Raw genomic sequence first — 72,089 nt, 5'->3', positions numbered from 1 at the left:
TTTGTATGGTGTCCATTGAAGTATAAAAGCACATTTTAGCATCATTGCATTTTTTTATAGTGTGTTAAAATTATTTCTTATTTGGGGTTAAATATTATGGTGTTAATTGCAAGAAAGGAAAATGTAGTTGTTTTTTGTTTTTTGTTTTTCTTTTCATAGACTAGTGACACTATGTATGTATTCACTTTTGTAATACATGTGTGTCTGTGTCCTGTAGGATTTTGGAAACTGTTACCTGGGTCCAATGTCCTGGATCATCCCTGTGTTTGTGGGTCTGTCCTGCTTCGGATCCGTCAACGGTTCCCTGTTCACATCATCCAGGTAACGAATAAAGACACAAATAAAGTAATAACGAGAACAGAGCGAACTGAAAGTAACCCATGAGCTTATCCTCTGTGTCTGTCTGTCTCTGTCTTTCTTTCCCTCTCTGTCTCTCTCTCTTTCTCTGTCTGTCTCTCTTTCTCTCTCTCTCTGTCTCTCTTTCTCTCTCTGTCACCCCCCCCCCCCCCCCAGGTTGTTCTTTGTCGGGGCTCGTGAAGGTCACCTTCCCAGTCTGCTGTCCATGATCCACCCCACTCTGCTGACTCCACTGCCTTCACTCATATTCACTGTACGTACTCTAAACGCTCTAACAGGTTATTGTCACTGTACACCAGTGGTTCTCAGTCTTTTTCTGTGACCCCCCCCCCCCCCCCCCCCCCCCCCCCAGGACAAAAACCCTCCAGTCCCCCTCGACCTCAACAACATTGTAACAGTGGTGCGATTCTAACTTTTATTGAAAGAAACATCAATATCGTAACTATCATATTGTATTTGCCTTTCCTTGAATAATTTTTTGTTCTAATTAAAAACTAGAAAAGCTCTCAGAGAGCGCAGACCTCCACCAAGGCAGATCAGCCCCCCCGATCACCACCAAAATTTAATCATTTGTTCACATTTTCGTTTTTAATTTGTCAGACAGATGGAAAAAGAGTTTGTTCTTTTTCCATTTGTCTGACAAACAAGAAAAAGAAAATCTGTATAAGTTCTAGTAGACAGCATAAACCTAATTGGACAATTAATCATTTGTTCCTTGTGCCAGTAACGACATTTCCTGAAAATTTCATCAAAATCCATCCATAACTTTTGAGTTATCTTGCTACTTGCTAACAGACAAACAAACAAACTAGAAAAGCACTCAGAAAGCGCAGACCTCTGCCAAGGCAGATCAGTCCCCCCCACCCCCCCACCACCAAAATTTAATTATTTGTTCCTTGTGCCAGTATCAACATTTCCTGAAATTTCATCCAAATCTGTCCTTAACTTGTTGAGTATCTTACTAACAGACAAACAAACAAACAATAACTTAGATTTTTGTTTGAATAATACAAATAAACTCAACCAGACTGCTAACTGAGACAATAGTTATCCAAATAAAAATAGGAAATGTGCAATTATCTGCAACTCTGACAATCAAGTTCCTTTTTTTTAGTCCAACAAACGCATGTTGGTTCCACAGATGAACATTTGGGTCCATGAGCCCGTTTCCATTGGACATCTGAGAACATTAAAGTCCAAAAACCTGTGTGTCCCTGTGTCTTTTCCTGTCCAGTTCAGTCCTCGTCCATTGTCCAAACCTAAACTCTTTGTCTAGTCTAGTATCAGATCACCATGGACGTCCATAAAATGAGTCCAGGGTGCTCCAACCATCAAACATTAGTTCCACCTGATACATCAGGCTGTCCAATCCTGGTCCTTGAGGCTGTTTTCCTGGATGTTTTAGATGTTTCCCTTTTCCAGCACACCTGAAGGTCCTCAGGCTTCTGCAGAGCTTAATGATAGGCTTATCATTTGAATCAGGTGTGGTGGAAGAGGGAAACATCTAAAACATGCAGGATAACGGCCCTCAAGGACCAGGACTGGACAGCCCTATTCTAACCGGAAGAGAAAAAAAACACCCAGGAGTGATCACATGACCCCCGTGGTAAACCTTTACGCCTCTCCTAGGGGGGGGCCACCCCACAGTTTGACCAACACTGCTGTAGATGAAGGTGTCTTTGGTGATCAAAAATGTGACTGTGAGACTTTATGACAGAACCAAGAGAACAGCACCACCCTGAGGATCTCACAGTGCAAATGTGAATGAAAGGAGGAGACCCTCATTTTCACATGTACTTTTGTCATCTAATGCAACGTGTGGTGGCACTCTTCGTTTTTTAGCTCATTTTTTAGGGATGCAAAGTCTAAACTAGTCTTAAGCCTTAAAGACCCAAACAGCCACCGGCAACACAACCATCTACAGGTATAAACTGTTTAATACCTGCTGATCCATGAATCTGAGCAACATATGTAAATAATCAGCGTAAAAAACAGTTCTTCATCTTTTCATGGTCATCAGATATGACCCGTTTGGATGTAACAGCCAAGGAATTAAAATTAACAGTAAATCAACAAAGTCAGAGTCACTAATACAGAAAAGTTCAGTCCAAATGCTGGTTGGCTTTAGTTTTCAGTTTAGTTTTAGTTTTGTTGGCTCAAAATGTGAAATTCTGACAGTTTATGAGAGAACGGGTTTAACTCCAGAGGAATGTTTGTCTCAGAGCTTCCAGATCTACTTCAAAACACTGTCTATAAATTATAATACATTCAATTTACAGGTTCTTTAGACTGGAACATTTGTGAATCTGTTGTAAAAGTGTACATAAAGTGTCATATATCTGTGTAATATCACTTCATCATACACATGGAAAACATCAAACAGCACTGTTATCTGTTTTCCAGTTTATCTTATTAAAGTGTTATTGTCTGAGTCAGATCATTTCTAAAAATAAAATAAAATTGTGAAATTCAGACTACATACATTAAAAGTTAAGTTATATATCAGTGAAATAAATTACATGACTTTTGGACCAATTGGACAAATGGACTCTTGTGTAGATCTGCTTCTGCTCTGATGCAAAAATGGACTCTGAATCATGTTTAAAGTGATATTTAAGAGGTTTTCCTTTTTTGTTTTTACACCTCTGATAGGTTTTATTTCCTGAATTTTGTCTGCATCTCGTACATTGAGTAACAGACATAAAAATGTTCCACCTTAAAACACTCACCTTGAAACTGCCTGGGATCCTTTCATCAGCACAATGACTCCTCTGATACTGTTTATTTTTGTTTCATTCGCAGAGAAGCAGGTTTCAAACAGCTTGAACTGCACACACTGTTCCTGCAGAAAATGAACCTCTGTTATATTTTAGGCTTTTGTTTGTTTGCACATGCAATGGGACGGTGAGACCCGATCATGCGTCACTGTTCAGAAGGCGTATCGTTAGCCTCATTGCATAATTGAATAAGGCTACGTTCACACAGCAGGGCTTAATAAACAATTCGGATTTTTGGGTGAAATCCGATTTTTTTTTTTTTTTTTTGTGCTCGTTCATAATAGACATTAATTACGGCTTCTATCAGTTTTGAGTCTGAACTGAATGTGACCCTGAAGTGACCCACATGCACTAAGGAGGTCTTGAAGTGACCCACATGCACTAAAGAGGTCCTGATGGAATACCAGACCACGCAGACACACACTGTATTTACAGAAGGAAATATGGTTTTCCTCCGCTCCGACCAACAACTGGGACGTTTGTCGCATTTCAATGACGGTCATTGAAATGATGATCAGATAAATGCGACCTGGATGTTCAGACTGAAGTCACATTGGAAAATATCAGATCCGTATCAGATTTAGGAGCACATATGAAAGTGGTCCGGGTCAGATTTAGGAGCACATATGAAAGTGGTCCAGGTCAAATTTAGGAGCACATATGAAAGTGGTCTGGGTCAGATTTAGGACCACATATGAAAGTGGTCAGGGTCAGATCAGTGCTGTTCAAACTGTCTTTAACAGATCGGATACAGGTCACATACGGGAAAAAAAATCGGATTTGGGCCAAATTTACCTGCATCTGAACGTAGACAGTCATATTTTTGGTCAAATTGTGAGATCTGTGGAACTTTACTCTCCTAAGACTGCTGATGATTATCTGAAAAAAAATTTGACTTAGGCAATTACCTCCAATTCAATTCAATACTTTATGGTCATTGTTTAAAAAAACATGAGATAGAAGTTGAAGTATCTTTCAGGCACACAGCAATGCAAAAGCAAACTCCAAAGTGCAGAAAAATTAGCATCAAACATTGGACAGTGAATGTAACAATGCAATAGTTAAGATGAAAGTACAGGAGGTGAGTGTGTGTGGGTGTGGGTGTGGGTGTGGGTGGGTGTGTGTGGGGGGAGCTTTTGGGATTGGATCACAGAAAACTGAGGTCAAAGCCAGGGTTAACCCATAAAGACCCAAAGCTACTGTGATGGCAGTTCTCAAATGAATTTTTCTCTCTATTTAACCTTTCTTGAGTGAGTTTCCATTATTTATTATAATATTATCTTTTGTATTATGCATGTTTCATTGTAAATCATGTCTTTTTCGATATTTAATTTCCCACATTTAATTTAGATGTTCATGAAAACTCAGGGTCAACTCAAAGGTTATTATTTCAAAACAGAGAAAACTGAAGAAAAGGTGACTTTTTTGGCAAAATATATCATTAATCGAACATAAAACAAGTGTCTCCATCCACTGCCATTGATCCAACTCCATGGGTTTTACTGGTGAATTAATGTTGTAGAAGATGACAGTGTTTCCACGGTAACTACGGAGCCTCTGAACGTCCAAATATGGGTCATATCTGATGACCATGAAAAGATGAACTGTATTTGACACCAGTTATTGACATGGATTGATAGGATTATTGGATCAACAATTATTAAACATTTTAGATCAGTAGATGCTTTTGATCAGCAGTGAATGTTTGGGTCTTTATGGGTTAAATGGGGCCAGAGTTTATATACCGTAACGAAAAAATGGCAAATTTAGGAGGAGTACAATGTGCAATACAATACTGAACAGTAAAGTGATAAAAAATGGATTCAGTCTTAGAAAATCCAGGTTTTTATTTGATTTGCCCTCTTTTCTTCCCTTTGTCTCCAGTGTGTGATGACACTGCTCTACGCGCCTTCTCCAACGACATCTTCTCCGTCATAAACTTCTTCAGCTTCTTCAACTGGCTCTGCATTGCCATGGCGATCCTTGGGATGATGTGGTTACGTTATAAGAAACCTGAGATGGAGCGACCGATTAAGGTGAGGGAAACTCTGCCAGGTCACCCATAGGGATGGGAATGGATAAGAATTTAACGATTCTGATTCCATGATCGATTCTCTTATTGATTCTCATTGGGTGAGTGAATAAAAGAGTACAAACGGGTGTGTTTGCGTTAACTGTCTTTTATATTTCCATCTGCACAGAAAATATAACATACAGTATGCACAAAAAATAATAACAGATGTGACAGTTTGGTTCAACGCTTTAATTTATTTATTTATATTATTTGTTATGTTTTATTGATTTTTAAGGGGTGCCAGCCAGGTGTCTCTCTTGGCATTTAAGATGTGAAGTCAGTTCCGTCTTTCGTATATGTTTCAGTTTTTGTTTTTGGTTATTTAGTTTTTGTCTGTTTGTTGTACCTCACACCACACAAATGATGCAAGTCTAAATTAAACAACACCCTACACATTAAATGACAAGAAAAGAATTCACACATTTAAACCAACTAAAATTCAACATCACATATTGAACTGGGCCCGGTTCGGGGTGGGGTGTGGGGGGTGGCAGGACGATGAATCACATGCTGTGGACAAATGTTTGATCATTTTGGAGGGATTTCACCCTTTAGAAGAAATGGAAGCTCTTACAGTGTTCCAGTGGACCTGGTGTGGTCTGTTTGGACCTGTTGTGGTCTGTTTAGACCTGGTGTGGTCTGTTTGGACCTGCTGTGGTCTGTTTGGACCTGTTGTGGTCTGTTTGGACCTGTGTGGTCTGTTTGGACCTGGTGTGGTCTGTTTGGACCTGGTGTGTCTGTTTGGACCTGTTGTGGTCTGTTTAGACCTGGTGTGGTCTGTTTGGACCTGGTGTGGTCTGTTTGGACCTGGTGTGGTCTGTTTAGACCGTTTCTGCCTCAACACCCTGTTGTCTACATTTTGACCAAAACAATGCAGCGTGCGTGTGACGTCATCGCGCATGTGCAACGAAGGCGGAATCGATAAGCAGAATCGTTAAACAGGCAGGCAAACGATTCTAAGGAATCGAGCTACTGGGATCCGGTTCTCAAAAAGAACCGGTTTTCAATTCCCATCCCTAGTCACTCAGTCCAGTTCCCACATACAGATCCATGCAGGTGGTGATAACTGAATACCCTTTAGAAAACCATGGCTCATAGAAATGATTCCACCTCATTTGCGTTAATTTTTACCTATTAAGCACAAGGTCCAAAGGAATTACAAGAACAAACTTAATCTGATTTAAAAGGTAATAAACTCTAGTTCCAGATAATTCCCTGTTTTAGTGTACAACCTGAACTCACACACTGGTCCCTTTAACTCCCATCACTGTCTTTGTGATTCTTTCAGTAATTATGTTTTGGTGCTCATAAAGCATGACAGACGAGTGAATCCTAGAGCAGGTGTGTCAAACATATGGAAGATATCAACTATCGGGGGTGTCAAACTCCTTTGGTTCAGGGGTCATTCAATCTTAAATGGGTCAGACCAATAAAATAAAATACTATCATAATAATAACCTATAAATAGTGACAAATGCAAATTATTTTCTTTGTTTTAGGGTTAAAAAAGGTAAAATTACATGAAAATATTTACATTTACAAAGTATCCTTTCACAAAAACTGTGAATAACCTGAACAAGTGTGACATGTCTAAAGAGAAGTCAGTGTAATTGTTCCAATATTCTGCCTGTTATTAAAATGTTTAGTATATTTAATACATTTTATAATACATTTTATTTGTATAGCGCTTTTCATAGAACTCAGACACTTTACATGCAGCAGATAAAACAGACACCAGACATTTTAAAAACAGATTAAAAGCAGGTGCAAAAGGCAGGTATATGAATATAAAACAGTTAAACATTAAGATTAAACATTAAAAGCAATCTTAAATAAATGAGCTTTTAAAAGAGATTTAAAGGTGTTGGGGTCAGAGCAGTGTCAGAGAGGAGGTGGGTAGATCCACTGTGATCTGTACGTTATAATATACATGTATAAACCTGGGAACGCCTCGGGATCCCCCCGGAAGAGCTAGAGGAGGTCTCTGAGGAGAGGGAAGTCTGGGCATCCCTGATTAGACTGATGACTCCGTGACCTGGCCCCGGATAAGAGGAAGAAAATGGATGGATGTAGAGCTGAAATGATTAATCGACTCAAAGTGATCCAAAAAAAAAAAAATCATTCAACCACAATTCTCCTGAATCAAATCTTTGTTTCTTTCATTTCTCTGCTGTTAAACATTGGTTCCACTGTTGTGTTTCACACGGACGCTTATTGTGACGCACAAAGAGCTTCAATTCAGGAAAACTGCAATAGAATATTTCCCTTCAATTAGGTATGTTACGATTACCGGAATAATGATAAACCGCAGTAAAATTTCCAACGGTTAGTATTACCGTTTAAATCCTAATTATCATGATAATCCTGTTTGATTACTGCACTTTGAAAATGACGGTAATACTGCTCATTTCCTGGAGGAGCAGTGGCACTCCAGGCATGCATGCTCAGTTTGCAATGTTTGGCTTCTGAAAACTTGACTGAAGGCACCTTCATGGACAGCACTCCGGAGATCTGGGGATAGCTGGCTCCCATGCAGACCTGGGGCCTCATGTACAAAGACTTGCGTGGATTTCATACTGAAACCTGGTGTACGCCCAAATCCAGAAAAGTCCAAACGCACAAAAAAATCCAGATGTATAAAACTGAGCGTACGCGCAAATCCAAGTACATTTCCTTTATACATCCCAATCAGTGTGGAAGAGAGTGCATATGTTGGACTACCTGACTCCTCCTCTCTCCACACCCACATTTAAATATGCAAATTAGTATAAACGGGGCCTGCAGGTGGGATTCCCTTGTCTGTATGATCAGAGGATGACGTCAAGGTGGACGCGAAGCGGAGGACGAAACAGGCGGAAGGAGAAAAGAGATGAACTGAGACTGTTTGAGCAGAAAGTTGACGACACTGTGGTTGACACTTTTCTCACAGGGCTGATGCAGATCACCCGCAAGGTAAATATATATTTAGTATTGTGTATCTCACACATTAGTTCATTCTATGGGTCATACAATCATCTGATCACAGACAAACAAGAAAAAGGTGGGTGTGTGATCATGTCAGGATATCAAAGAGGAAATCAAAGACTTTGACTCCTGTTTAATCACTCAAATTATTATTTTCCAACAATGAGGCAGAAGACAGTCAGATGCAGTATCATCCTCCTGTCACAGAGGCTTCTGTTGATTCCCCAGCGTTAGCCGGTCCTCTGGTCCGCCACAGCCCACTGCTGATGCCCGTCCGACCGGTGTCCAGAACACCTGCAGGGTCTGTACTGACCCGAGTCACATTAGGACATTGTGAGGACAATGGGTGGAGTCAATGAGCGACTGGACCGACTAATAAATGTTCTCACAGACATGAACACTACAGTAAATACATTTATCAACCAATGAATTTTATGTCCTTGTCTCTTTGCTGTTGCTGAATGTCCTCCCGGGCAGGATTGGCACTGATGGATACAGGGTCTAATTGGTTCTGGTTCTGGTGGTGGATGTGCTGCTCTAGCAGTAGGATGACATGCCGGTGTGTTAATTGTTCTTCTGTGTATCTCCGATGTGCCCATCAATCGGAGGAATGACCTTTTTCACATTATTAACAGTTTGTCAGTGTCACCTCTAGGTGTCGCCAATGGTTCCAAAGCACTAGAAACGTGCGTACGCCAGCTATGGACTTAGCGTGAAGGACCGCACTTTTCCATGGTCACTTCACTCTTTATACATCTGAATGTGAGCATGGAAAAGGGCGTACGCCAGGTTTTTGTGCGTACGCACGCTTTATACATGAGGCCCCTGGTCCGTCCAAGCATGCAGATGAGGTGCCATCTTTAATGCACATTTGTATGTTTGATGTTTACATGTTAATATTTTAATGTTTCTGCTACAGAGAGTACATTGTGCGTGTTATTAGTTTTTTTTTTTTTTTTTTTTCAAAATACAACTTGGTTAAACTATTTCAGTATGTGTATTAGTATTTTTGAACATTTTGAGCACAATTTCAACAATACCACGAAAATAATAATAACCGTGATAATTTCGGTCACAATAACCATGATATGAAATTTTCATATTGTTACATCCCTACCTTCAGTCAATTCGAGTCAATTAATCAAATCGTGAATTTTTGCATTTGCTTCAAGTACCTCATCGATAATCGTTTCAGCTCTAGATGGATGGATGGATGTTCAGCCAATAGAATAGAACAGAACAGAATAGAATCTTTATTTTGTCAGTTGGGGTGCACACATGTAAACATGTACCACACACTGAAATCTGTTTTCTGCCTTTAACCCGTCGCTAGATCATGCATCACACACACTGTATGCTAGGAGCAGTGGGCTCACCATATTAGGCGCCCAGGGAGCAAATGGGGTTAAGTGCCTTGCTCAAGGGCACATCAGCCAACAACCCTCCACCAGTCCAGGGAATTGAACTGCACAGAAAAAATTACTGAGCATTTTTTCCAGAGTCAAAAGTATTTTCCCCAAAACGAGTAAATTTGACTCTATATTGAGTTTGGAGAGCTCTACCCAAAGAGGAACTTTTACTCTTTTTAGAGACGACCCAAATGTTATCTGATTAGAGTAAAATTTTCTTCAGTTTGAGTAAATTTTACTCAGGCAAATTTCCTGTGTGGCGACCCTTTCGGTCACAAGCTGACTGTCCGGCCATCTAGGTCAGCAACAGGTGAAGACGTCTATTTGAGGCATCTATTAGACGGTCGTACACACACACAGACAATGGGAGACAAAGTGGACATGAAAGTCTCAGTCTGTCTTTGTCTTTGTCTCCGTCCACTCCCACTCCAGTTAGCTTTGGCAGCAGGAAATGTGTCGTCTTTGTGAAACGACTCCAACAAAGATCCATTGAGCTGAGCAGAGACTGATGGCAGATTAAAGAACAGAGATGCTGGATGTTTGTCAGCTGCTTTGTCCACGTCTGCTGGGGAGTAGTAAGTGTGTGTGGTGTGCGTGTGCGTGTGTTTTGTGTGTGTGTGTGTGTGTGTGTGAGAGATAGGAAGCGTTGCTGCAGGACTCCCACCACAGAGGACTATTGTTGCGCTGTGTTTGCATGTGCCTGTGTGAGTTTTCACGTGTCCTGTCGTCTGCTGCCTTTATGTGGATTCCTTTTCTGAGTCCGACGTCCCGACCAAGGTTATTATCGTTGACAAAAACTAACAAAATAAGGAAAACTAGAATGGAAACAACATTTTCGTTAACTGAACTAAATAAAAACTATAATTAAAAGAAAAAAAACGATAACTAACTGAAACTGTATTGTGTGTTTACAAAACTAACTCAAATGGATAAAAATTATGGATAAAATTCCCTTCGTTTTCATCTTTGTCAATGTTGGATTGATATGAAATCGATTTATTTCCCTCAAGCAATTTTCTCTGCTGTCACCATACGACACTTTTTGCTCCGTCACTTGTGTTCACTTGTGGTTTCCAGTCGTCTTCTGGTCCCCACTCTACCTGGGAAACATGGAGACTAAAGTTGGGAGAAAGCAGCAGAGTCCTGTCGGGATTTATTTGAATACGACAGAGAAGAAGAGAAAAGAGACGACTAAACTAAAACTTAGTGGATGAAAGTGTTCCAGTTTTTGCCCGGAAATCCGTTTTTTTCCAAAACTGAGCATATGTTTCCGGTAAATTAAACATGTCCGGATCACTTCCGTCTGGTTTGGCAACTTTCAGCCGGAAAATTACACATAAATCGCTCTGAAAGTGTAAATTATGTTTATTTGGTCCGTGTCATGGGCATGGCAATATTGGTTTCTTCTCCATTGGTCTTGACCAATGAGATGCTCGTTACAACGCGTAACTTGTATCGACAGCTCTGATTGGTCCGTTGATGACCATGTCCGTTTCACGTCTCTGGAGAAAAAATGACGGATTCACTTTGAGTATTTTACCGCCAATGTATTTGGTCTAAATATTCTGTGAAATCATGTCAGAATTCAAAGTTCACTTTTTTTTCTTTCCTCACTTTCCTCACTGAAAACTAAAACTAAGCATTTAGAAAAAAAATTTAAACTAATTAAAACTAGCAAACCTGCTCTAAAAACTAATTATAACTAAATTAGAGGAAAAAAAGTCAAAACTAAATAAAACTAAACTATAATGAAAAATCCACAACTATTAGAAACCTTGGTCCCAACACTCTCCGGTTCTGCTCTGGTTCTGCCTCGTAGTGTTTGGAGGCGGAGTCTGTCACATATATGGGTCCATGAATGTGTGGGACAGTGGCACTACTGTCTCCACTGACCTCTGTTCTTTTCATTCATTCTCCCTCCCACTCTTTTTCATTCACTTTCCTCTTTCTTTGTCTGTCACAGACTCAGAGCAGAGACGTTGAACAGTTACAGTCACATTTAGACTCATTATCTGCAGCTTTAAACAGGTTTACATATAGGAGAAACGAAAAAAGACTGGAAGCAGTGACTAAATGTAGGTCTCATAATATAAAAAACTATATTCTGACATTAGTCATTATTGTGTTTGTTAGAAAAGAAACACCTGGATTCAAAGTGTCCACATACTTTTGTCCATATTGTGCATATATTTACAAAGAAGTAGAATTGCAGTATGTCCGACAATAGTCACATGTCTATAAGAAAAACCTCAATGTTCTTTAAAAACTGAAATAGCAGATGTACAAGAAAAAATCTAGACTATCCTGACATTTTCGGTGCAATCTGACCTGAGAATCCTGACTGTGTCTCAGTTCCTCTCAGTCCCACTCAGTTCCTCTCAGTTCCACTCAGTTCCACTCAGTTCCTCTCAGTCCCACTCAGTTCCTCTCAGTTCCACTCAGTCCCACTCAGTTCCACTCAGTTCCTCTCAGTTCCACTCAGTCCCACTCAGTCCCACTCAGTTCCTCTCAGTCCCACTCAGTTCCTCTCAGTTCCACTCAGTTCCTCTCAGTTCCACTCAGTCCCACTCAGTTCCTCTCAGTTCCACTCAGTCCCTCTCAGTTCCACTCAGTTCCTCTCAGTCCCACTCAGTCCCACTCAGTCCCACTCAGTCCCACTCAGTTCCTCTCAGTCCCACTCAGTCCCACTCAGTCCCACTCAGTTCCTCTCAGTTCCTCTCAGTTCCTCTCAGTTCCACTCAGTTCCTCTCAGTTCCACTCAGTTCCTCTCAGTTCCTGGCTGCTGAAGCTCATCCCAGTTGTTCTTCCTGCAGGTGAACATCCTTCTGCCCATCAGTTTTGTGCTGGCCTGCCTCTTCCTCATCGTCGTCTCCATCTGGAAGACTCCAAGGAATGTGCGATCGGCTTTTGGCACTCATCGGCACAGGAATCCCCGTCTACATGGTCGGAGTGTGGTGGAAGAACAAACCGAAATGGTGCTCAACGGAATCTGTGAGTGCATCCCCTGACCCTCAGCAGTTGCTTTTCCACTGACCCTCAAACTGCGTAAATATAACTTGTGCATAAAATTTAACTAATGGAAAAAAACAACAGTTTTGCCAAAAGTCTCATTTTTCAATTAAACGTTTTTGCGCTGGCAAGAGGTGGTTTTTCCGGCGTAGCGCAAATGGTATATCACACAAAACTGGAACGGACAGACCTTTTTTTCGCAACTAGAGTCAGGTGAATAAAAAAACAGATGTTGATGGATGTTACAAGAGAAGAAGAAGAAGAAACGTGTGGGTATGTGTGGACACTACCAGGAAACCACATCATTTTGAGCTCACCGGCCGACCAGGCCGTAAGCTATTGTCCGTTACAAAAATTTCAATTGTCTTCTTCTCCGAAACTACAACTCCGATTGACTTCAAACTTGGTCTACAGCTTCTGTATGATGATGTCACACAAGGTATTGAAATTATTTCGATCTGGATCTGATTCTGGATTTGGTGCAACTTTGACAAATGTTCCCATTCTAACAGATAGGAAAGTGGATTGATCCAATAAATCAGTATCAATGATATCAAGATGGAATTAGCATTTTTTTACAGATCTGATTGGAATATGACCAAAACATGGGCTATTGCTGTAATAGAATAAATACACAGAACTGGTGAGAATAAATGACATCTAGATACATTCCCAAGCTTTGAATTTGGCCGGTAAACTACAGGGCCATTGGTCTGATTTTTTTAATTAGTAGGAGACAGAGGGGGAATATGTAATAATAATGAATATATCTGTAAATCAACACCATATTTATGTTCAGGTTTATGGAATGACTTCTGTGTCATCTCGCCATAATAAATAAACAAATCATCACATTTGTGGTTTAATGGAAAAACCGACATCACGCACTTCTGTTTTTTCGACGTTTAGTAAATATTGGTAAAGTTCTGCGCAGATGTCCAATGGAAAAGAGACTAATATGACCTTGAACTAGGACCAGAGTAAGGCTCTGTTCCGACTGTGGGCATACGTGGCCAAATAGGATTTTTACACCCATATGTGACCTGTATCTGATCTGTTAAAGACAGCACTAATCTGACCCAGACCACTTTCATATGCGGTCCTAAATCTGTATCTGATATTTTCCAATGCAACTGCTGTCTGAACAGCCAGGTCGCATTTATCCGACCTTTATGTCATTGAAATGCGACAAATGTCACAATTCTGCATCCCAGGAGTGTTACTTCCATAAACACAGTGTGTAAAATATCGATACAGTATCGTAAAATTAAATATCATGATATATTGCGGAAGCGATATTTTCTTACACCCCTAGTTTCCATGGTAACTATGGAGCCTCTGATCGTCCAAATATGGTCATATGTGATGACCATGAACAGATGAAGAACTGTATTTTAACTCAGTTATGTCCATGTATTGATAGCATTAATGGATCAGAGGTTCTTCCACAGTTTAGATCAGTAGATGTTGAAAGTTTGTTTAAAAGTTAAAGCAGCTTTAAAGTGGGATTCCACCTGAACTGTGTCTGACCTCAGCTCTGTTTGTTGTTCTTCTTGTTTTCCAGTCACGACCACAGCCGTGTGTCAGAAGGTGATGCAGGGTGGTGCCTCAGGAGTCCTAAGTCAGCCCTTTGTGTTTGGTAACGACAGCCGGCGGCCAATCAGAAAGCACCACCAGGGACCTCTGAGCTCTGACATCACAGCCCGTCAAATGGAACAATGACCTCTGTCCCCACTCTGCCTCACCTACACACACATACACACACACACACACACACACACACACACACACACAGGCTTTCTGATCCAGACCTGACGCAGACGTGCAGATGCAGGCATCATCGCAGCCTCCTGCATCCGGACCGCCGCTCGCTCTCTGCGTCGCTGCCATTTTGGACTTGTCCTGTATTTGACTCCTTCTTAGTTTCTAACTCTCCTTGTAGCTTCGTCACGGATTCTCGTTGTGTTTTCTCCCGTGCCGATCAGTGACTTATTTTACTGTATATTTTTGTGAATAAGTTCACGAGGAACGTCCCGTCATCAGATCCTGTCGTGTTTATCGAGTTGTGCCTTAACGTGACGGATGAAGTCAATACGTTGGCGATGCGGCAGATGTTTTACATGCACACGAATATTCCACTGTTATTCTGAATTCGACTGGGGTTTCGTATGCGTTCTTATTCTGTTTAGATGTTCTTCAGGAGTTTTTCCGAATGGTGAGCGAGATGCGTATGCTGAGGCCCGTATACGATAAATCAGATATGAGACTTTATGACTCCGCCCCCTGAAGGAGTAGGGTAAGGGGTTTGGTTTTGGTTCAGTTTGTTTGTTAACACTAAACTATTGGTTGAATTCAAACCCGATGGGTTTGTAGGTTTCCTGTGACCCAAAAAAAGATGTCATTACATTTTGGGAAAAGTAGGTCAAAGTTCACATTTTTTTGAAATTTTCACATCCTGTTTTTTTTTTTTTCTATTTACTCATAATTGGCGAATTTCAAATATCTATGAAAACATCAACTTTCTTTCAATTTACTTCAAACTCCGGCACATTTATACAAGCATGATGACATCAGCTGGATCCATGCCAAAATAAGACACAATACGTGCAAGGGGCGGGGCTTGTTGTGCCTGGAACCACTTGTTATAATTGTATTTTCAAATAATGAAATTTGGATGCACTCCCATAAATAATACTATAGAAACATTCATACATATAAAATACAACATGCAACATATAATACACATGTCATAGTTAGGGCTGTGTATCGGCAAGAATCTGGTGATACGATACAAGTCACAATACTAAGATCATGATACGATATATCATGATCTATCATGATAGATCATGATACTGTTAAAAAGGCAATAGTTTTTACAGGTTTTGTTTCTTTTTTTTAAATGATAATTTCCTTGAAGAATTGAATTACACCAGAAATCTGCACAAATACTAAACACATTTTTATTTGATCAGAACAGGATCTAATATTCTATCCCAAATGTTCCTGTGTTCAAACTGAAATTCTGTTTACAGACATTCCAGTTTCAGATCCTGTTCAAATGTTCAGATTCTATTAGTTCACAACTAACATCAGAACAGGATTTGAGTTCAATCCCAACAAAGGAACGAACATTATTGAATAAAAGAGTGTTAAGTAAGAATAAAAAAAATCCAAAAAAGAAAACAAAAATGAACCTCCATAATATCGGCATTTGAATAAATATCTAAAAATATTGATACAGTACTGTGAAATGAAATATTTCAAATAAATATTTTCTTCCACCCCTAATAACTGTTTAATGTCATAACAGAGGATGTGCAGGAAAGCTGGAGTCTGTAGATGGTCTGCCACCAGTGGAAATCCATAAAAACTGTATTTTTAATCTGACTGTGCAGGAAAATCAGTGTAATATTCATTTCATTAATCATGTGAACGAACTATTACGTCTTTTCAGAATAAGGTTAAAAAAAAACTGGAATGTTTTGTGCATGTAAACGTAGTTGTAGAGTTTCTACATCCTCCCAGTAGCCCCCCCACCCCGCCCCCCCACCATTCTTAAGCCATTAGGGCCTTCAGTTGTTCAGTATTGTAGGACTTACTCTAAACAGTTCGTCTTCTTTGTCTTTGGCTGAAACCACAGTCGAATGAAGACCTTAATGTCTGAGCCACCGTTCTGTTCTCTCTGTTTTCATCGCCTTTCACTTGAAGGAAGTATCTTGTGAAAGCACAGGTGTCAAACATACGACCCGTGGGCCAGAACCGGACTGCAGAAGGGTCCGATCCGGCCCAGGGCATGATGGGATATTACAGTCAAGGGTGTCATCATTTTAGTTCAATGACCACATATTACGGTGGCCCAGAGGTGCAACAGCCCAAAAACGTATCCACTGTAAGAAAAAAAAAGAGAACGGCCTAAAAATTATCCTCTATAAGAAAAAAAGAGAACAGACCATATATATATATATATATATATATATATATATACTATATATATATCTATATATATATATATATATATATATAGATATATTATTTAAAGGTTATTATGTTGTTGGTTTTTTTGGTGCTGGTCCCGCCCACTTCAGATCATATCGGGCTGAACGTGGAACCTGAACTAAAATGAGTTGGACACCCCCTGGTCTGAAGCAACATTCTGGCTGGAGCATGCTCAGTGTTAACCTGCCGGTGGGTGCTGGGGGGGGGGGGTGTTGACGTCCTGACACACTGAGCATCACTACAGCCTCACCTACTGCACAGGTGTCAAACATGCGTCCCGGGGGCCAAAGGTTCCACTTCCGGCCCTGCAGGATGAAAGTGCAAAACTGAACCTGAACAGTCCAGGTTGAACAAATCCTGTTGGTCCAGGTTCACATACAGACCAATGGGATCTACAGTCAAAAGAACAACACAGTAACCCAGAAATAATGATAACCACAAAATTTCTTTGTGAAAAATAATGTGGAAAAAAATTTTAAATTTACATTTACAAAACTATCTTTCACAATAAAATGCAAATAAATACATAATAAAAACACAGATGAACAACTGAAAATTTGTAATTTGAACAATATTCTGTCTGTTCCTAAATGTTTGGTGCATTTATGGATCCACTGGATCTGCAAGTTGTGTTCATAATACAGATGGGAAATATTGTAGAAATTGTTCAAATTTTAGCTCCAAACTCCAAAATTTTAATAATATTCTGCCTGTTCCCAATGTTTATGGAACACTGTGTAAATGTTACATGTAGAAATAATACGTCCAGGCAGAATATTGTTAAAATTGCACCAATTTTTCAAAGGAAATGTCTGTGTTTTTTCAGGTTATTCACATCTTTTTGTAAAATTAAATATTTTCATAATTTAATTGGGGTTTTTTGTACTAAAAACAACAAGAAAAACTTGGGTTTGTCATTATTTACAGGTTATTAGGTCATTCTTTTACTGGTCTGGTCCGCTGCAGATCAACTGGGCTGAATGTGGAACTGAACCAACATGAGTCTGACAGCCCTGGCCTACTGTATCTGTGTGTTTTTCTCTTTGGCGTCATGGATGTCCAAGTATGGAGGTGGGAGGGGCTTCTACACTACATTGGGGTGGGGGGGCACTTGTTCCATGTACGTGTAAATTTTTGACCGGTCGACATTTGAATCGTCACTTCCTGTCTCTGTAGATGTTCATGTGTGTGTGTCCGAGCTACGTTTGGGAACCCTTAACGGGGTGGGTGGTGGGGGGTCAAAGGTCAAAGTGGAGAGATGCTTCAGTGTTTTTTGGTTGTTTTGTTTTGTTTTTTTTTTGAGGGCGGGGCGGTGGGAAGTACTGTACACACTGTCACATCACTGTACTGTTAGTGTTGGTTTGTTTTCATCCTTTCACTAAAACACTCCTAGTTCTGTGTTTATATCAATGTAGACACCCCCCCCCCAGCAAAAGGACCCCAAATGATGATGGGCAGCCTCGTTTCCATGGAGAAAGACAGTTGATTGGCAGAGGGAGGGAAGCAGGAGGTGGTGTGTGTCCGTTCTTTTTTTTTTTTAGCTCTAGTTGTTTTCTAACACTCCAGCTGTGGCACAGAGCCCACAGAATGCTAACCTGAAATAGGACTGTAGAAACCTGTCTTTATTTATTTGTAGAAGACTTTTGTTTATTGTGTATTATTAGTCCCTCTAATTTGTTTACAGGGCATTTTGTGGAAAGTGCTTTACAAATAAATTCGAGTTTGTTTTTTTTCCATCTTTGTGTTGTGTTTGGTTTTGGTTCTTCAAATCATTCTTCCTTTGTTCTGTTATAACCTCATTTTCATTCATTTCACTCACAGTTGTTAAATCAGTGTCGTCTGCATGGAAGTTTTACAATACTGTCAGGACGGGACGTACATGAGTAGTACAAACACAAAAGAGCACTTAAAAGATCTGTGTCAAAATTGATGTCATTTTAGGCAGCAAAACACGGTTATCATGATAATTAGAATTTAAACGTAATACTAACCGTCTGAAATTTACCAGTTTATCGTTACACCGGTAATCGTTACATCCCTACTGTTTATAAAAGTGTATCTGCAGTTGGACACGGGCATTTAAATGGTGTTTAACCCCTCTGGTATCCGGTGTGCCTTTTAGGCACCTTTGCACTTCGTGGTAAAAAACTTCATATTATTTTTCACAATTTAAATAAGGTTAGAATTCAAAAGTTGTTCATTTGTGCACAATCTTTTAAAATTCTGTCCACCAACTCAAATGTGCACATTGTAAACAAAAGAAAATGACCCAGACTAGCATTCTGTCTGCACAGTGTGCATAAAACGCATATTTCTAACATTTGATCTGTATGATTAGGCTGAGCTGGATTTACAAAATAAAATCAAATGAGAGCAGAAAATAAATCAATATATAATATTTAATAGTTTGATTTATAGGTGTGCATCTTACGCACAACTTGGTGACAGATGCTCGTATTTTTGAACCTTTGACCTAGCCCGCCAAAAAAAATGATACAAATTAAGCAGAGGTGGGTAATCCCAGCTCCACAGAGTCAAAGTCCTGCCATGTGTTGGTTCTACCTGTCACTTACCACAGCTGATTCCACTGATCATCCCGTCATCTCCCTGGATGAGGAGTCGTGCTCGTCAAACTGGGCTGGGTCAGTGAGTGGTGGAACAAATGCATGGCAGGACTTTTCGTCTGTGGAGCTGGGATTACCCACCTCTGAAATTAACCAGTGTTGAGTTAATCATTGACATATGCCAGGATGAAAAAATCAAACAGTATGTGATCCACTTTTTATGTAGTATATTGAAAAAATAATTTTTGTGTTTATGCATCAAAAAAATGGTTTTGTTTACATTACAAACATGGCATTTAAGGGTTAAAAGATGTGACAGTTATTGAGTATTTGGTATTTTTATTTACGGCTCAAGTTGATGAAATAGAAAAAAGTGTTAAAGAATTAAAACAAACTATGAATTTTTTGGACATTATTCCTCAAGTGTGCCAAAAAGGCCACTTGGTGCTTAGTAAGGCCTTGGTGGACAGGATACCGGAGGGTTAAAGGTGGCATTAAAAAGGACATTACATTAGATTTGCAGATACCTGTAGAAACCCTGGTAAAACAGATGCAGAAAACATTCTGTATTTACACCTGTGGCGAAAACAGGGTCTTTGAGCGACAGAGAAAAAAGGAGCTAAAACAACCAACCAAAAAAAGACTAAAATTCACCCATACAGACGCAGAGCTACTTTTGTGTCAGTTCCCAAATGAATTTTCCTTCAGATTTAACCTTTCTTAAATTTATCACTATTTATTGTAATATTATCTGCTGTAGTTCATGTTTTCCTTTATTTTTTCCTCTCTTTTAAGTTTCCTGATCATGCAGATGTTCATGGAAGCTCAGATTAAAGTTTAGGGATGTTATGTTAATCAATCAAATCAATTTATTACTTTGTTTTTTACAACAGTCAACATCGACAATTCATTTACAAGATACATTTTGTAACAGGACATCCCAGAAGCAGTCCTCAGTTTAGAAATGGGCCCTTTGACCCAAAAACAAAGAAAACTGGGAAAAAAGGGACTTTTAAAGCAAAAATGTCATTAACTGAACACAAAAATAAGTGTGTCCATCCACTGTCTTTGATCCAACTCCATGGGTTTTACTGGGGAATCAATGCTGTAGAAGATGACGGTGTTTCCATGGTAACTACAGAGCCTCTGAACGTCCAAATATGGTCATATCTGATGACCATGAAAAGATGAAGAACTGTATTTGACACCAACTATTTCAACATATTTCTGAAAATTTGTTCAGTTTGTGGCTTATTTTGTTCTTGTTGCTGATTATTTTTTCATTTTTTAAAATTCTTTTTGTTATTTTATTAATTACTTTGGTTGTTGTGGTTCATTTTGTCAGCGATTTAATTAATTTTCTTTAAATTTTGTTAAATGTTTTGATTATTATTTTTCACCATTTCTTGCCTATTTCATTTTTTTCTTCAATTTTGTTCAGTTTGTGGCTTTTTTTTTTTTTTTTTTATTTATTGTTAATTTTTATTCCTTTCATTCAGTACTTTGGCTGTTTTTGTTCATTTTTGTTGCTTATTGTATTATTTTTTATTTTACTGTTTGTTGCTAATTTTTTTGCACTTGTTTATTATTCTGTAGGTTTTTAATTCATTTCTGTTCATTTTCATCCACTGTCTGTGATCCAACTCCATGGGTTTTACTGGGGAATCAATGCTGTAGAAGATGACGGTGTTTCCATGGTAACTACGGAGCCTCTGAATGTCCAAATACGGTCATATCTGATGACCATGACAAGATGAAGAACTGAATTTGACACCAATTATGACTTGTGTTGATAGGATTAATGGATCGGCAGGTATTAAACCGTTTAGATCAGTAGAAGGTTTAGGTTAAAGCAGGACGTTTGGGTCTGTAAGGGTTTAAATAAACAGGCCAATCTAAACACTAGAATACGTTAATATATTTAACAAAATATTCACAAACAGCATTAAGACGATAATATAAACAGTCAAAGGTGTCAAAATCATTTTACTTAAGGTTCCACATTTGGACCAATACGATCCTCAGTAAAATACCTTCATAATAATCTATAATAAAAACTGTTGTTTTAATGTCAGAAAGTAAATGCCATGAAAACGTTTACATTTACAAACTATGCTTTCACAAAAAATGTGAATAACCTGAACAACATATTGAACAACATTAAATAACCTCAGTGCATTTTAACACTATTCTGTACGAAATGGTTTCGTTCATTTTTAGATCCACTGGTCTGTAATTGGGTAATGACGCGCTGAGACATAATATTGTTTAAATTTGCACTTATTTCCCTTAAGGATATTTTAAAGATTGCAAACCATGCAGCTCATTTAGAAAAAAAACACAGTTTTAACCACCGTCTGGAAAAGTCCAAATGGTATACTGTCAGAATAACCTGGACGTAAATAAAACCCAGGACGTATGGGACCGATACGTTCACATACAGACACTATTATTCATCTGTTTTCTTTTTCACTCGTCTGTTCATTTTATTAGTTTTCCACCTGGAACATTCATCTTTTTTTTTACCTTTAGGTGGGTTTTTATCCAATAGAAAAAAGACAAAAATCCAGGCAGTCACATGACTGGAAAAATTAGAAACTGTAAAATGCCATTACACTGTAAAAAATCTAACTCTGACCAAGTGTATTTGTCTCATTTCTGTTCCAAATATCTGATCATATTTAAATCAGACAGAATCACCTCCAGAGGAACTTACACTGAGACAGAAGAACTGATTTAGATAGATCTGGAAACGGATTTACACTCATCTGAACAAGATCCTTTTCACCGGTTCCACTGGCAGATTTTTGCTTGAATTAGAGAAAAAATCTTGAATTTTAAGCAAAAAGGAAAAAAAAATCTTGAATTAATAAGAAAAATCTGCCAATGGAACAAGTGAAAATCAATGAGATGAGTGTGAATCAGTTTCCAGATCTATCGTCTGTAAATCAGTTCTTCCATCTCAGTGAACAGTTCCTCTGGAGGTGATTTTAAATGTGATCAGATATTTGGAACAGAAATGAGTAAAATACACTGGGTCAGAGTTAGATTTTTCCAGTGTATTTCATGTATTTCATCATGTATTTCCTGCAGATTAACTCTTTGTGGCTGCAGTTCCACACACATATGTTGAAAATATCCCAGTGATAAAGAATCCTTTTAAAAATTCCTGGATCCAGACAGTGATCCGGATCATTCCCAAAATCGAATCATTTGTTACTCGTCCCATTTCAGACATTTCCTGAAAATTTCATCAAAATCCATCCATAACTTTTTCAGTTATGTTGCAAACGAACCAACCAACAAACGAACCCTGGTACAGCCATACCCTCCTTGGCGGAGGTAAAAATGCGGGTCTTTTACCGACACTGATCTGTCAGACTGTCTGTAAAATGTCCCGGCACAGAAATACGAAAACTGGGTTTGACCTGAAGACAAAGTAGGACTTCATGTGCACATTTGAAAAGCAGTCGGAGGAAGTAGAACTGATTATTTATTTAATCCCACCTGTACCCCAGAGATGTTCCACAACACATATCCAGTCATTCTGTTCGGTTTTGGAGAAGATTCATGAAGAATGGTTTCCAAACAGACGGACGGACGTGGGCGGATCCCACTGGACCATCAGAGCCTTTGACCGTTGGACTAATGAGTTTGACGCCTGGGTTCTAGTACCTTGTTTTGAGGTGCAGAGGTTCTAAACATGTGAGAAGAACATGTGAAACGGCCAAACCTTCAAACACTGTGCTGCTGCTGCTGCTGTTCTGGTTTCTGCTTTTAATATTTGGATGATTTTGTATTTCTTGTTTTTATTCTGAAGATTAAAACACAGACGTACCAGAAAAACCCAACAGTGTTTGTGTCTTTAGTACAGAATTCAAGTCTGGAACTTTATGGTTCTGCCTTAAACCTGTGGGATTAAAGCTGAACTCTGTGGCTGTTATTTGTATTATTTATATTATTTATATTATTTGTATTATTTGCATTATTTGTATTATTTATATTATTTGTATTATTTATATTATTTGTATTATTTGTATTATTTATATTATTTGTATTATTTATATTATTTGTATTATTTATATTATTTATATTATTTATATTATTTGTATTATTTGCATTATTTGTATTATTCGTATTATTTGCATTATTTGTATTATTTATATTATTTGTATTATTTATATTATTTGTATTATTTGTATTATTTGTATTATTTATATTATTTGTATTATTTGTATTATTTATATTATTTATATTATTTGTATTATTTGCATTATTTGCATTATTTGTATTATTTGTTTTATTTATATTATTTGTATTATTTGCATTATTTGTGTTATTTGTATTATTTGTATTATTTATATTATTTGTATTATTCGTATTATTTGTTTTATTTATATTATTTGTATTATTTGTATTATTTGCATTATTTGTATTATTTATATTATTTGTATTATTTATATTATTTGTATTATTCGTATTATTTGTATTATTTGTTTTATTTATATTATTTGTATTATTTGTATTATTTGCATTATTTGCATTATTTGTATTATTTGTTTTATTTATATTATTTGTATTATTTGCATTATTTGTATTATTTATATTATTTGTATTATTTGTATTATTTGTATTATTTATATTATTTATATTATTTGTATTATTTGTATTATTTATATTATTTATATTATTTGTATTATTTGCATTATTTGTATTATTTGTATTATTTGCGGAGGTGAATGTGGCACGTCTGCTGAATGCGCTCCCAGCCAAACAAACTAATCCTCTGAAGTATTCGGAGCATCTGATGCAGCCTGAGGTGGAAGTGGATGAGCTGTCAGTGTGGGCTTTTACAGCCTGGTGGAAAAAACTGAAAGGCTGAAAAATGAAGACCTTTACCCAGTTATGCATGAGGTCAACTCCTGCGAAAACTGTGGCACAGCAGCACATTAGTATGTGTGCTGTCGTCAGAGTGAACTATGATGATAGAACCTTTAAAACACAGTCGCTCCACTGTTCAAATTTATCTGTTCAACCATAAAGACCCACAGCTACTTCTGTGTCAGTTCCCAAATGAAGTTTTCACTATATTGAACCTTTCTGAAGTGATGTATCACCACTTATTATAATATTATCTTCTGTATTTTATCAGTATTAAACAGGTATTTTCCTGTATTTACTGTATGGATCCTGTAGGTGTTCACAAAAGCTCAGATTAAAGTTAATCCAGTGCTTCCATCCTTGTTTTACTCATGACCCCATTAGAATATCACACACTTCTGTCGACCTCAGACATTCAACACTTTTTTTTTGCTAAAATTAACTTGTTTTTGACCATATAATAGTTTTCTATACTGTTTCAAATAAAGGTTAATTTTAGAGGTCATTTAGTCTATATAATGTATATTATTATGGACAGAGGCAGAAAAGGAATTGATCAAGTTAAAAAAACGGTTTGACGTAAATAAGTTATCACTTAATGAAGATAAAACAAAATGTATGGTTTTTGGTGGTGCTAGGGGAAATGATGATATAAAACTGAAAATTAATGAAATTGAAATTGAAAGGGTGTATGAAACAAAATTTTTGGGAGTGATTATTGACCATAAACTCTGTTGGAAACCACAAATAGAATATATCAAACATAAAATGTCCAAGGCTGTTGCGATTCTTTATAAAACTCGCGACTTGTTAAGGAAAAAATGTTTGCATATGTTGTATTGTTCACTTGTAATGCCATATATGTCAGACTGTGTGGAAATATGGGGCAATGTGTATAAAACTAATTTAGACCCAATAATTAAACTCCAAAAAAAAGCTATTAGAGTCATAAACAAAGCTGGTTATCTCCAACCAAGTAATCCACTTTTTGTAGAATCTGGTTTACTAAAATTTTTTGATATTGTATGTAGATTTAAAAACAATGGAATTTATGTTTCGCGTTAAAAGTAAAAACCTTCCTTTTTGTATTCAGAAAATTTTTAAGTTAAGAGAAGGACATTATAATTTAAGAGGGATGTTTGTGTTTGAAAAATGTAAAGTAAGAACAAACGTTAAATATCACAGTGTTTCAGTTATTGGTGTCAAACTATGGAACGAACTGAAGGATGAAGTGAAACTGTGGAGCTCACTGTCGAGTTTCAAAAAGAATTTAATTTGTCAAATTATGAAGGGCTATGAAAGTAATATGATTACAAAATGACTTATTACACTGAATGTAGTATAATTTGTGTTTAAGTATTTATCTGCTGCAACTTCAGGTGTGGACTTGGACTAAGAATGCGAATAGGAGAAGCAGAAATAAGCCTCCGGCTTCAGCTTCTGCCTTTTTCAGTTACAAAATGTGTTAATTTTATGTTTGTTTGTTTTTTAATATGTATGTGTTTTGTTTTGTTGTTTTTTTTTAATATGTATGTGTTTTGTATTTTGTATTTAACTGAAATAAACATTCATTCATTCATTCATTCATTCATTCATTCATATATACATATACATATAAGAGCTGTTTCTTAGTCAGTGAGGATGTGGGGTTTGGAAGCACCCATTCCTCCCTCCTCCTCTGCATGTACCCTCTGTCACTGGGTTACTCTCTTAGTACCAGTCCATCAGTACCATGTTCTCTGTCTGCTCCATGGATGTCTGGTTCCAGTTCCAGTCTGACGTCAGGATGTCCTGGTAACCCGACACCTGGGGTGACGTCCGAGCCGGTATGACTCTATCATTTATTGTGAGGCTCCTTCAGAGGTATAGGTGTAGAACATAAAGGACCTTGCCCAAGGGCCCACCTGGGTCCGTGCTTCACTCCTGCCAGGATTCGAACCGGCAACCTTCCATCCAAAGTCAGTGGTGCAAACCACAGCTGCTGATGATAGTAGTGATAGATGGAGCAATCCCAAGTGATAGCAACATCAGAAGAAAGAGCACGAGAAGATGGAAAATACCAAGAACTGAAAGAGGAGGCAGAGAAAATGTGGGTGTGAAGGAAACAGAGACCCCCAAACTGAGAACAGAACCAGCAGAGACCAGGAGCAGCAGCAGAGGTCTGAGTCCAACAGAGAACAGAGAAGAACCGGAACAGAACCAGCAGAGACCAGGAGCAGCAGCAGAGGTCTGAGTCCAACAGAGAACAGAAGAACCGGAACAGAACCAGCAGAGACCAGGAGCAACAGCAGAGGTCTGAGTCCAACAGAGAACAGAGAAGAACCGGAACAGAACCAGCAGAGACCAGGAGCAGCAGCAGAGGTCTGAGTCCAACAGAGAACAGAAGAACCGGAACAGAACCAGCAGAGACCAGGAGCAACAGCAGAGGTCTGAGTCCAACAGAGAACAGAGAAGAACCGGAACAGAACCAGCAGAGACCAGGAGCAGCAGCAGAGGTCTGAGTCCAACAGAGAACAGAAGAACCGGAACAGAACCAGCAGAGACCAGGAGCAGCAGCAGAGGTCTGAGTCCAACAGAGAACAGAAGAACCGGAACAGAACCAGCAGAGACCAGGAGCAGCAGCAGAGGTCTGAGTCCAACAGAGAACAGAGAAGAACCGGAACAGAACCAGCAGAGACCAGGAGCAGCAGCAGAGGTCTGAGTCCAACAGAGAACAGAAGAACCGGAACAGAACCAGCAGAGACCAGGAGCAGCAGCAGAGGTCTGAGTCAACAGAGAACAGAGAAGAACCGGAACAGACCCAGCAGAGACCAGGAGCAGCAGCAGAGGTCTGAGTCCAACAGAGAACAGAAGAACCGGAACAGAACCAGCAGAGACCAGGAGCAGCAGCAGAGGTCTGAGTCCCAAAGAGAACAGAGAAGAACCGGAACAGAACCAGCAGAGACCAGGAGCAGCAGCAGAGGTCTGAGTCCAACAGAGAACAGAAGAACGGAACAGAACCAGCAGAGGACCAGGAGCAACAGCAGAGGTCTGAGTCCAACAGAGAACAGAGAAGAACCGGAACAGAACCAGCAGAGACCAGGAGCAGCAGCAGAGGTGTGAGTCCAACAGAGAACAGAAGAACCCGGAACAGAACCAGCAGAGACCAGGAGCAGCAGCAGAGGTCTGAGTCCAACAGAGAACAGACAGAACCGGAAACAGAACCAGCAGAGACCAGGAGCAGCAGCAGAGGCTGAGTCCAACAGAGAACAGAGAAGAACCGGAACAGAACCAGCAGGACCAGGAGCAGCAGCAGAGGTCTGAGTCCAACAGAGAACAGAAGCACCGGAACAGAACCAGCAGAGACCAGAGCCGCAGCAGAGGTCTGCGTCCAACAGAGAACAGAGAAGAACCGGAACAGAACAGCAGAGACCAGGAGCAGCAGCAGAGTCTGAGTCCAACGAGAACAGAGAAGAACCGGAACAGAACCAGCAGAGACAGGAGCAGCAGCAGAGGTCTGAGTCCAACAGAGAACAGAGAGAAGAACCGGAACAGAAACCAGCAGAGACCAGGAGCAGCAGCAGAGGTCTGAGTCCAACAGAGGAACAGAAGACCGGAACAGAACCAGAGAGACCAGGAGCAGCAGCAGAGGTCTGAGTCCAACAGAGAACAGAGAAGAACCGGAACAGAACAGCAGGACCAGGAGCAGCAGCAGAGGTCTGAGTCCAACAGAGAAAAGAGAAGAACGGAACAGAACCAGCAGAGACCAGGAGCAGCAGCAGAGGTCTGAGTCCAACAGAGAACAGAGAAGAACCGGAACAGAACCAGCAGAGACCAGGAGCAGCAGCAGAGGTCTGAGTCCAACAGAGAACAGAAGAACCGGAACAGAACCAGCAGAGACCAGGAGCAGCAGCAGAGGTCTGAGTCCAACAGAGAACAGAAGAACCGGAACAGAACCAGCAGAGACCAGGAGCAGCAGCAGAGGTCTGAGTCCAACAGAGAACAGAGAAGAACCGGAACAGAACCAGCAGAGACCAGGAGCAGCAGCAGAGGTCTGAGTCCAACAGAGAACAGAGAAGAACCGGAACAGAACCAGCAGAGACCAGGAAGCAGCAGCAGAGGTCTGAGTCCAACAGAGAACAGAGAAGAACCGGAACAGAACCAGCAGAGACCAGGAGCAGCAGCAGAGGTCTGAGTCCAACAGAGAACAGAGAAGAACCGGAACAGAACCAGCAGAGACCAGGAGCAGCAGCAGAGGTCTGAGTCCAACAGAGAACAGAGAAGAACCGGAACAGAACCAGCAGAGACCAGGAGCAGCAGCAGAGGTCTGAGTCCAACAGAGAACAGAAGAACCGGAAACAGAACCAGCAGAGACCAGGAGCAGCAGCAGAGGTCTGAGTCCAACAGAGAACAGAAGAACCGGAACAGAACCAGCAGAGACCAGGAGCAGCAGCAGAGGTCTGAGTCCAACAGAGAACAGAGAGAAACCGGAACAGAACCAGCAGAGACCAGGAGCAGCAGCAGCAGAGGTCTGAGTCCAACAGAGAACAGAGAAGAACCGGAACAGAACCAGCAGAGACCAGGAGCAGCAGCAGAGGTCTGAGTCCAACAGAGAACAGAGAAGAACCGGAACAGAACCAGCAGAGACCAGGAGCAGCAGCAGAGGTCTGAGTCCAACAGAGAACAGAAGAACCGGAACAGAACCAGCAGAGACCAGGAGCAGCAGCAGAGGTCTGAGTCCAACAGAGAACAGAAGAACCGGAACAGAACCAGCAGAGACCAGGAGCAGCAGCAGAGGTCTGAGTCCAACAGAGAACAGAAGAACCGGAACAGAACCAGCAGAGACCAGGAGCAGCAGCAGAGGTCTGAGTCCAACAGAGAACAGAAGAACCGGAACAGAACCAGCAGAGACCAGGAGCAGCAGCAGAGGTCTGAGACCAACAGAGAACAGAGAAGAACCGGAACAGAACCAGCAGAGACCAGGAGCAGCAGCAGAGGTCTGAGTCCAACAGAGAACAGAAGAACCGGAACAGAACCAGCAGAGACCAGGAGCAGCAGCAGAGGTCTGAGTCCAACAGAGAACAGAGAAGAACCGGAACAGAACCAGCAGAGACCAGGAGCAGCAGCAGAGGTCTGAGTCCAACAGAGAACAGAAGAACCGGAACAGAACCAGCAGAGACCAGGAGCAGCAGCAGAGGTCTGAGTCCAACAGAGAACAGAAGAACCGGAACAGAACCAGCAGAGCCCCAGACCTCTGGTAGAGGAGCAGTCTGAAGGAGACAGAGCCAGGTGGGACACCAGAACATTTACTGTGTGTGCGTGTGTGCGTGTGTGTGCATGTGTGCGTGTGTGTGTGTGCATGTGCGTGCGCGCGCGTGTGTGTGTGTGTGTGTGTGTGTGTGCGTGCGTGTGTGTGTGTGTTTAGGAGTCACCCAGTCAGAGCCTCAGGCCTTGAACTCGGTCGTCCATGTCGTGGTCACAGCTCTGTAATTATGACAGAGTGTTGTAGGAAATTACAAGATCTTGACGTTTACTGCGAGTTGCTGTAATATTTCACGGTGGAGCCTCAGCTGACCTTTAGTGTCGCAGCCCAGCACTGACATTAATTTTCTAACAGCCTGAAAGAGCTGATCATGAGACTGTAATTAGATAATGAGTGCATGTTATGTGTGTGTGTGTGTGTGTGTGTGTGTGTGTGTGTGTGTGGGGGGGGGGGGCATATTTGGGGTGTAAACTTTAAACCATATATGAGTAAAACATAGCAAATCACACATTTGAAGTGTTTCATCTCAGTGAAATCAGCCTGAGTTTTATATATTTATGTCTTTCATTTAATTCCATCTATAAATATGAGCTCATTAAAAACAAATCTGTCTCACAGTGATCACATGGAAGAGAAATAATTACATTACATTACATTACATTATATTAGGTTACATTATATTAGATTAGATTAGATTACATTATATTACATTATATTACATTAGATTAGATTAGATTAGATTGCATTATATTATATTATATTATATTATATTATATTATATTATATTATTTTACATTACATTTTTCAAACTAGCATTGTTAGCATGGCTACAGTTAAACTGCAGCAGTCAAAACTAAAAAAAAAAAAAAAGCTAAAATATAATTATTGGTTGTATTTTAATGACAATAAGTTCAACAACTTCAGGCCACAGCATTGTCAGGTGTGTTATCTTTTTTAAACAGAAAATAATAAATAAATGTAAATAATTCAGTGCAGTTTTAACAATATCCTGCCTCTTACTGAATGTTTTGTGTCATGCACATGAATAAAAGATAAGTTCAGGTATAATATAGTTAAAATTGCACTTATTTTTCCAGATTATTCCCATCTTTATTGTTTGGATAGTTTGTAAATGTTTATATTTGTATTTTATTTATAGACTATTATATTATTATTTTACCGGTCTGTACCCTGAACTAAAGTAGTTAAACACCCCTGCATTAAACCATCTCTTGAAGCCTGGAGGTAATGGAGCCTAAATATGTGCTATTCTATTTTTTCTGTGCTGTGTGTGTAAATAACTCTCAGCAGAATTTGCTAAATTCACTTCTGTAACTGTGTCTCGGTGTATTGCTTTTATTTTGGTTACGTAAAGGGTAACTTCCGGTTTGGACGTAGCGGACTTTTATTTTGAAGAGCAACTTCCTATCTGAACATGAGAAGGAGAAAAACGGTTAAAAACGGCAAAAGAGAGTTCAAACACAGAGTCACTTCATTGTTTTGAATTAACTGCCCCTCTGAAGAGGCACAAGGTATATTTGTGTTCAATGTAGAGATGTTACGGAAGATTTTGTGTCTCTCACTAGTTTATTAATTTGTCATTTACGCTAATGAGCTAAGCTAACGTTTATTACTAGGTTTTAGTCAAGCTAATCCTCAGAGTTCTTTTGCTAAAGTGAAATGTATGTGCTTTGTAATTACACGTTTTTTGTGTGTTCTTTAGCTGTTACTGTTGATTTAAGGATTTATTGCCATTAAATTAAAAAAAAAAATCACTAGTAAAGTGTCATCCTTCATGGGGGGTGGGGGGTGGGGTGTATGCTACTGTATGTTTGGCTAATATGTTCATTTATTGTCCTGTTCACCAGAAACATCAGCTTCAGTATCAGCAGAGTGAACGTCTTCAAAAGGTGTGTTAGTTTTTCTTTTGTTGTGTTCCAGTAACATGAGGACGATCGTCCACACCCTGTCTTTTATGAAACATTCTAGGATGGAAACTGACTCAGATCTAGAAGAACAACTCCTCAGCCTGAAAACGTGTGTGTCGTCTGCGTACGCCACCCATGGGATAAAGTTTACTGAAAACTTCAGGATCTGTTGGACCTGATGGGGTTCATCCAAACACAGACGGATTCAGATTCATTCATGCGAACCTTCACACCTCTACCTGCTCTATGGATGACAAACTCCAACATAAATATGCAGATAAGAGTGAAGGACGCTGCACACAGACAGTCAGATAGAGAGTATGCCCCCCCCCCCCCCCCCCCCCCCCCCCTCTATCTCACCCTCCATCTTCAGTAGCAGTGGGTACAGGATGTTCAGTAAGCAGCAGCAGAATCTAAAACAAAGATAATGTCTCATGATGCGTTCAGGGTCCTGTTGCTAGATCCATTCCAATCCAACTTTATTTATAAAGCACTTTAACACAACCACAGTGGACCAAAGTGCTGTACAGAAGAATAAAAATTAATAAAAGCATTAAAAAAACATTAAAATCAAATTAAAAATAGATAAACAAAAGAAGTTAAAATATAATAACAGAAACAAAATGTCAACTCATGACAACTGCTGTTAGAACCACCATGGACCAGTATGAGTTCTGTGTTCGTTTCCCCTGAATGTTCAGAGTTTTTTTTTAGGTGTGAATACAAACATATGAACTCTGATTCAAACCAAACGGACCCCTGACCTCATTTTAAAATAGCAAATTTCTGGCGAAACTGATCAGATTCACAAACTACTGTGTTGCCATAGCAACTTGATGACCTGGAACAATATCCATTACACAGAGGTTCCAGTTATTGGAAAAAAAAAAAAAAAGTTGGCTGTAGTTAATATCAAACCTCTGGACAAAAAAAAAAAAAAAAAAATCACTGTTAATTAATAACTTTCTTGAATTTAATCAGAATCAGAATGGTTTTTATTGCTCATGTGTGCAGTGGAATTAGGAGTTCTACTGCAGTCAGTGCAACAGCATGAATGAAAAAAAAAAATTATATAAAAAATAAAAAAATAAAATGCTCTTTTTCTAGGTATTCCCCTCTGGCCTTTTTCTTTCCCACACTCTGCTGCTGCTGATAAAAGGCCTGTGAGAGGAAACCAGGTCTGACAGCAGCAGCAGCGGTCCACAGTACAACAAACAGTTTGGATCCACTTTAGTGGGAACCAGAGCAGGTGTGAGCTGAGATTTGGACTGCCCTGGATAAACACACACACACACACACACACACACGTGCACGTGTACATGGAGCTTCACATGCAGCACACACACACCATCCATGGGTGGAGTGCTGGGATCAAACACACACCGTTTACAGTGTTTGGTCTTTGTTCATTGTTTGTGAGGTTTATAGAAAGACAGAGGAAGACGACAGGAAGTACACAGGCCGCTCCTGTTTATTTATTATTGATTTATTTATCTTGTTTCTGATTGGTTTTTTCAGCTCCTTAACTGTCAGTGTCAGCTGCTCGTCTTTCAGACAGGAGAAGCTCATTGTTGGCTTACATCAAAAAAAATTGTCAGGTTATTTGAACATAAATTCATCCCTCTGTTCCTTTTTCAGAAAATGCTCAGTGACCTTATCGTACACAGTCGGCGTCTTTTCCAGGGACTTGATAGTTAGTTGACTCCGACCTAGCCAACAGTCTGATTGATTTAACTATCTACAAAACGATATTAAACTGAACAAGAAATGATTAAATTATGGAACTGAAACAAGAAAACGTTGAAATTATGTTAAATTGAAACAAGGAAGTACAATGAGTGTGTTTTCTTTCCAGGTCAGTAAATGAACAGTTCATTTGGTTTCTGTGATTTCCCAGCAGAATGTGTGACGGTATTAAACTGAACTGTGTCAGTGAAGGAGCAGATCTGAAAACAGCTTTCAATCAAACAGGATTCAGCCTTTGGACCCATCCTCCAATCAGCACGTGGAAGCTCAGCGTCCGGCCCGGCCGAGCTCCGCCCACAGCTCCGTTCACCCCCAGAGACACCGAGCGTACGGGGGCGGGACAACATGGTGTCATTTATCCAATTAGCGTCCAGTTTAGAGTCAGTTTACAGCAGTTCCACTCAGTCCCATTGAAGTGCATGGACGCTGAGCGTCTACGGACAAATGCACTGAGCAGAGATGGAGGAGAAAACAGACACGGGAATGGAGGAGAAGTGAACAACATCCAGTCCACTGATTTGTGATAAAGCTGATTCTGAACCAACTGGTCTGAGAGATGAACGTGTTCCAACACATTTGTAGTCAATGAAATGAAAACAACTGAACAGATTTGAGCATTTAATTTGAGTCATTTTAGGGTCAGAGGAGCTTCCACTGCAGTCTGACAGAAAACACCTCTGATCCACCATCCTGTTTTATATTAAAACGTGCATGGATAATGTCACAGTGGAAGAGAAGATCAGACATTACCCAAATACAAAACGCTGGATGAACAGTGAGGTCAAACAGCTGCTAAAGGATCGGGACTCTGCTTTCAGGTCTGGAAATGTAGAACTGTACAGCACAGCCAGATCCAACCTGAAAAAGGGCATTAAGCGGGCGAAGGCAGCGTACGGGAAGAAGATCGAGGAGCACTTCACGGAGGGGAACCCCCGGCGTGTCTGGCAGGGCATCCGTGACCTCGTGAACATAAACGGCTCAAATGCTACCACCACCAAGACCAGCACAAACCTAGCAGAGGAGCTAAATCAGTTCTTTGCTAGGTTTGAAGTTAACGAGGAGGAGAGTGCCCCTGTACAACTACCTGCTGACAACCTGGCCCTCACTGTGAGCACGGAGGAGGTCAGGAAGGTGCTCCGGAGTGTGAACCCGTCGAAGGCTGCTGGTCCCGACGGTATCCAGGGGAGGGTACTGAGGGGCTGTGCAGTCCAGCTGGCAGAGGTTTTCACTACCATTTTTAACCTCTCACTGGCTGCCTGCACAGTCCCCAGCTGTCTAAAATCTGCCACTATTGTGCCCATCCCCAAGAAACAGTCGGTCAGCAGTCTGGATGATTACAGACCGTGGCTCTTACTTCAATTGTGATGAAGTGCTTTGAAAGACTGGTGCTACGGCACATCAAATCTTTGTTGCCTCCCAGCCTTGATAAGCACCAGTTCGCATATAGAACCAACAGGTCCACAGGTGATGCCATGAACACAGCCCTTCACACAGTGTGTAAACATCTGGAACAATCTGGCACTTATGCAAGGATGTTGTTTGTGGACTTCAGTTCTGCTTTTAATACACTCCTTCCAAGCAGACTGTTGTCCAAACTGTGCAGTCTGGGTACTGGTGAGCACACCTGCAGATGGATTGGTGATTTTCTTACCAACCGTCTGCAGTCAGTCAGGATGGGGCCTCATCACTCTTCTGTCCTGACAGTGAGTACTGGGGCCCCCCAGGGCTGTGTGCTCAGCCCCATTCTGTACACCTTGTACACCCATGACTGCGCACCAATCCACAACAGCAACACCCTTGTCAAATTTGCAGATGACACTACTGTGGTGGGGCTGATCCACAACAATGATGAAACGGCCTACAGAGAGGAGGTCCTGAACCTCACCACCTGGTGTTCCCTTAATAATCTGGCACTCAACTCCTCGAAAACAAAGGAGTTGGTGCTGGACTTCAGGAGGAAGAGGGAGGATCCCCCTCCCCTTCTGATCTGAGGGGACACCGTGGAGAGGGTCAGTGACTTCAGATTCCTGGGTACATACATTTCTCAGGACCTCACATGGGGCAGAAACACCAGTGCCCTTGTGAAAAAAGCACGGCAGCGCCTGTACTTTTGAAGGTCACTGAGAAGGCTCCACCTGTCCCAGGAACTGCTGCTGTCCTTCTATACATGTTCTGTGGAGAGCATCCTTACCAACAACATCTTAGTGTGGTATAGGAGCAGCTCTCAGGCTGACAAGAAGGCTCTGGAAAGAGTCAGGAAGTCAGCCCAGAACATCATAGGAGTCCAGCTGTCCTCTGTGTCAGACATCTATAACAGCAGGTGTCTGCGCAGGGCCAGAAGCATCACCCTCGACGGTTCACATCCTGGACACAGCCTGTTCTCACTGTTGCCCTCAGGGAGGAGGTACAGGTCCATCCAGGCCCGCACCTCCAGATTTAGCAGCACATTTTATCCAAGTGCAATACGGGTGCTGAACACACTGCAATGACAATACCTCACACAGGACCTATACTTAACATAAGTCATAGTGTTCAGCCAGGGTCAAAGTGCAATATATACTTAGCTCTACTGTTTCTTTTTTGTTTTGTTTTTTCTCGGCTAGTGACATGTCTGTTTTTATACTGTATATATATTTACACTTCCTTTCTTCTTTAAACTTTTGCACTACGCATCACCAGAGAGTTGTCACTTACAATTTCGTTGTGCATATGTATAATGACAATAAAGGCATTCTATTCTATTCTATTCTATTCTATTCTATTCTATAACTGTAAAAAAAAAAAAGGTATACTTACTGTAAAAGTTAAGTTCTACTTTAAGGGTTAAAGGTGGACGTTTGGGTCTTTAAGGTGGACGTTTGGGTCTTTAAGGTGGACGTTTGGGTCTTTAAGGGTTAATTAGGGTTAAATAAGGACATCATATTTGTAGTTTAAAGGTTATCACCAGCTGTGATTGAAGCGCCTCTGTGACTGTTTCGTGGGATCGATTTGTTTGTTTCTGTTCAACTAAAGGACATTAATTTTCCATGTTGATTCAAACTGTGTGTACTTGTGTGTGTGTACTTTGTTCCAGTGTTTATTTGATCCACCTTTATAACAGAAGCCTGGGTCATTTCCTTTTGTCGTCCATCCCATCATCTGTGCTCTTTATTCTCTGCCTCCAGCGTTTGTCACGACCAGACGTGTTGAAGACATTATTGATGCAATGATGCTGAGTCACCGACGCAGATGAACGTGGATGTGTTTTTGTGTCGGTACGGAGGAACACAGGTGCCATCTGTTACCCCCCCCCCCCCACACACACACACACACACACACACACACACACACACTCATCAGAGTAAACAGGATTTGTTCAGAGAAGATGTCCACGTTCCCCTTCAGCTCAGAGATGTGAGCTCTGAAAACACCTGTTGTCCAAGTGAACGGTCTGCATTCAGATGAGTCAGTGGTGACTCGTAATGAGACCAGAACGAAAAAAGATCTGATGAGGTCCAAACGAGTGAGGTGGACAAAAATGAAACACATGCACATGACAGAAAAAGAGGGAATAAGGAAACACTAGTGATGGAAGAACCAACCTGAGACTGGACTGTTTCCTTTTAGTGCAGCTGTGTTCTTAAAGCACAGATCTGCACCAGCACTGATTCTCAATGAAGGATGACGAGTTCCATTAGAGGCTGGGATTCTGCTTCCTTTTAAACTCAATTAACTCTTTAAAAACTGTCCTGGATGAGGAGAAACAAATGCACTGTTGGGTTCATTTATATAAACTACTTTAAGGCGTATAATTACAGTTGACTGGTGTTTTTAACCCAGTGGTTTCCAACCTGTTTTTACTCCTGACCCCATTTTAACATCACACATTTCTGGCGACCCCAGACATTCAACTTTTTTTTTTTGGGCTAAAATTAATTAGTTTTTGATCCTGTAACAGTTTTCTATCCTCTGTTTCAAATCCAGGTTAATTTTAGAGGACATTTAGTCTATATAATGTATATTACTGGGCGTTTGGCCAAATGAGCTCAAAACTGGTTTACAGTATCTAAAGAAGTGGAGCATCAAAAGTTAGCCAAATTTTTTTGGAAAGGTGTTACCGTTTTTTTTCAGCGAGATTAAACGAGGAAAAAACTTTGCGAAGTTTTTTCAAAAATTTACCATTACAAAAATGGCTTCAGCTCAGACATACGAACACCGATTTGGCTCAAATTTGACTCGGTGCTACATCTCCCAGGTCTACACACATTCAATAAAGAAATTAAATTTTGCCACTATAGAGCCCCTTGCAAATATACCTTTACAAAAATTGTCTCAGTTCGTACATACAAACACTGTTTTGCCTCAAATTTGAATCAGTTGTTGATCTCCCAGGCCTACACCCGTTCATCAGAAAACATTAAAATTTGGTGCTAGAGCGCCACCTGCTGAACGATGGACATATTTGTACTGGACGTGCCTGTGGTGAGGGCCATTCAATGCCGCTTGCGGCTTTAATTTTGTTCTTGTTGCTGATTTTTTTTTTTTTTAAATTTTTTTATTCTTCTTGTTCATTTAATTGATTACTTTGGTGGTTTTGGTTCATTTTGTTGGCTATTTAATACATTTTCCTTAATTTTTGTAACTTTTTTAAATAATTTAGTTTATTTTTCAACATTTTCTTGCCTATTTCATTATTTTTTTCTTCAATTTTGTTCAGTTTGTGGCTTATTTTGTTCTTGTTGCTGGTTTTTTTTTTTTTTTTTTTCATTTTTTAATTGTTTTTGTTCATTTTATTGATTACTTTGGCTGTTCTGGTACATTTTGTTGGCTATTTAATAAATTTTGCTTCATTTTAGTAAAATTTTTGGATTATTTAGTTTATTTTTCAACATTTTCGTGCCTATTTCATTAGTTTTTCTTCAATTTTGTTAAGTTTGTGGCTTATTTTGTTGATTTATTGTTCATTTTTTATTATTCTTATTGGTTACTTTGGCTGTTATTGGCATGTATTGATAGGATTAATGGATCAACAGGTATTAAACAGTTTAGATCAGTAGATTCCTTAGGTTGGTGGTGGATGTTTGGGTCTTTATGAGTTAAAAAAAAGGCCCAGTGTTCTGAAAACCACACTGACTTTTGGGCTCAAACCTCATAAGGACACATGACCCCAGAGAAATGTTTTATTGGGGGGTTATATTTCACTGGAAGAGGAATTCATTCCATTTGTTTTGTCGTTTATTGTCGTGCGAACACTGCACAAGCACAAGTTCAGAGCTTGTGATGCATGTGTGATGGCCCTGAGGTGGAGCAGATGAAGACGTGGTTCTGTTGTCCATATGGAGACGTACGCTCACAGAAAGAAATGCCACAGATCAGATCCGATAAAAGACACATCCTGTAGTGAAGGCACGCACACACTCTGAGTTATCGAAGAGAAAAAACAACAAAGGTTAGCAGTCAGGAGTGGAGAGTGGTCATGTGACGTGTGTGTGTGTGTGTGTGTGTGTGTGTGTGTGTGTGTGTGTGTGTAGTCAGCTGATACAGTATGTGCATATGAGCTTTGGTATTTTTTATAATTTTATTTGTGGATTTTCAGCACCATAACATGGACGCATCATTCAATGTGTACATTTCTACTGTTGTTTTAAACATAAGTCCCCACCCCCAACGCTAATATAAACATAAACGTAAAAAAAAAATATATATATATATATATAGATAGATAGATAGATAGATAGATAGATAGATAGATAGATAGATAGATAGATAGATATACTGCATGTGTGTATATATGTATGTGTGTGTGTGTGTGTGTGTGTGTGTATATACATATATATATATATATATATATATATATGTGTGTGTGTGTGTGTGTGTGTATATACATATATATATATATATATATATATATATATGTGTGTGTGTGTGTGTGTGTGTGTGTGTATACATAAACAATAACAGAAATAACATCTGCACTATACCTCCAGTTATCCAGGTGATGAGTGGTGAGTTAGTGTTAAAGTCATCATAAATTGCTCACTCTATAAGTTTCTGTTCTTTTACAAAAGGCTGCCATGTTTTATAGAATTTTACAGTTGATCCTGCTGACGTACATCTCATCTTCTCCAAATGTAAAAACCTCATGATGTCTGCGATCCACTGATCCTGTGTGAGAGGGTTTCCTGTTTCCACCTCAAATGTATAAGACGTCATGCAAGTCCAAAAGCAAATGTAACAGCATCTGAATAGTAATTAAAAATATGAATGTTTGGGGGAATCACTCCAAAAAGTGCTGTTAGGGCTGAAGGTGTAAAGTTAACGTTACACACTTTATTTATTTTGAACATGCAAAGAAACAAAATAAAATAAAATGAAGCGAATTAAGACAAAAACCAAATAACATATAAATGAACAGAATCTATCTTCCAGTACATACAAGTCTGAATTTTGCAAAAGGAGTAAGAAGAAGAAGAAGAAGAAGAAGAAGTATACATTTATTTAATCCAACCCCTCAAGTGCTTTTGAAAATGTCGTAAATTTAGATGTCCAATAGTTATGAAGATTAGGACAAAGGGGACAAAAGGTGTGGATAATTGGACCGCAGATGAGCTTTGTGAGTGTTTGTCCTGATAAAGGAAAATGAATATGACCAAACGCTGACAGACGGTGGCACAGAGGCGCCACAATCTGGCCTTGATGAATTCATCTGTCAGTACTGAAGATAAGCACAGCCATCTGAGTCACACAGAACAGATATGAAAACCCAGTAATGACAAGTGACGGAGATGGAAAGGATAAGACTAACATTTCACACAAGAGGCTCGTGTGTTGAGATCAGAGCATGTGGTACACAGACCTATCAGCTGTTCCCTGACTATCAGCTGGAACGTTCCATTCTGCGCTGGATAATGATTCATAAATCTGACATAATTGAATATCCAACTGCATCTGTATTGGAGTTTTTTTTTTTTTTTTTTTTTCCCAGACACAGCCTGTATTTGCGTCTGTACTGGGATGCTCCAGTTCAGGTTCCTGAGGTTTTGGATGTCCACAGAAACACGCCGCTGCCCTCTTGTGGCTGCTATTTTCAAATGTCTGAACCCTGTGTGGAACTGGGATCGATCTGCTGCTGCCTGAGCACAAACAAATGCCATATCTGGGTGTTAAGATGCTCTCCTGCTCATTAGTACAGACGGGTTCACCCTGTGACATTCCACACACTCCAAAGATAAATGAACACGTGTGTTCAAACACTTTAAACACTCACACATACTCATTATCAATACTATCAATGTTATCAATATTATCAACATCGAGGTCAGAAACATTAACATCATCTGCTTCATCCTTCACACATTGTTTCATAGAGATAAGGTCATATTTTACAAAGGTGTGTTATAAGAACATCCCCACATAGTTAAAGTAGATGCAAAAGTAATTCACAATGAATCTTAATCCTCAGAAGCACATGTTCACATGTGAACCTTTACCTGCAGTCAGGGTTCAGGGGTTAAAGGTTCACATGTGAACCTTTACCTGCAGTCAGGGTTCAGGGGTTAAAGGTTCACATGTGAACCTTTACCTGCAGTCAGGGTTCAGGGGTTAAAGCAGTGTTTTTCAACCTTGGGGTCAGGACCCCACATGGGGTCACCTGGAATTTGTAGTAATTGATAAAAATAGGGGGCAGCCACAGCTCAAATGGTGGAATGTGTCGTCCAATAACTGAAGGGTTGGAGGTTCAAATCCTGCTCTGTCCTAGTCATGTGCTGTTGTGTCCTTGGGCAAGACACTTCACCCTCCTCGCCTCCAGCGCTCCTACTCACACTGGCGTATGAATGTGTGTGAATGTTCGGTGGTGGTGGTGGGAGGGGCCATTGGCACAGACTGTCAGCCACGCCTCTATCAGTCTGCCCCAGGGCAACTGTGGATACAGCTGTAGTTTACCACCACCAGAGGGAGGATGTGAGAGTGAACTGTGCGCTTTGAGTATGTGTTCATAGAAAAGTCCTCTATAAATCTAATCCATTATTATTATTAAAAATAAAAAAAAAAAATTAAAAATTAATAAATAGATATATGTTGAGCCAATCCCAATCCATAACAGACATGACAAACTGAGTCTGAAACTGCAGCACTGTGGTTCTGTTTCTGTGTCAAATGTTCACTGTGGTCAGTTTCAGATGCTGCAGCTCTTTCATAATTCATAGTTTCAGTTCTTGTTTGTTCAGTATTAATTGTCCTCCTTGTAAATCACAGCTGGACTGACTGGACAGATCCTGACCAAGGAAAATAAAATTCTCCTTTTGTGCAGTAATCTACACCTGGATTTACTGCCTCTGTCCATAATAATATACATTATATAGACTGAATGTCCTCTAAAATTAACCTGGATTTGAAACATAGGAAAGAAATCTATTAAATGAGCAAAAACAAATTCTCCGTTTTGAATGTCTGGGCTCGTCAGAATTTTGTGATGTTAAAATGGGGTCAGGAGTAAAAAAGGTTGGAAACCACTGAGTTAAAGGGTTAATCCAGTGGTTCCAACCTTTTTTGGCTCGTGACTGCATTTTAACATCACAAATTTCTGACGAGCCCAGACATTGTAAACAGAGACTTTTTATTTTGCTAAAATTAATTTGTTTTTGATCATGTAATAGTTTGCTATACTATGTTGCAAATAAACGTTAATTTTATAATGTATATTGGGGTTCCCAAAGTGGAAGAAGTCCAGGGGGTACTTGAATTAAACAAACAAACAAACAAACAAACAGACAAACAAACAAACAAACAAACAAAAATACATTAAATAAGTCATCATGTACTGAATCCAAAATAAATAATGAGAATTAAAGTTGAAATATAAAACACAATAAATACATTCATGTAATAGTTTTATTGTTAATCATTTTGCTGAAGCTTTGGTAACATTTGAAGAATATTTATATTTTATATGATTCAAAATGAGTTTATTTGAGTAGATAAGGAATTATTTTATGTCGATGAAAGGTTCATTTATTAATTTAAAGACCAGTTGATTTATTTTTCTTATCAATGAATGAGGGCACTTTTCAGTTTATATTTTCACACAAGATTTACTTTAAAAGTGTGTATTTTTAAAATTTATTTATTACAGTTCAATAAATGTTGTTTGTTTACAAAGTTTTGTTATTATAAAGCGTCTTTGAGTACTTAGAAAAGTGCTATATAACTATTATTATATGTTATATTATACGTATTATTATTATTTTTTTTATGAACAGATTTTGATTTAAACAAATTTGGCCTAATTTTTTTCAATCAAAAATTCTGAAGTGAGAGTTGGGGGTTCTTGGATAAAAAAGTTTATTTCAGGGGGTACTCCACTGTAAAAAGTTTGAGAAACACTGACCTAAAGCATTAAAATACTTTTTTTTATTTGTTTGTTTGTTTTGCATTTTAAACCAACGGTATGTAATTTCTGCCTTTTTGTATGTCTTGTAGTGGCCTATTAACTTCTGCAAACTTCAGAACATTGATCTTATTTAGATGTAAACTTGAAATTTTATAATCTTGTCACACTTTTCTCATGTTTTTATTGACATTTGTGTGATATTATGATTAAAAACCCCTTTTTCCTTCTCCATCCAGAGCTCTTTGCCCACACTGTGCAGTTCGGGGTGTCCTCCACAGCACTAGGGGGCGCGCTGACATTTCTACACTGCGCCTGCGCCGTTGTTGTTACCGGAAGTAAATCTCCGGGTGACAGGAAAAACTTGGGCGTGTGAGTTTGTTTGGGTTTTCCATGTGACAAACACTTATTCATTCGGTTAAGTGAGTATTTTGGAATATTTTGAGGTGGAGTCGCTGTAGTTATGGGTAAAAAAGGAAAGAAAGAAAAGAAGGTGAAAGGAGCGGAGAAAACTGCCGCCAAAATGGAGAAAAAGGTTTCAAAGAGATCCAAACGAGAGGAGGTAAAGTGTGAACATGCACGGAGCTCACTGGTACCGACAGGTTTGGGGCAAAAACTCTGATTTTATTCATATTAACATTGAATCACATTTTCTGTTGTTTTGGAGCAGAGGTGTCAAACTCCTGTTAGTTCAGTTCCACATTCAGCTAAATCTGATCTGCAGTGGGCCACAACAGTCAAATAAGAACAGAATAATATAGAAATAAGGTCAACTCCAAACTTTTCTCTATGTTCCAGGGCGAAAAAAGTAAATTTACATTATGAAAAGGTTTACATCTAGAAACTCTCCTTTCAAAAGGTGTGAATAACATGAACAAACTGAAAGAATCAGTGTAATTTTAACAATATTCTGCCTCAGTTTATCATTTCCACATGTTCATTAGAACTTACAGATCACAGTGGAACCACAAACATACACAACATTGAGTAACAGGCAAAATTTTGTTAAAATTGTACTTACTTCTCAACACATTTCAGGTTATTCACATTTTTTGCAAAACTCTACTTTGTTTTAGTGTAAATATATGAAAATATTTACATTTACAAAGAGAAACATTTGCAGTTGTCATTATTTATGTGTTTTTATGATAGTATTTGACTGGTCCTGCCCACATGAGATTGAATTAGTGTGAATGTGGAACCTGAACTAAAAGCATTGTTAATATCTTAGTGTAATTTTTACATTTCACAGATTCATCCCAAGGGCCGGATTGGACCCTTTGGTGGGCCGGATTTGGCCTCCGGGCCACATGTTTGACACCTGTGATTTTACGGTGTCACAGAACATGCACGGAGCTCACTGCTACCTACATCTTTTTGGGCAAAAACTCTGTGATTTTATTCATATTAACATTGAAACACATTTTATTTTAATTTTGGAGGAATGTCATGTTTGGTTTGTTTGAAAGCAGCTCAAAAGTGAATCACTAAACCTGATAAATCTTTTAATTTTAATGTCGAAATTTCATATTCATTGTTGAAAATCCTCAGCAAAAAAAGCCACGTTTTACTGCATTCTATAATAATTTCAAACAACACATTCTCTGAATTAAGTACTCTGAAAAGCAAAAGGCAATCAGAACTGTTGAAATCTGTACTTGTCTTAATATATTCAGCCATTTTGTTTCCTATTTATTGGTAGAGGTGACAGTGTCAAAGTTGGTCACTCAAAGATCTGTAATTTTGGTTTAAATCTTCCCCCTTATGTCAAGTTCTCTCAGAAGTTAATGGAGCGCAAATGATTTTCTTCTGTCTGTCAACTCTGTATTTATTATTAAGTATTATGTCTATTATGTTAACCTAAAAATTAAACAGGTCACTATTTGGAGAGAGTGTTACAAACATGTCTTCGACTTTAACAAGTTTTTATCCGGTTATCTGATAATAGTAATCACTTATTGTTCCTTTGTTTCTGTTTTTCTCTCTAGGAGGATTTGGAAGCTCTAATCGCTGAGTTTCAGAATCTGGATGCAAAGAAAACCCAAGTTGTGGAGACGACGTGTCCTCCTCCATCACCGAGGTGTGCATGAGACGAACATGTAAAAGTTCAACACACAGCTGTCAGTCAGCACCAAGGTTCTTATCATTAACGAAATGACAAAAACTAGAATTGTAAAAACATTTTCGTTAACTGAAATAAATAAAATCTGTAATTAAAAAAAAAACGATAACTAACTGAAACTGTATTGTGTTTACAAAACTAACTAAAATGGATAAAAATTATGGATAAAATTCCCTTCGTTTTCATCTTTGTCAATGTTGGATTGATATGAAATCGATTTATTTCCCTCAAGCAATTTTATCTGCTGGCACCATATGATATTTAAGGGTCCGTCACTTGTGTTCACTTGTGGTTTCCAGTCGTCTTCTGGTCCCCACTCTACCTGGAAACATGGAGACTAAAGTTGGGAGAAAGCAGCAGAGTCCTGTCTGGGATTTATTTGAATACGACGACAGAGAAGAAGAGAAAAGAGACGACTAAACTACAATTAAAATAAAACTAAACTAAAACTTAACATTTAGAAAATAACAAAAACTACTAAAAACTAGCAAACCTGCTCTAAAAACAAATTAAAACTAACTAAATTTAAAAAAAAAAAAAAAAAAAAAAGTCAAAACTAAATAAAACTAAAGTAGAATGAAAAATCCAAATCTATTATTACCTTGGTCAGGACTGACAGATACAGTCAGGACAAACAGATGTTTCTTACTCTCACTTTTCTTCCTGCTTTCCAGACTCAATGCGTCTCTTAATTCTCATCCTGAGAAAGATGAACTCATCCTTTTTGGAGGAGAATACTTCAATGGAAAGAAGGTAGTCATGTCCCAAGGTCTTTAATTACTCCTTTAAGTGAGCAGACGTGAATAAACCTGCTGTCTGGTCTTTTGTTTTGTCACAGACGTACCTGTACAATGATCTGTACTTCTACAACATCAAAAAGAACACCTGGGTTAAATCTGACATCCCCAACCCTCCTCCTCCACGCTGCTCCCACCAGGTACGACCACACACAGCATTTTATTGAGCTAGTTTTAGATGGTTTTAGTTTTAGATGGTTTTACAAGTCTATAAGTAGTTCTTACTTTTCGGTTTGACCATTTTTTTAGTTTCGTTTTAATTCCGTTTTGGTGTTAGTTTTAGTTTTTCAGGTACTACAAGGAAAGCCTGAGTTTACACAGTCGATGATTAGACCATCCAAAGTCATCAAAAACAACGGTTATGCAATCCAGTCCTAACTCCTGTGTGTGTCATGTGACTAAAACAGACAGAAAACATGGAATTTCTAAAAGCACTGTTTTTGACATAGATATTAATGTAAGAACGGAAGTGATTTTGATTATTATCAAGAAAACATGTTAAATGGATAGATATCAGCTCTTTGGTCAGACTTTGGAGGGTCTAATCATTTTTTCTGCAACTGTACATTCATAATAGTTTGGATTTTTTTTTTTTTTTTGTCTTTCACTATATTTACCTCCGCCAGGAGGTATTGTGATCACTTTGCTTGTGTGTTTGGGTGTTTGTTTGTTTGTTTGTTTGTTAGCAAGATAACTCAAAAAGTTATGGACGGATTTTCATGAAATTTTCAGGAAATGTTGATACTGGCACAAGGAAGAAATGCTAAAATTTTGGTGGTGATCGGGGTGGGGGGGGGCAGATCTGTCTTGGCAGAGGTCTGTGCTCTGAGTGCTTTTCTTGTTTTATTGTGTGATTCCTTATTTCGGCCACAGGGTGGCAGCGTACTGCAACACAGATGAGTGGAAACTTTGTCAGAAATGTCATCACAGCTGATCAGCCTGTAGCAAAAAAAAAAAAAAGAATTAGAGGATAAACCTACGTATCTGACTGGGATGATGCAGCTCTTTTTTTCTCCTCCCTCCTCCTTTCTCTTCCCCCCCTCAGGCGGTGGTGGTTCCTCAGGGTGGGGGTCAGCTCTGGGTGTTCGGGGGAGAGTTTGCTTCTCCAAATGGGGAGCAGTTTTATCACTACAAGGACCTGTGGGTGCTGCACCTGGCCACGCACACCTGGGAACACATCAAGTATGTAGACGGACGGGAACCCAAGCTGTATTTAAGGATGCTGTAAATCAGGGCTGTTAAACATAAACATGGGTTCAAACTGGCCCGCTAAAAGGTCCAGTGTGGCCCACAGGATGAAGTTATGAAATACAAAAATTACACTGAAAATATTATACATTATATTATAGTTGTGACAGTGTTTATTATATAGATGCTAGTGGTTTCTATTATTATTATTTGTTCTAACAGTTGCAGTAGTAGTATATCCACTGTTAGTACTTGTATTTGTAGTAGTAGTATATCCACTGTGAGTACTTGGAGTAGAAGTATTAACAGTTATAGACATTTGTTCTGGTTCTTGGTAATTATACAAACACCAGCTGTTCTAATTTTTAACAGTTTTAGTTCAGTTTGCTTCACTGCAAAAATCTAAATGTGACCAAGTGTATTTGTCTCATTTCTGTTCCAAATATCTGATCACACTTAAAATCAGACAGAATCACCTAAAGAGGAACTTTATATAAGAACTGATTTATAGACAATAGATCTGGAAAATCTGATTTACATAAATCTGACCAAGATAATTTTCACTTGTTCCATTGGCAGATTATTTGCTTAATTCAAGATTTTTTTTTTTTTTTTGCTTAATTCATGCAAAAATCCTTAATTCAAACAAAATCCTTTATCGTTCAGGGGGCACACACAGACCAATATGATAACAACCAATAAAATATCACAACACCAAATTTTTCTCTTAGTGTGAAAAAATGATGAAAATAATGACATTTACAAACTATTAGTTCATTAATTATGTGCATAATATACACAACCATCAACAACCTGACTTCTAAAAAAAAAAGTGCAATTTTAACAGATTTTCTGCCTGTTACTAAATGTTTTGTGTTTTTGTAGATCCACTGTGATTTGTAAGTTGTGAAAATAAGAAGGTGAGACATACTATTGTTAAAATTGCACTTATTTTTCCTCAGAAATTTCAGATTGTTCCTATTAATCATATTTTTTTTTATGGAGAATTTGTAGATGTAAACATTTTCATCATGTAATTGTACTTTTTTCATATTAAAACATAGAGATAAGTTTGCAGTTGACATTATTGATAAGTTATTATGTTATCATTACCTCTGCCAAGGAGGTTATGTTTTCATTGGGGTTTGTTTGTCAGTTTGTTTGTTTGTTTGTTTGTTTATTTGTCTGTTTGTAAGATAACTCAAAAAGTTATGGATGGATTTTGATGAAATTTTCAGTAAATGTTGATACTGGCCCGGGGTGTGTGTGTGTGTGTGTGTGTGTGTCTGCGCTCTCCGAGTGCTTTTCTACTTGCGATTATTATGATTATAATCATTTTTGATGCATCGTGTTTCCCCATTCAGGATTTTTTCCTCCCTCTGTGGCAATTTCATACTTTTAAATTAATTTTAACCTCCTCAGACCCAGCTTTGGGTTTTCTGTCCTCATTTGTGGACAAGAGTTTCACAACTTTATACAAAAAACAAGAAGGAGGGGCTGATCTGCCTTGGCGGAGGTCTGCGCTCTCTGACTGCTTTTGTAGTTTTACTTCAGATCATATTAAATGAGTCTGACACCTCATCATTTAACAGTAATGTGTTCATTTGTGGTGCAGGGTGTCCGGGGGTCCGTCAGGTCGCAGCGGCCACAGGATGGTCCTCAGTAAGAGACAACTGCTGGTGTTTGGAGGTTTTCACGAAAGCACCAGGTGAGTAGAAGGGTCATGTAGTAACAGTTAGGATAATAGACTAGAGTAACAGTAGTGGTGAGAAGGGAACAGGTTGGATTACATGGCCTTTGTGTGTCTTTTCTTTGGGTTTTCCCTAAAAAATATAAAATATTAAAATATTTTCTGTAAGTCTGGGAAAGATTTAAGTCACTTTTTTGTAATTTTTTTCTGTTTTGATATAATAACCTTTGAATTTACTCTGAGCTTTTATGAACGTCTACATGATCAGTGAATTAAATATAGGAAAATGCACGATTTACACTGAAGAAATGCAAAATACAGAGGGTAAGATTATAATAAATGATGATCAATCCCTTAACCCTTTAAGCCTGAAAAAACAGATCCCAAACATGGGTATAGTAAACATTTGTTTATATAGTATAGAAAGGCAACGTCAAAAGGACTGAAAAATGGACAAAATAGGCTCAGACCCCTAAGGGTTAATATTTGAATGTTTCTGACACAGAAGGGACATTGTACCTGTAATTTTTTTTTTTTCCCAAAATACAACTTGGTTAAATTATTTCAGTGTGTGTATTAGTACTTTTTGAACATTTTGAGCACAGTTTCAACAATACCGTGATAATAATGATAACTGATAATTTTGGTCACAATAACCATGATATGAAATTTTCATCTGGTTCCATCCCTACGACAAACTCAAATGTCTGGTTCAGTTCACAGTCATGAAGGAAGCAAAGCTGTAAAATATTGATATTCAAGTTAATGAGAGTGTAGATCAGATATTAATGAGAATTCTGATATTTTTTACCATCAGATCTTTCAGTTGTCAGAATAGTTCTTTACCAGTTGGATGGTTCACCTACGAACAAACTAAATGTTGTTTCTTGAGTTACTTTGGATGCTGTACATCACAGGTGTCAAACATGCGGCCCGTGGGCCAAATCCGTCCCACCAAAGGGTCCAATCCGACCCACGGGCACAGGTCTTGCGAAGTGGCGGTAAGGTAAAAAAAAAAGTGCAGAATAAATGGTTGGTACCATGTTAAAATTCAGTATCTGAGGTTTATAAAACTGCAAAGAAAAAAATCTTTTGATGAGGGAATCCCAAGAAAATGTGTTTTAAAGATAAGGTTATTTTTTTACCAAAATAACATAGTTTTTATTACTCGCTAAGGCATACAACTGCAAGTGTCTGACTAAAAGTGGCATTTAAAACATGAAACTGATGTTTTGAAGATTACTAATTGAAAATATACCTAAGTGATATTGACTGTATTAAGCTCAGAAGATTTACCAACATAAACATGTTACATATCTCCCCCCTCTCCCTTATCCCCTGTTAGAGGGTACCAGTCACGTTTCTTTCGGATATGCTTCCATAGAACAATATGTCATTAGCACAATTGTGAATGACATAAACAGTAAACAGTGATAGTGAGTACACACATCCTTGCCGAGGTACAGTGTTAATGGCAAGATGAAAGAGTAATAAAGATTCACATGACTACTGAAGCACATTCACTTATCTTATTCCTTAGACAGAAAGCCTGCGATTGTTGCACAAAAATATTCCTGACGCATATTCCATTAGTTTTTCAATCAATTTTGATCTTGGTGCTCGTGATTCCACCATATGAAGATTCGCAAGGAGAAGTGTCTCGTGAATTTTTACTACATATTTGCAGCTGATATGCTTTCAGCACCATTGTGGAGAGCCCATCTGGTCCATTTACTTCTTTTCATACATTAATCTGTTAAAACACTAGGCCTTCCATACATCTACATTACGAGGTACATCGTGATTTTGGTGTTCCACAGTAGTTCGCATGTTTGTATTTCTATTAGCTTCATCAAATCTAATGTTAGGATAGAAATTGTTTCTATATGACCTAAACAGTCAGTGGGTTGTTTTCCCTACCAATTCTTTTCTGTTACATGCTAAACTGAATATCTGTTTGGTACTGTGATACATGCCAGAGACTGTTATCAAATCTTTTTGGAAGCAGCTTGTTCTTTTTTTGAGGTTGAAATAAACAGATAGTAACCCTAACCCTAACCAGTGCAGGACTTTGTTGTCCAATACTGACAGCCTTGAACAAATTCTTCAGAAGGCAGGAGTTTTTCATGTTGGAGCACCAGCTGTGGAAGCTTTCACCGCTTTTAACATGGTCAGGAGAACTTGCTTTGGGATGTCATTAAGTCCAGATTTTCAGGTTCATGTCAGAAGGTTTGCTGAAGCCTTCTTGAAACTTGACTTGAGTGTCACGCCTAAGGTCCATGCAGTCTTTGTGCATGTTAAACAATTCCTCAGCCGTCAGAAGTCTTCAAACAGAGGACTGGGATATTGGCCAGAGCAGGCTTCAGAGAGCGTGCACTCTGACTTTGATAGCCTGTGGGTTGGCAGCGGCTACAAAAGAGCCATGAGCCACAAGGAATATGGCAGTCAGCTGCACAAGTGTGTAGTAACATACAACGCAAGGCATAAGTAAATTATTGATTTCCTTGTCTTGTCTATCACTTTCACAAGTGAAAAGTATACAATGTCTCTGGGTTAGAAGCACCTACAAAAGAGCCATGAGCAATAAGCAAGGATAACAGCTGTTAGATGTTAAATGTTGCTTTCTCTAGTCCTCCGTGATTTGTTTTTCGTTTCTTTCAATCTCATTCATTCCATGTTCTTAACAATTACATAGATAGAACATTTAAGATTAAATTAAAAAATATAAAACAAAAAAAGAAAAAAAAAGAAAAAAAGGAAAAAAAAGAAAAAAACCTGTCTATGATTGGTACCTTGACGCGGTAGATAGGCATAAGGAGGTACCGGCATTAAGGCCTCTGAACTAAATCCAATCAAATTATTTTTGGATATTAAATATCCATAAATATTTGTAAATTTTACACCCAGCAACCCATAAAACATCTTTTTTCATTCCTAAAAGTCACATTAGTATGATATCTGCAATATTGCACTTTGGGAAGCATATCAAAATCACGTCACTTTCCATAAATATACTGTAATTTGTGGAGAAATTAGTTATAATTTTCAAATTACGTTTTTTTGAGAATCCCTCATCAAAAGATTTTTTTCTTTGCAGTTTTGTAAGCCTCAGATACTATATTTTATCAAGGTACTAACCATTTATTCTGCACTTTTTTTTTTTACCTTACCGCCACTTCGCAAGACCTGTGCGGGATGAATTTGTGAAACGCACAAATTACATTGTAGATATTAATCGATGTAGTTAGACTTAGACTTAGACTTACTTTATTGATCCACACAATGGGGAAATTACTTTGTTACAGTAACAGCACAATACGTAACAGGCTGCCGGCATCCCCGGCGCCATAAATCTTGACAGAATAATGCAAAGCACAAGTATAAGACATCATACAGTTTACACACAGTTCAGATTCCACATTCAGAACAATATGATCTGAAGTGGGTCAGACCAGTCAAATACTATCATAATAGCCTAGAAATAATGACAACTACCATTTTTTTCCTTTATTTTTGTGTAAAAAAAAAAACAACAAAAAAACATTACATGAAAATATTCATATTTACAAACTATACTTTTACAAAATATGTGAATAACCTGAACAAATATGAACAAACTGAAATGTGTTAAGAAATGTGAGTGTAATTTTACCAATATTCTGCCTGTGACTAAATGTTTTGTGTATTTGTAATTGTAATTTAAGTTCCAATGCACATGTGTCAATGATAAACTGAGGCAGAAAACTGTCAAAATTGCACTCAAGATATTTCAGGTTGTTTGTGTTATTCAGAAAAGTTTGTAGATGTAAACATTTCCATAATGTAAATGTACATTTTTCTCTGTTATTATTTTACTGGGCCGGCCCATTTCAGATTATATTGGCCTGAATGTGGAACTGAACTGAAATGAGTTTGACACCCCTGCTTTACACCTTTATTTTTTGGCGTGGGTGCAGAACCCAAGCCATTTTGGGCATCACCTAAGCCTTATTATGCAAATCCTTAAGTCAAGGAACAGAGTCTGCCTCTAAACATGTCAGTTTAACCCTTTAACCCCTGACGTGTCTGTGCTGAGCGTTCTGAACGTATGATTTAGTTTAAATATTCATAGAAATTCAACCGTTTGCTCAATAGGAAACATTTCTAAATGTGTTGATAGAACGGACCTTGTTCTTTCCATAGACATCTGAGCATGCTCAGTTCACCCCCACACCCCCTGTGGAATGGGGGGGGTGAAACAGAGCAGTGAGTGAGACCGACTTGTTGTAAAAAATACATGGTTTGGGCTTTTTTTTTTTTTTTTTTTTTTAAACACTGTTTTCCTTGTGGTTTTTTGTTTTTACTGTTGTTTGCATTTGATTTTTTTTTTCTTTCTATGTTTTTACTGAGTTTTGACCGTGGAACTGTTTTCAAGAGTTCAACCAGGATATTTTTATAGACTTACATACTGTTAATGTTTACATTTACATTTATGCATTTGGCAGACACTTTTTTCCAAAGCAACTTACAAGGGAAAAACCAAAAATGAAAGAAAAATACAAGAATAGATTAAAAACAGCTGTACAGTTAAAAGTGTCGCACAAAAGAATAAAAAGCAAAATAATAGACTAAAATACAAGAATAGACTAAAAAGACATAAAAGCAGCTGTGCACTTAACTCTTTAAGTGCCAGACAGTTAAGGGGCTAATAAGCCTTAAAAGTGCCACAGAATTTGGCCGTTTTTCAGTATTTCGCGTCGTTTTTATAATATTTGAAGAATCCTGCAGGAAACCGCTCGGTAACATCCGACCGATTGCTAATTAGATTCAAAACGCACCGGATGCAGCCGATTCATTATTGATCGTAATTTGCATAATTCATAATAATAATAATAATAATAATAATCTTTATTTATATAGCACTTTTCATACATTAAAAACTGTAGCACAAAGTGCTTTACATATCAGTTTAAAAATCAGTACCGCCCCCCACCCACACCCACCCACTCACCCACACACACACACACACGCACACACACGCCCACCCACCCACACACACACCCACACACACACACACACACACACACACACATACACACACACACACACACACACACACACACACATACACATACACATACACACACACACACACACACACACACACATATACATGCAAACCCACAAGCTCACACATACTTAAGAAGACTGACTGAGCACGGGTAGACCAGAACAAAAATGTACAAGTAAAAGTAAAACATCAGTTTAGGAGGCGCTGTCTCAGGGAGCCGTCCGCACCAGGAGGCAGCCGCCGACCCCGGCGACCAGGCACCAGCAACACAGCCCCGCATCCCAACTAGTGGGAGAGGGCCAACTGGGACCCCCACCCACCAGAAAGGAGCGGACCCCAGTGAGAGAAGGCGCCACAGCCCCCGGAGTCCACAGCCGCCCCCCGGCATGGAGGGCTCCCTCTGATGAAACACCGGAGAATAAGAAACATTAAAAAGATATAAAAATATTATTCGGTCGCGTGACCTCAAATTCCCGTCTGCTTGGTCTCAAAAGGGGGACACAGAAAGAACGTCATCGAAATGTGAGAAGGAAATGGGGGTGGATGGTTTGTTTGTCCACAAATATGGTGTGTTCTCCAAAGCTGATCTGATCGGCCCGTGGCACTTTACAGGTTGTTTTCGTAAAGCCGATTTAATCGGCCCATGGCACTGAAAGAGTTAAAAACAGTGAAATTAAAAATACCAAGTAAAAACAACAGAATACACATGATAATACATTTAAAATGGAATGTCTGAATATTGTTGAAATTGTGTCTATTCATGTTTTGTGTCTATTTTAATTTTATTCTACCTTTAGTTACATTCTTATATTACTTTCTGCAAAAATTTGTATCCTATTTTTTAATTTTACTCATTAGTTTTTATGATTACCTCGCCCCCTGAAAGGGAGGCCAGGGGTATTGTTTTTGGTTCGGTTTGTTTCTTTTTTTGTTAACACTCTAGCAGCAAAACTATTGGTTGAATTCATACCAAATGTAGTTTATAGATTACCAGTGACCCAGAGTAGTGTGATTATATGTTGATAAAAGTTGGTCAAAGTTTCAGTTTTTATGAATTTTTTATACCTTTTTTTCTCCCATTTACTTATAATGGGTGAAATTTCATGTCTATAAAAACATCAATTTTGTTTCAGTTTCCTTCAAACTTGTCACACATACATATATGGAGGCAGTTGATATGATGACATCAGCACACACATAGACATGATGACATCAGCTGGACCCATGACAAAATACGCTACAATAGGTGTGAGGGCCGGGGTTTGTTGTGCCTAAAACCATTTGTTTTATTACCTCCTCCAAGGAGGTTATGTTTTTGCCAGGGTTTGTCTGTTTGTTTGTCTGTCCGTTAGTGTGCAACATAACTCAAAAAGTTATGGACAGATTTGGATGAAATTTTCAGGGTTTGTTGGAAATGGGATAAGGAAGAAATGATTAAATTTTGGGGGTGATCGGGGGTGGGGGGGCCCACTGATCAGCCTTGGCGGAGGTCTGCGCTCTCCGAGTGCTTCTAGTATTTGTTCTTGTCTTATTTTCTCACATATTTTTGTATTCATATTGTTGCAGTGACTGGAGTAGCGCTCCTAATTTCCTGACCACACAATGATCATAAAGGCTGTTTGGATTCAGATTCTGAAAGCCGAACATATTTGCTTCTAGACGTTATCTTCACTCTTGTCCTTCTGCAGGGATTTCATCTACTACAATGACATCTACGCTTTCTCCTTGGACACCTTTACCTGGTCCCGCCTCTCCCCGACAGGCTCCGCCCCCTGCCCTCGCTCTGCCTGTCAGATGACCTCCACACCTGACGGCTCGGGCGTCATCATCTACGGAGGATATTCCAAAGTGGTCAGTGTGGCGACTGGACGCACCTCATGGACAAACTCTTACTTTTATTGAATGAGGTCGTTTTAATTATTGTGTTTATGTTTATTTATTTAGAGAGTCAAGAAGGACGTGGAAAAGGGAACCATCCATTCTGACATGTTTGTCCTGAAGAGAGAGGGCAAAGACGGTCAAGGTACTGAGGAGTTTATAGTCTATGCTTTGGGCTTTTATATTATTATTACCATCATTATATAATAATAATAATAATAATAATAATAATAATAATAATAATAATAATAATAATAATAATAATTATCATTATTATTATTATTATTATTATTATTATTATTACTATTATTATTAGTAGTAGTAGTATTATATAATGATAATAATAATTATTATTATCAAAGATAATAATAATAATATTGTCAGTATCATCACTATCAGTATCATTATTATTATTATTATATTTTATAAACTTAATAAACTTTGAACTCAATAATTATTTGTTAAATTTTATTATTTATTTATTAATTCATCTGTCACGTTGCTGTTGCCACTTTTGTTTTCTTTATTCTCTCCAACCTCTGTTCTTTATAGTCATGTCGTATATTTATATTTATATTCTATTTTTTATTTTTGTTTTCTGCTATGTTCCTTGTTGCACCATGGACCTTTGAGTTTTTGTAGTTTCAGTTTTGTTTTTTGTATATGCTGTACAAAACTGATAAATAAAGTAGACTGGGATCATTTTTCTTTGATCGTCCTCCAGAGAAGTGGTCCTGGTCCCGGCTGAACCCCTCCGGTAACAAACCCAATCCTCGGTCCGGCTTTTCCATGGCGGTGGGTCCAGCGGGTCGGGCGGTTCTGTTTGGAGGCGTTTGTGACGAGGAAGAGGAGGAAACACTAGAGGGCGACTTCTACAATGACCTGTACCTGTATGACACGGTGAAGAACCGCTGGTTCCCCGGTTTACTCAGGGTGAGATCCAAGTTTACTGTGAAGGACCAGGAAACACCAGAACATCCTACATGAACCACATCAGATTTCAGTCACATTTTATACATGACTTATAGAGAATTCGACTGTTTTCTCTCATTAATCTAATCCCAAATAAAAAATAATGAGATTAATGAGGACGGATGATGCTTTGTAATGGAGGTTGTGTCTGATAGAACCTGTGGTCGTTCGTTCAGGGCAACAAGACGGAGAAGAAGAAACGACGGAGGGGGAGGAAGGGCGGAGCAGAGGGGGAGGGAGAGGAGGAGAAGGAGGAGGGGGAGGAAGAGGAGGCACCTCAAGGCCCCACCGAGGTCATCAAGGAGATCGTCACTGAGGATGGAACCATCATGACCATCAAGGAGGTGATCCCTGGAGCTGAAGAGGAAGAAGATGAAGAAGAAGAGGAGGAGGAGGATGGTGAGATTAAACACAACAAATACACACATACAAGGTATAGTAGTGTGTATAGGAAAAAGGATGTGTGATATTGTTATACTATTATTATTAATATTATTATATTGATATTCATATAAAATAATAAATGCTATATGGAGATCATAAGGACTAGAGACTGGGGGTAGGAGTATATAAGTTTTTACTTCTTCCTACTCCTTTTCAAGCATGTTTAATTTAATTTCATTTCTTTTATTCATTAATTTTTCTTTGTTTACTTACCAGCCTTTTATGTACCAGTGCTGATATTTTGTTGGTTGAGTTTTGTTTTGATTTCACTGTCTACATGTTTGAAATAAAGATTAAAAAAAAAAAAAAAAAAAAAAAAGGTCAAATATAGGAATGAAGTCAGGTTCAGATAGTTTTTAGCTCACTGGTCGATTTTGTCGTGTTTGGCGTCATCTTCGTTAGCAGTTTCCTCAAACATCTTCTCTGATGAAACTACCGGTCAGATTTATTTCATGTTTTAAATTTATCTTCCTTTGGACAATGTCTACAAAGTTTGTTCACAGTTTTGAGAAGTTTATTTTATTTTTATTGGTTTATTTAATAGGGACCATGCATATGTATGAACATTGTTGTATAAAAAAACACACCTTTGTAAATATGTCAGAATTAATCAAAATAACTGAATAAAATAATCAGAGTTTACCTCCTAGTACTGACAGTACAGTTTGTCCAAAAGTGGTGCGTCTGAATGGTATCACACAATTCCCATTTACAGAGGCCCATGCTTAAATTTTTGTTGAAGTTTTAAAAATATTCTAAATGTTCCATTCCTTCTAATGGTCCATATGTTGATGGTTTATAACATGTAAATGGTTCCAGGTATCAGTCTAGTTCCTACTGATCACTGATAGAAGTCACTTTGACTGATTTAGTTGAGTTCTCCTCCAGTGAAGTCCCGCCCACTTCTATAGTTAGACTGATCTGCAACCAGACCACAGGACTGGAACGTAGAACAGAACCTGAACAACCTCACATTCAACTGGGACTGATTCAGATAGAACATGACGCTGACGTACAGGCTAAGGCTGCACGATATTCAAAAAAACTGACGTTATGATTTTTTTTAACCCTGTGATATATGTTGTGATATGAAAAAATACCCAGGAGGATATAATATCTGTGATGCCGACGTAAATGGTCAAACTAATTAGCTGTGTTTCCATTCGTAGTGACGACAGGTGGAAGGCACTGTCGACACAGACCTTGTGTTTCAGTTTCATCCTTCTGTAGCTGAAATAATTCCAGATAAATGACGTTGCTTTTCTTTTTGGCACAAAGTCTTTGTTTTTGGTGATTGTCTCTTGTTTGTTGCTCATTTTTCAGTGTTGTTACATGTTGAGTTCATTTTCGTCCTACATCACAGGACCTGTGATGTGACTATTGCGCATGTGTATATCGCGATGATGCTGCTCAAATGATACATTGTGCAGCTCTACTACAGGGACACTGGAACTATTTTTCGTTGTGGTCTCCTCAGGTTCGGCCTCCGCCCCCCTGGTGGAGCCCTGTGCCAGATCCAGCGCCATGGCAACGGTGCGTCAGGGGAAGCTGTACCTGTACGGAGGGATGTTTGAGATCGGCGACCGCCAGTTCACCCTGAACGACTTCTACTGCCTGGACCTCCACAAGATGGACCGCTGGGAGGTTCTGGTAGAAATGGACCCAAGTGAGTCAAACCAACGCTTCATTCATACACTGAGTTTTTGGTGAAATTTTTTTTTTTTTTTTTGCATGTTTGTTCCCATTATAATTCAAACACAATGCCATCAGACTGAATGTGTGAACAGTCTACGATCCTGAAGTGACCTGCGTACACAGAAGAAGACATGACATCACATGTAGAACACTGTACTTCTGGAAGTAGGGATGGAACCAGATGAAAATTTCAGATCACTGTTATTGTGACCAAAACTATCACAGTTATCATTATTATCACGGTATTGTTGAAACTGTGCTCAAAATGTTCAAAAAGTACTGATACACACACTGAAATAATTTAACCAAGTTGTATTTTGAAAAAAAAAAAAGAAAAACAACAAAAAAACCAAATAAAATAACAGTCCCAATGTCCCTTCTGTGTCAGAAACATTCAAATATTAACCCTTAGTGGTCTGAGTCTATTTTGTCTGTTTTTCAGTCCTTTTGATTTTGCCTTTATATACTATAGAAACAAATGTTTACTATACCCATGTTTGGGATCTGTTTTCAGCATTTCATTTATATCATCTGTCTGTTATTTTTTCACTTTAACTGTTATAAAAACACAAAAGGACAGAAAACACACAAAAAAATATAAAATCCGATTTGAAAAATGTATATAATTTATTGCATAAATAACACACAGATGCTTAACGAACCTTTTCACAGACTTTAAAAGTGAATATTGGTTCCAAATATTAGGTATAGAAAATTAAAATTGTAATAAATAAAACTATTCTCAAATATTTGACATAAAAGCAGATCTTTACATCGGCGTTTTCTCCCCTAAAAGTGTGTTAATCAAACACAGTTATCATGAGAATTAGAATTTAAACGGTAATACTAACCGTCTGCCATTTTACCGCTGTTTATCGTTATACCGGTAATCGTCACATCCCTACTCTGATCTATTTATTCTCTTTTTACTATATTGATAATTTCTTTCCTGCTACTTTTTATTCTACTTGAATGAAGTGACAGTAGCACACAAACATTTCCTCCTGGGATTAATAAAGTATTCTGCTTCTGATGTGGGTCACATATGGGCGTCAGATCAGGTCCACGTTTTATCTACAGTTTGAATGCAGAGAAAGTGAAGTGTGTAAATAACACATAAAGAGCGTCTGGTTACACTTGGACTTGTGACTGTTCCTCCACAGAGACACAAGAGTGGCTGGAAGAGTCTGAGTCAGAGGACGAAGAGGAGGAGGAGAAGGGAGCACGAGGGGAGGAGGAAGAGGAGGAGGAAGAGGAGGAGGAAGAGGAGGAGGAGGAGGAGTCTGAAGAGGACAGCGAGGGGGAGGAAGGCAGGAAACTATTCTCTGAGCTCCTACACTTTAGGGTCTCTTTTGTTTTCATGTGATTTATGACAGCGTCTGACGACAACCACAGCCTGAAACAGAAGCCAATGCACAAACATCATCAGGTGTATTTCCACGGATGGCCACTAGGGTCTGAATCCTGTTGAAGATTTGAATATGCTTTTACTAGTCATAAACAGGATGTGGCTATAGTAACTCATAAGAAGTAAGAACGACTCAAATGAGGTAAAAACAGGAAAATAAAATGAAATTAACCCTTTCATGCATACTGGTCACTCCAGTGCACGGCTGTTCAAAGCTGTTCTCTTGTATATTCATGGGTTTAGTTGTTTTTGTTCCATATCAGCCGACACAGTGGACGCTTATGCACCATCCCATAATAATACACTGACATTCAGACCAGTACTGTAACTTTGCTGTTCTAGATAAACCTGATCTGCTGTCATATTTGAAAACTGGAAATTGTTATTAGATTAAATTAACAGTTTTTTGTTTTTGCAAATTATCTCCATGAAATGAGCACTAACTAGTATTAGAGTATGTTGAAATGTGAGAAACCATTAGATTAGCTGCATTAAAAATGTTTTTTTCATAGTTTTCACAGTATATCAGGAAATACATGTTTTTTTTTGCTTCAAAAATGAAACACATTGTGTCCAGCTGAGTGGACAGTTTTGGAACTCCATGAAAAATAGGTTAAAAAAAATTCAATCACATTTTTTATGCCTAAAGAGGAATGAAAACAGGGGAAAAAAATCTTGATTAAGGTTCTCATAATTCATGCACGAAAGGGTTAAATGAACATAAATTATATTTGTACCCAAACAGAAAACTTTATATACTTCATGAAAAAAACATGTCATATTCCTTAATGATTGATTTCTTCTTTTCCAATTGGATACAGAACAGACGATGACATTTATGGAGTAGAACTAAAGAAATTCAACAGAGAAATTCAATCAAATAAATGAATAAAGTGGCTGTAGAAACTCATCTGGAGTAAGAACGGCTCAAATGAGGCAAAACTGGAAAATAAGATCAAATTAATGAACTTATATTTTGTACCCAAACTGAAAATGACTGATTGATTGATTAGTTTTATTGAGTTGGTTCTTAATTAAAACACTGACTCTCACAGATGTTGATAAATATAGTTTCAGACCTAAAACACCTTATTTTAACTGTATATTTGTATAAGTTTATTATAATCCTTCAGGGTCGTATGAATGGAACAGGACTTTTAATGATTCTGTTTTTCAAGAAAACTCCTCTACAGGAAGTGGGAGGGACTAGTGACCCAGTATATAATATATAAACATATACATAAACAAAAGTATATAAACATATCTGGGTCAGATAATGACTCTAAAACACATTTAGTATATAGGGGCGTAGAATATATGAGATTATTCTTCTTTCTGCTCCTTTTCAGTCATAATGTGGACATTTTTCTGACACGTCAAAGCAGATTTTCTTTGTGTGGATTGGATCTACTAAAGGTTTGCATGTATTAAAACGTGTGCAAACTCATTGCACACGCAAAAAACTGTACAAACTGATTTACTCCCAGTGCACACTGAGGGTCGAGTCTGTCAAAGGTGCAAAGTAGCGCATCTGCATCCAGTTAGTACATTAGACACGATGAACATGTAATATGGGGCATTTACACAAAAGTGTGTGTGTGCTGAGGAGAAAATGTAAATATATGAATTTAGCACACGCAAAGTGATTTATCAAACCTGAAAGGAATTTTACTGAAAGAAACTGGGTCTGTATTTATGTTTACGCATTTACGCATTTGGCAGACGCTTTTTTCCAAAGCGACTTACAGGGGAAAACCAATTAAATCACTCAATCAATCAAATTTTATTTATATAGCGCCAGATCACAAAAAAAGTTATCTCTTGACATTTTATATATAGAGTTGGTCAAAACCAGACTCTAAGTCAATTCTACAGAAACCCAACAGAATCCTCCTGGAGCAAACGCTTGTGATGGTGACAGTGGAAGGAAAAACTTCCCTTTAACAGCAGAAACCTGGAGCAGACCCAGACTCCTGGAGGATGGACGAGTGACAGGACCAGCTGGGGTTAAAGAGAGAGAGTAGAGAAGGGGAAAAAGAGAGAGCGATAGAGATAGGGACTGGGGGAGAGGGGGAGAAGGGGGGAGTAGGGGGAGACACATGGAGGCGGTTGAGGATAAGTGAGTGGTGATGATGAGGGCAGGGAAGAGGCCGGACCACCGCAGCAGGTCCAGAGATAATCGTGAAAGAATCTGTGGTTGTCCTGGAAAAACCTTATTAGAATATTTAAAATGGAATGTTTGAAAGTGCTAGGACAGGAGGTGCTCTCGGAAGAGCTGGGTCTGCAGGAGCTTCTTGAAGATAGGCAGGGATGACTCTGTTCTCGTAGCACTTGGTAGAGTGTTCCACCAACGTGGAACGACCCATGAAAAGAGCCTGGATTGTCTTGTACAAGGTCTGGGGACCACCAGACTACGTTCCCCAGACGAGCGGAGTGGTCGTGGGGCGACATAAGCTTGTATTAGTGCACCTAAGTAGACAGGAGCAGACCCACGGAGAATTTTGTAGGCTAGGATTAAAGATTTGAATTTGATGTGGGCAGCTATGGGTAGCCAGTGCAACTCAATGAGTAAGGGGGTGACATGTGCCCTTTTAGGCTGATTGAAGACCAGACGCGCTGCTGCATTCTGGACCATCTGTAGTGGTATTACTGTAGTAGTATTTAACACGTGTGAAAGGGAGGAGCACACGGTTTGGATGTGGAATTGTGCACTTATGGCTGCGACTGAAACGAAACAAGACGCTGAGAACGCTTTTTTCACCCTCGTGTGAACATTTTTGGAATGACGGGAAAAAACATAATGGAGACATATGCCCCCCCCCCCCCACACACACACACACACACACACACACACTTTACAGGACTTGTTTCCACTTGATCTGATGGTTGTGATTAAAAATACGCACCGACATTAGGCTGCAGTGGGACTAAATTAAGTGTGCCTGACAGTCAAACTAACAACACCCCCCCCACCACCACCACCTCTAACATGAAAAATAAATAAATAAATACATGAGTCATACAACACCTTCTATGACAAAACTCCTCCAACGTTACATTTCCTTGGATCTGGATCATTCAGTCCCTGTTCCCATTAACTCTGGTTTATCCCACAGCACTTTTTACAGTGTATTGTCTCCAGTAGCACACGCAAAACCCTCATTTAAATAGAGCGGTCTGCAAGACTTTGTACCAAGGGCTGTGTTTTGGTAAGAATGTGTGATATGATGCAAATCACAATACTAGAATCATGATATATCATGATACTGTTAAAAAGGCAATTTTTTGTTTGTTTCTTTTTTAAATGATCATTTCCTTGAAGAATTGAATTCCAGCAGAAATCTGCACAAATACTAAATACATTTTGATTTGATCCCAACAGGGTCTAATGTTCTATCAGCAAATGTTCAAACTGTGTTCAAACTGAAATTCTGTTTTCCAGACATTCCAGTTTCAGATCCTGTTCAAATGTTCAGATTCTATTAGTTCACAACTAACATCAGAACAGGATTTGAGTTCAATCCAACAAAGGAACGAACATTATTGAATAAAACAATGTTAAGTAAGAATAAATAAAATAGAAACAAAAAAGAAAAACAAAAAAACAAAAATGAACCTCCACAATATCTACATTTGAATAAATACCTAAAAATATCGATACAGTATTGTGAAATGAAATATCGCGATATATTGCAGAACCAATATTTTCTTACAGCCCTATTTGCACCTGTTGTAATTTGCACAAGTAATCTGAGTAAATCCTCTGGAATCTGTGGTTCAACCCCACATGCAAAATTCTAGATTGCACGTTCATGTATATGTAAATCAGGACCTCAGTAGATCTGCCCTCTGTGTTTTATTTGTGAATTCTGTACTCTATACATGTAGACTTTTCATATGCGGTCTAAACGTACTCTAAACCCACTGAGGCGCAGTACTCCAGTAAACAGCCTGGATGAATAATGCCGCTGTCTGTTGTTTTGGTTTGGACTGTGTTTTCAGATGAAGACGAGCATCCCGCAGTGCAGGAGGGGGAGACGGTGACGGATTACCAGAGCCGGACGCAGCAGTACTGGATTGGACTGGCGCGCGCCAACATGGGCCCGGATGCCAAGGAGAAGAAGGTTGCCAAGGTCGCACAAGCCATGTCTAAAGTCTTCTATGAAGACCAGTAGAGGCCGAAACCGCTGGAGCGACTGTGAGTGGGACGTACGATCAGAATGAAACGCCTTTGATACGACAACCTGTAACTGTCATTTTACTGTAAATGTGCTGCGAGTGCAAGTCCACTCAAGTTTCAGAACACAAACACATTTGACTCTTAAAGTGACTCAGATTCTGCTGGTGTGTGGAGTCGCTTATACTTGTGTCCATACTTGTAAAGCTGCAGCCGTCAATCATCACAGAAATGACGCTGTTTCTGTTTCCTGCTGCTACAAAAAAGAGAAGCCAAAATAACAGGAATAAGGGAGCCGCCTGAGTCTGGAGTCACTTTACCATCACACATCTGCGCAAAAGTTTTTTTTTTAAAAATTGTACATTTACATAAACATGTACTTACACATAAGGAACCACACAGACACAATACAAAAAAACTAACTCTACAACTAACCTACAGACCTGTTAAACACAAAAAAGAGAAAAAACAAAATAAAGAATATTATCCAATAGGGATGCAAATTACTTAATTAATCGTTAGTTGATTGCCCTTATTGATCGATTAATGATTAATTGATGAGAGGTGATTTTCCTGAGAACCTGAATTTCTTTTTCAAAAGGGTCTATAAGAATAAAAGCTAAATATTGTTTATACACTCCATGATAAAAGCAGGTCATGTTCCTGAATGACTGATTTATTGAACCAGTGGATCCAGTCAGTGTTTCCTGTGGAATTCATCTGTTGATGTGGAGGTGTGGAATGGGGGGGGGGGGGGGGGGTACTCTCACGTACACAGTACGGCCGGAGGATGTGTGTGTGTTGGATGGTAACCGCACACACGTGTGTGCGTCACTTTCTGTCCTACTTCTAATACTATGGGGGTACGGGGTGGTGCAGCGCCCCCCCCCCCCCCCCCCGCAGAAGTGAAAGTGAAACTTTTGGCTCATTTCTCTTTTCTTCCTGAAGCTTCGCAAATGCTCGACATCCCTGTGTCCTGGATCAGCAGTCTGCAGGAGGTTTAACTTCTGTCTGACCAACCGTGGACTGGACCGACCTCCAGGAAAACGCTCTGATACCGACCACACATTTGTGCGTGTGTTTATTCAGGGGTGCACCGCTCCCACAAACAGACGGTTGGTCTGTTTGGCTCCACCCACAAACAGGCACTTGGTCTGTTTGGCTCCACCCACAAACAGGCGCTTGGTCTGTTTGGCTCCACCCACAAACAGACGGTTGGTCTGTGTTTGGCTCCACCCACAAACAGATGGTCAGTCTGTGTTTAGCTCCACCCACAAACAGGCACTTGGTCTGTTTGGCTCCACCCACAAACAGGCGCTTGGTCTGTTTGGCTCCACCCACAAACAGACGGTTGGTCTGTGTTTGGCTTCACCCACAAACAGACAGTTGGTCTGTGTTTGGCTCCACCCACAAACAGATGGTCAGTCTGTGTTTAGCTCCACCCACAAACAGACGGTCGGTCTGTGTTTGGCTCCACCCACAAACAGACGGTTGGTCTGTGTTTGGCTCCACCCACAAACAGACGGTCAGTCTGTGTTTAGCTCCACCCACAAACAGACGGTTGGTCTGTGTTTGGCTCCACCCACAAACAGGCGCTTGGTCTGTTTGGCTTCACCCACAAACAGACAGTTGGTCTGTGTTTGGCTCCACCCACAAACAGATGGTCAGTCTGTGTTTAGCTCCACCCACAAACAGACGGTCGGTCTGTGTTTGGCTCCACCCACAAACAGATGGTCGGTCTGTTTGGCTCCACCCACAAACAGACAGTCGGTCTGTGTTTGGCTCCACCCACAAACAGACGGTGGGTCTGTGTTTGGCTCCTCCCCCATGTCCATACAGACATTCTAACTCATCAACTCCATGGTCCGGTTCCATGACCGCCTATCCCAGCCACGGCGTCACAGCGTGGACAAACCGTCAGCCTTCGGACAGGTGTGGACAGACTGAAAAGGGCAATTAACTGACAATTAATGATTTAATCAAGCAAATTCCTATTGACAATTAATCATTAGTCGATTAATTGTTTACATCCCTATTATCCAATGAGAGAGAGACAGAGAGAGAACAAATGACACAAGTGCTGGTTTGCTGATGTTTTCATCATATAGAAACAGTCTTATTACACATATATATGTTGGTTTGTCCTGTAGAAGCCAATAACATAATAATGAGCCATAATGTCATAAATTTGCCATTTTTAAAATGTAATAGGCCAATAACATAATAAAAGTCCTGAACCGATAACGTAATAAGTTTTGGCCAATAACGTAACAACTTATTTCATTATCAGTAGGTTATTACGTTATTGTCCTGGTAAAAAAAAAAATGCTTTGCAAATGTAATAACTGAGCCAATAACAATAATATATGAATATCACTGTATTTAAGTTTCATTTATTAACTGTGATAAAATCCCTCTCTCTCTCTCTCTCTCTCTCTTTCTCTCTCTCTCTCTCGCTGTATTTCTCTGTTTAAACTGGTCAGTTCTTAGTGAAATTTAAAAGTCAAGTTTCACTACTCTTATTCCGGAGGCATTTTACTTGTAATTCATCTATTAAAATGTATTAAAACCAAAGTAACGAGTCTGAAACTAAAAATCACAAAGTCCAGATGTTTTAGTTTTAGGCTAAAAACTCAAACACCTGTTGTTAGTTTCTTCTCTCCTCTGTCTGGATGTTTTGAACCCTTTGAATAAACCAAATGAAAGACACAGAAGGTTTTTATTGGACGCTGGAGCAGGAAATGAAGAAGGTACGTAGTGGTTCAGTCCAGTATCATGTCAGATTAGAACCTCAGCTTTTCCTGTTCCTAGTTTTACTCCCATGATTCACAGATGCACTACATGGACAAAAGTATGTGGACACGTTGAACCCAGGTGGTTCTTTTCTAACGGGTCTGGGATACAAAACAGGACTAATGTCAGAATAGAGCTTTATATTATGGGATAAATATCAGTGCATTGGTGAGTTTGGTTTAAAGTGTTATCTTTGTTTCCAAAATGACTCCGATGGTTTGGACTGAATTTCTCTTAACATTGAGTTTGTTTTTTGTTTTTTCCATGAGTATGATTTTAAATCATAAAGACCTAGTGCTACTTTCGTGGCAGTTCCAAACTAGTTTTTTTTCACTATATCCTCCTGAGATCCAGTAATGCATTTTTGTCCTCTGTAGGGGACAAGAGTTTCACAGCTTTACTGAAAAAAAAAAAAAAAAAAAAAAAACGCTGTCTACTGCAAAGGACATTCCACAAAAATTTAAAAAATGCATCTGAAAAAACTGTTGCATCTTTCCAATAAAGGCAATTTAATGGAAAAAAAAAAGAGAAAAAACTCACCATTTATTCTAATATTATCATCTGTATTTTACAGTTTTTCAGTGTAAATCATGTATTTTCCTGTATTTAACTGACTGATCATGTAGATGTTCATTACAGTTTTGAAAAACAAAAAAAAAAAACAAAAACACTCTGCACTGCCAAGGACATTCCATAAAAAATTTAAAAATGCACCTGAAAAACTGTTGCATGTTTCCAGTAAAGGCAATGTAATGGAAAAAAAACAAAACAAAAAAGGAAAAACTTGTACTTTCCTGGGTCTCTGGATATTTTACTTTTCTTAAATGATTTATCACCATTGATCTCAACATTGATTTTGTTTTATTTTTTTTATTCATAACTAGGATTTTAAATGTCCTTCCTCTAAATTTCTATCATATTTTTCCTGCTCTGACTGTAAATAATAATTTCCATCTACTTTCTTCATTTCTCACTGAGGAAGAAAAATCTACCATTAAACTTCAAGGAAATATTGATGTTTCTAAACTATATGGACATAAATATTGGGACACGTCATGTCTCCAGCTGTCAGATGTTCCTGTTCATGAGGATCTGAGATAAAAACATCAATATTCACTTCATGTTTAATGGGAGATTCACTCGAAAATTGGATAGCCATGATCCACCAAGTTTTTGTGATGGAGAAACTCACATTTTCTCTACGACTTCAACAAAAATTTTAAAATTGTTGGGCACCTTGGATTATATATAACTTTAGAAAACCTGACTTTGAGTGAACATAGAAAATGGTACGAACTCTCAAGTTTTTTTTTTTTCTGTGCTACTCTAATGTTCATAGTTACCTTTTATACTTAAATATCCAAACACTAAATGCACCGGTGCACTGTTAGGCTCCTTCAACCCCCTTTCTTTATTTTTTTCTTTGTATTTTGATTATGAATATAAATATTATGTGTGTATACGTATATGTATAATTTTCTGTCTTATTTCCTAGAAGTGTGGTTGACTATATGTACAAGCTTATTATTATTATTATTATTATTATTATTATTATTATCCATTTTCTTACTTATTTACTTTATTTATATTACACCCTTCTTTCCTTCCGGTGAACAATATTGACACCCTTTTTTTCTTTAAAAAAAAAAAAAAAAGGAGGGAGAGTAAAAGGAGTAAAGGAAACAGTCTACTTTGTTCCAACGATGTTCTTGGGGAAAAAAAAAAGTTTAATGGTAAATTTTTCTTCCTCAGTCAGATGTGAAGAAAGTAGATGAGGAAGAAAATTATTATTTACAGTCAGAGCAGGAAAAATATGATAGAAATTTAGAGGAAGAACATTTTAAATCATAGTCATGGACTGAAAAAAAAGTCAGTTGAGAGAAATTAAATCAAATCCATCTCTGAGTCATTTTAGAAACAAAGATAAGAATTTAATCCAAACTAACCAATGCCATCCACTAAGTCATATCTTCACTGAAAAAAGGCGCTTTTTCTTAAATTTTCTGTTTCTAATATAATAATCCCCAACTTTAATCTGAGCTGTAATGAACATCTACATGATCAGTCAATTAAATACAGGAAAATACGATTTACACTGAAAAACTGTAAAATACAGATGATAATATTAGAATAAATGGTGAGTTTTTTCTTTCTTTTTCTTTTTTTTTTTTTTTTTTTTTTTACATTAAATTACCTTTATTGGAAACAGCTCAATGCAACAGTTTTTTCAGATGTATTTTTAAAATTTTAATGAAATGTATTTTTCAGTGGAGAGCATTTTTTCTTTTCTTTTTTTTTTTTTTTTCTCAATAAAGCTGTGAAACGTGTCCCCTTACAGAGGACAAAAATGCATTGCTGCGTCTCAGGAGGATGCAATGGAAAAAATATTTTGGAACTGAGACAAAAGTAGCACTAGGTCTTTATGGTTTAAAATCATAGTCATGGATAAAAAAAAAAACTCAATGTTGAGAGAAATACAGGAAAATACATGATTTACACTGAAAAACTGTAAAATACTGATGATGATATAATAAATGGTGAGTTTTTGCTTTTTTTTATACATTAAATTGCCTTTATTGGAAACAGCATGATGCAACAGTTTTTTCAGATACATTTTAAAATTTTTTATGGAATGTCCTCTTTTTTTTTCTTTTCAATAAAGCTGTGAAACTCTTGTCCCCTACATTGCTGGGTCTCAGGAGGATGCAATGAAAAAAATACTTTGGAACTGCCACAAAAGTAGCACTAGGTCTTTATGGTTTAAAATCATAGTCATGGATAAAAAAAAAAAAAAAATTCAGTCCAGTCCATCTGAGTCATTGTGGAAACAAAGATAATAACTGAACCCAAACTAACCAATGCACTGATATTTATCCCATCATGTAAAACTATATTCTGACATTTGTCCTAATTGTTAGAAAAGAACCACCTGAATCCAACGTGTCCACATACTTTTGTCCACGTAGACAGCAGCTCCATCTGAGTTCTTCTTCACCGGCTGGAAACGGAACGAGAAGAAAGAAAAGTGAGCAGCAGAAGGAGGAGACGAAGGAGAAATCCACAACATGAACGAAGAGACGGACGGAAGGTAAAAAAGACGGAGAGACACAGTAAACAGGTGACAACGACGGCAGGACATGACAGCGACAGCAGGAACAAAGAGGAGGAGGAAGAAGAGGAGGAGGAGGTAGAGCGGGGGGGCATCAGTCAGTCTGTGAACACCAGCCTTTCCCTCGGTGACCTATTTTATCCTCCATCAGCTCAACGAGGGAGAAGAAGAGCTGATGAATAATTGAGGAGCAGAGATTGATGAGAACCAGGAACCAGGCTCCCCTCCACTCCTCCTTCACTGCTCCCTCCCTCCTCCTCCTTTTCTTTTCCTGCGACCCCCTTTTTTTATTTTAACACCGGGGAGAAAAAAAAAAGGTTTTATAAATAACTAAAGAGAGGAGATTTTTTTGGGTGCGCTACTGACGTGGAGGAACGTAGCGTGAAACTGTCAGAGTTACGTCAGAGAGAGAGAGAGAGAGAGAGAGAGAGAGAGAGAGAGAGAGAGAGATGGTGTGAAAGAGAGAAACTTGTAGAATACAGCAAACATCAGTGGAAGGTGGAGGGATATTTCTGGATGTTTCCAAAGTTGGTTGGTGTTCTGTTTTTTGATGACACTGTGAGGCTTAGTGTCACTGCAGGAGTCATTTATAGGAGAACAGGATTCACTGGTGTCTGAAAGAAGAGTAAAAAATACAAGAGGAGCGTCAGATATTCTGCATTTGTGGAGGAAGTCTGAATTAGGGGCGGGACATCTGAGGGGCCTCACAGTTCGATTCGATTATGATTCAGGGTGCAACGATTCGAATAATCAACGATTATCACAATAATAATGATTATTACCTCCGCCGAGGAACGGAGGAGGTTATGTTTTCATCAGGGTTTGTTTGTTTGTTTGTTTATTTCCTCCACCAGGAGGTGTTGTGATCACTTTGCTTTGTTTGTTTGTTTGTTCTCATCTTCAGTGTAAAACTCTTCCACCCATCTTTCCCAGATCTTCCCCACAGATAGGCCTAGGCCCTGGGACCAACCCAGTCCATTCTGGTCCCAGTAGGACAAAGTTCAAGGTCACAGCAAGGTCACAACATCTACAGTTTTCCATCTGTCATCACTGAGACATTTTCCAAAATTCATCCAAAATTCCAAACGACTCCGATTCTCCTCCAGTTGGATCCACCTGTAGCTTCAGAACAATCTCTTGTATCTGGAACTAAATTGTCCACGTCCACTGTGGAATGTGGACTCTGTGGACATTTACATTGAACACTGAAAATCCCATTTCCCACACATTTAAAATTAGAACTCAACTAATATTGATGTGAATTGAATCTAATTGGACAGACACATGACTGGGACCAGATTCAACTGTTTCTGCTGTATGGAACAACCTGGAAACTGTTGAATTTAAACAGAAGGAGTCGATCCACACATGCACACTGTTCAGGGAGAAGGAGGAGCTCTGAGTTCTGAACACTGGTTTATTTGTTTGTCTGTTAGCAGGATAATTCAAAAAGTTATGGATGGATTTGGTTTAAATTTCAGAAAATGTTGATACTGGCACAAGGAATAAATGATTACATTTTTGTGGTGATGGGGGGCGGGGACTGATCTGCCTTGACAGCAGAAACAAAAGAAAAACTAGTGGTTAATTTATTTTCGTTTTAAAATGAAAAAATTAAAATTGAATTTTAAGGCGTTTTTCTTTTTCAGTGTCAAAATGGAAAAAACTAATTTTAAAAAACGGACTGATTTTCATTTTCTCTTAGAACAAAAAAGAAAGTTACCACCTGACAGAAATGGAAAAAACGGACCAAAAACGCTTGTTTTTTTTTCATTTTCTGAGAGTGGATGTTTTCATTTTCAGGGAAAGAGCGCTAATGCCTTCGAGGTCACAAAGATTCTTACAAACGTTGGGTTTGTACGAATCTTCCAGTTCATATGAAATCTGGACTTTGTAGACATTTGTGGAGGGATAATGTCTACCATGTCCAGGTTCCATATGAACCCACTGAAAAAGAAAAACAAACAAACAAAAAAACGCTTTGAAATTCAATTTTAATTCTTCTATTTTAAAGTGAAAATCAGTTAACCACAAGTTTTTCTTTTGTTTCTGAAAAGAAAATCCAATTACCAACAGATACACTGACCATTAAACTAGGCTGTCGAACTCGATGGGAATAACTTATAAGTAATGACAAGTCTTTTCTAATTGATTTAATGCAAAAAAGTAAAATTACACTATGAAATTATTTGCATTTTTCACAATAAAATGTGAAAAATCTCAAAAAAATATGAACAGACTGAAATTTCTAAAGTAAAATATGAGCTGTTTTAACAATATTCTGCCTGTTACTAAATGCATTTATAGCTTTGACCAATATTAACAGAATGAATATAATATTATATGAATATAATATATAAGATTATATAATAATAATAAAAAAGTCTGTTTTTATGTGACTGTTTAACCCCTGTCGTTCCTAATGACCCCTGAACCGTCTGCGCTCTTTGCT

General features: G+C 38.7%; 1 protein-coding gene, 1 long non-coding RNA gene and 1 pseudogene across 2 annotated transcripts; 2 read left to right on the top strand and 1 right to left on the bottom strand.

Annotated features, from left to right (window-relative positions):
* LOC115421517 (large neutral amino acids transporter small subunit 1-like) overlaps positions 1–14,802 on the top strand; it is a 56,241-nt pseudogene extending 41,439 nt beyond the window's left edge.
* Positions 14,803–42,678: 27,876 nt separating this feature from the next.
* On the top strand, positions 42,679–64,031 carry klhdc4 (kelch domain containing 4). Its single transcript, XM_030135564.1, has 13 exons — positions 42,679–42,876; positions 44,303–44,394; positions 45,111–45,189; positions 45,275–45,373; positions 46,279–46,415; positions 48,037–48,129; positions 54,850–55,012; positions 55,106–55,184; positions 55,764–55,972; positions 56,188–56,410; positions 57,933–58,121; positions 59,314–59,460; positions 63,561–64,031. The coding sequence occupies exons 1-13, from the start codon at positions 42,778–42,780 to the stop codon at positions 63,731–63,733; spliced, it is 1,782 nt and encodes a 593-aa protein (XP_029991424.1). The 5' UTR covers positions 42,679–42,777; the 3' UTR covers positions 63,734–64,031.
* LOC115420331 (uncharacterized) lies at positions 46,690–64,711 on the bottom strand. Its single transcript, XR_003935536.1, has 3 exons — positions 64,701–64,711; positions 55,922–55,927; positions 46,690–46,808 (listed from the first exon to the last, which is right to left on the bottom strand). It is a non-coding gene; the product is annotated as an uncharacterized LOC115420331 (long non-coding RNA).
* Between the last annotated feature and the right edge of the window lie 7,378 nt (positions 64,712–72,089).

The sequence above is a fragment of the Sphaeramia orbicularis genome, chromosome 6 (genome assembly GCF_902148855.1).
Source record: "Sphaeramia orbicularis chromosome 6, fSphaOr1.1, whole genome shotgun sequence".
NCBI lineage: Eukaryota > Metazoa > Chordata > Actinopteri > Kurtiformes > Apogonidae > Sphaeramia > Sphaeramia orbicularis.
This window is presented reverse-complemented; position numbering and strand designations above follow the sequence as displayed.

Excerpts from the sequence above, each read along its gene's own strand:
- klhdc4 (XM_030135564.1), top strand. The coding sequence starts at position 42,778 with ATGGGTAAAAAAGGAAAGAAAGAAAAGAAGGTGAAAGGAGCGGAGAAA. Across the intron at positions 42,877-44,302 it reads AGAGATCCAAACGAGAGGAG|GAGGATTTGGAAGCTCTAAT; the intron begins GTAAAGTGTGAA and ends TTTTCTCTCTAG. Across the intron at positions 46,416-48,036 it reads CACACCTGGGAACACATCAA|GGTGTCCGGGGGTCCGTCAG; the intron begins GTATGTAGACGG and ends TTTGTGGTGCAG.